Raw genomic sequence first — 72,089 nt, 5'->3', positions numbered from 1 at the left:
CTAACAAACTTAGCAATAGAACTACTAAGCCCTTTAGTTATAAATAGATGAAGAATGTTCAAACAACTCAAGAAACTAATAAAAAGTTAATTGATTGATCAAACATGTAGATGTGAAACTAAATCAAACAGGTTAATTTAATCTCAAGAAATTCAATAAGGAACACCTTAAGGAATAAGAGTTAACAGCTCAAATAAAACTTCATTCAGAAATGTATATTGATCTTATGTGCTTTAGTCGAAATACATAGCTCTATTTATAGAGTCTTGAAATGATTCTAACCCTAAAAAGGACTAAGAGATAAGCAATAAACAATCAAACCCTAAAAGACTTCTAATGTGCGGTTGCCTCCTTCTCTAAGCATAAGTGGTACGCCTAGGGTTAGGTGAGACCTTCAATGCTTCTAGAAACCCTAATGTGCTGATGCTAGAAACAATGTAGCCCAATGCTTCTAGAAACCCTAGGAAAACCTGTTGACTTTGATCCTTAATCTTAGACCCTGACCTTGTTCTATGACCAGAAGTTTAAGCTTCATTAATAGCAATTAATGTCACTATCTTCAAGGCGTTGTTATCTTCATTAAAAGCACCATCATTAGCCATCTTCAAAACATGCTCTAAGTAAGAATTTAAGGCTTGCTTGAACTTTTTACTCCTTGCTCGTGTCATTGGTCCTCCATAGGCTAGTGGATCCCTGCTAGTTGACTTAGATGCATCCTTGGTTGCATCATTCCCCCTCTTTGAAAGGATTCGACCTCGAATCAACGCCTTCATCAAAATCAAAAGGAGATAAATCAGCAACATTAAAAGTAGCACTAACATTATACTCACCAGGTAAGTCAACTTTGTATGCATTATCGTTAATGCGCTCTATTACTTCAAATGGACCATCACCACGTGGCATCAACTTTGATTTTCTTTGATTGGGAAACCTATCCTTCCTGAAGTGCACCCAAACCCAATCACCAACTTCAAATACTATCCTTTTGCGGCCTTTATTGCGTTGTTTGGTGATTTGTTCATTGCGTCTTTCCAAATTTGCACACACTTGCTCATGCAACTTCAACACAAATTCAGCCTTCTTTGCACCATCTAAATTCACTTGTTCACTCAAAGGTAAAGCAATCAAATCTAAAGGACTCAAAGGAATAAAGCCATAAACAATCTTAAATGGGCAAAATTGAGTAGAAGAATGCATACTACGATTATATGCAAATTCAACATGCGGCAAACAATCTTCCCATATTCTCAAGTTTCGTTTAACCATGGTCCTAAGTAATTGTGACAAAGTTCTATTTACTACCTCAGTTTGACCATCGGTTTGGGGATGACATGTAGTAGAAAAAAGTAATTTAGTTCCCAATTTACCCCATAAGGTCTTCCAAAAATAGCTCAAAAACTTGGTGTCCCTATCATTGACAATAGTTCTAGGCATACCATGTAAACGTACAATTTCTCTAAAGAACAATTCAGCAACATATTGTGCATCATCGGTTTTCCTACATGCAATAAAGTGTGACATCTTTGAAAACCTATCCACCACAACAAAAATACTATCATGCCCATGCTTAGACCTAGGTAATCTAAGCACAAAATCCATAGATATGTCAATCCAAGGAGAATTAGGTATGGGCAAAGGCATGTATAACCCATTAGGTTATGATTTAGACTTAGCTTGCTTGCATACAATCTGATTAGCACATAATCTATTCACATCGGATTTCATTTTAGGCCAGTAGAAATGATCATGCAAAACATCTAAAGTCTTTTGAACACCAAAGTGTCCCATCAAACCACCTTCATGTGATTCTCTCACAAGCAATTCACGCATAGAACACATAGGAATGCATAAACATTTATCTTTGAACAAAAATCCATCATGTCTATAAAATTTATCAATAGCACCATGTTCACAAGCATAAAAAATAGAACCAAAATCATGGTCATCAACATACAAGTCTTTGATATACTCAAAACCAAGCAATTTTGTTTCTAGAGAAGCAAGTAAAGCATACCTTCTAGATAGTGCATCGACAACTACATTTTCTTTACCTTGCTTGTACTTAATGACATAGGGAAATGCTTCAATGAATTCACTCCATTTAGCATGGCGCTTATTCAACTTGTTATGTCCCTTCAAGTGCTTTAATGCTTCATGATCCGTGTGAATCACAAACTCCTTAGGTAGCAAATAATGCTGCCAAACATTGAGTGCACTCACAAGAGCATACAATTCCTTGTCATAAGTTGGATATTTCAAGCTAGCTCCATTCAACTTTTCACTAAAATAGGCTATTGGCTTCCCATCTTGCATTAAAACAGCTCCAATACCTACACCAGAAGCATCACAATCAATTTCAAAAGTTTTAAAAAAATCCGGAAGTGAAAGAATAGGAGATGAAGTAAATTTGTCCTCTAGCATATTAAATGCGTTTTCTTGTTGTTCTCCTCAATGAAACTTCACGTTCTTCTTTACAAGCTCGTTAAGTGGTGCGGCAAGGGTATTGAAGTCCTTAACAAACCTTCTATAGAAGCTTTCAAGCCCATGAAAGCTCCTCACATGACTAACATTCTTTGGTGCTGGCCACTCCTTAATTGCTTTTACCTTATTTTTATCGATCTGAATTTCATTTTCACTAACAACAAAACCAAGAAACACAAGTTTGTTTGTGCAAAAATCACACTTAGCAAGGTTAGCATATAAAGAATTCTCACGTAAAACCATCAACACCATCTGAACATGTTCAACATGCTCACTAAAGCTCTTACTATAAATCAGAATATCATCAAAGTATACTACCATAAATTTACCAATATACGCACGCAAAACATGGTTCATTAGTCTCATAAAAGTACTTGGTGCATTAGTTAAGCCAAAAGGCATGACCAACCACTCATACAAACCAAATTTAGTTTTGAATGTTGTTTTCCACTCATCACCTATATTCATTCTAATTTAGTGATAGCCACTTCTCAAATCAATTTTAGTAAAGATAACACTTCCATGCAATTCATCTAACATATCATCTAACCTAGGAATAGGATGACGATATTTAATGGTAATCTTGTTAATTGCACGACAATCAACACACATACGCCAAGACCCATCTTTCTTGGGACTATGGGCTAAGACTTTCCCTAACATAACCTTTACTTAGTAGTTCCTTAACTTGGTGTTGCAGCTCTTTGGTCTCCTCGGGATTGACTCTATAGGCTAGTCTATTTGGAATGGATGACCCCGGCACAAAGTCAATTTGGTGCTCTATCCCCCTTAGTGGTGGCAACCCACTAGGTAACTCCTCGAGAAACACATCGTCATATTCCTGCAAAACACTTACAAACACACTAGGAAGAGAAGAGTTAAGATTATTAGTGTTAAATAAAGTCTCCTTGTACATAATTACAAGTACTTACTTATTTTCACTCAAAGCCTTTCTCATGTCTCGCTCTCTAAGTAAGAAACTCACTTTTTTCTCGCTTGCCTCCCCTTTTTCTTGCTCACATTCTTGTGCAAACCCTCGCTAAACTCTCCTTTTACCACTCGTTGCTCTCGCCCCTCATTATTTTCCATACAACTCCCCTTTTGCTTGTGCACCTTTTCTTTTTCATGTGCACTCTCACACTTTCTTTTTTCTTTCTCATATGCTTCCATTCGGTCCTTTACAACTTTTTGTAATTCACAAACTTCTTTAGGACTTAATGGTGCCAAAACATACGGTTTTCCATCCATTACAAGAGAATATGCATTGGTTCGACCATTATGAATTACAGATCTATCATATAACCATGGTCTACCTAGCAACATATGACATGCTTGCATGGGAGCAACATCACATAATACCTCATCATTATACTTCTTTACACTAAATGCAATCCGTACTTGCTTAGTAACTCTAATCCCACTTTGATCATTAAGCCATTGCAAGGTGTATGGCTTAGGATGCTTAATAGTTTGAAGTCTAAGTTTATCAACCATCATAGCACTGGCTACATTAGTACAACTACCTCCATCAATGATTAAACTACAATTAGCATCATGGTTTTGTACTTTACATGTAGTGTGGAATATGTTTTGCCTTTGAGCATCATCATCAATAGGTTGTAAATTAAGAGCTCTAAAAGTTATAAGTACATTACTAACCTCACCCAATTGCACATCATCACAATCTTCCAATTCAGGCATGTCTAGGTAATCCTCCTCACCTGGTTTGGATTCTTTATCACTCTCAAAGACCACTTCACCACCTCGAATTGCCATGGTTCGCTTGTTTGGACATTGGGAAGATATATGCCCACACCCCAAACACTTGAAGCATTGCACTTTCTTTGATTTGAGGTCACTTTGCGTCGTTGGTTTAGTGTTAACATCAAATTTAGGGGCTGGCTTGATGTCCTTTGATGCCTCACGACCCTTGTTAGGGGGCTGGTTGCTCCCTTTCCATGCGTTACTCCAGAGCTAGGGGCAGCACTTCTGCTCTTGGTTTTTAATTGCTTTTCCACCTTTATGGCCATGTGCAACATGTCTTCCATCTCTACATAATGCTACAATTCAATGATGTTAGCAATATGACGATTCAAACCATGCAGAAATCTTGCCATTGTGGCTTCCCCTTATCTATATTGGCTCTAATCATAGCTATCTCTATAGATTGCTAATACTCCTCAACACTCTTACTACCTTGTCCTAAATTTTGTAACTTGTTGTACAAATCCCTTTGGTAGTGCGATGGCACAAACCTTTTACGCATAATGCGTTTAACCTCATCCCATGAACCAACTTCGTGTTCCCCATAACGCATACGACCACTCACCAATTGATCCCACCAAATGGCAGCATAGTCACAAAATTCAACAACAGCAAGTTTAACCTTTTTAGACTCACTATAGTTATGATATTCAAAAACCCTTTCAACCTTCTTTTCCCACTCCAAATAAACTTCAGGGTCACTCTTACCATGAAAAGATGGTATTTTCATCTTAATGCTACCCAAATTAGTGTCAATTTTGGGTTGGAGATTATGTCTAGACCCTTTAGACTCACTTTCTTGGTCATTATCAGAACCATCCCCTTTAGACGTTTTAGGCATATCATTCAATAACCTAGTTAATTTGTCTTCTTGTTTTTGAAATTGTTTTGTCATATGTTCTACTACATCTCTTAATGTATAAGCTAAATTTTCCAAAGTCAATGATGGTTCAGATGACATGGTTAAACCAAAAGACTAGGAAAGAAAACAAAAAAAAGGACGTGATCAAGTGTTACACTCTAGAGGCTTCTTATAGTTAAAGGCAAAACAAGAAAAGATCACTCCCTCACGTGTTTCACTCACAAAGAATTGAATTCCTTATAGAAATTAAATCAAATTGTTCTAGTAATCACAAGAACAAGTTTTTCACAACCTCTTAACATTTATTAATTCTAAAGTTCAATAGAACACTCGTGAATCAATAAAACGAATTATAATCGTGTGAACAAAACAAGCTTACAATTAATCGAACAAGACTCAATTAACCCAAAAGAAAGGCTTTTTAAGAGAAAACAAACAAAATTACCCAAATCAGAATTATAAGAATGAAGAACAGCTCCAATTAATTAAAAGGAATTGCGGAATGAATCAATCAAGAGTCAATTCTTTAAGAACTACCCAACACAAATGGTTAGGGTTAGTTTTTCATTCCTTCCTTTTTTTTTTTTTTAGAAATCTGCCTTGGTATGCGGGCAGCAAATGAAAATAGTATACTTTCTTTTTTTATAATGATGCGAACATAAATTGAGATGAAATAGAAGACAAACTCTTTAATTGAAAAAAATGAACCAACTTACAAGTTTGGCTCTGATACCAAATGATACGAACTCGAACCGGATACGTTCAAACACCAAGATAAGTAATAGTGAGAAAATCAAACTGATAAACGCTCTCCCTATTTAAGAGGAAGCACCCTTACCAATAAGTTTGAATTTGTCGCCCCAAGATCTAACTTGAAAGTTTGCAATTGATTATGGAACTAACAAACTTAGCAATAGAACTACTAAGCCCTTTAGTTATAAATAGATGAAGAATGTTCAAACAACTCAAGAAACTAATAAAAAGTTAATTGATTGATCAAACATGTAGATGTGAAACTAAATCAAACAAGTTAATTTAATCTCAAAAAATTCAATAAGGAACACCTTAAGGAATAAGAGTTAACAACTCAAATAAAACTTCATTCAGAAATGTATATTGATCTTATGTGCTTTAGCCGAAATACATAGCTCTATTTATAGAGTCTTGAAATGATTCTAACCCTAAAAAGGACTAAGAGATAAGCAATAAAGAATCAAACCCTAAAAGACTTCTAATGTGCGGCTGCCTCCTTCTCTAAGCATAAGTGGTGGCTGCCCTAGAGTTAGGTGAGACCTCCAATGCTTCTAGAAACCCTAATGTGCGGCCCAATGCTTCTAGAAACCCTAATGTGCGGCCTAATGCTTCTAGAAACCCTAGGAAAACCTGTTGACTTTGATCCTTGATCTTTGACCTTGACCTTGTTCCATGACCAAAAGTTTAAGCTTCATTAATAGCAATTAATGTCACTATCTTCAAGGCGTTGTTATCTTCATTAAAAGCACCATCATTAGCCATCTTCAAAACATGCTCCAAGTAAGAATTTAAGGCTTGCTTGAACTTTTTACTCCTTGCTCGTGTCATTGGTCCTCCATAGGTTAGTGGATCCATGCTAGTTGACTTAGATGCATCCTTAGTTGTATCAAAATAACAGTAAGTCGATCGATGGAAGATTGATCATGGAAATAAATCGATCAGCCACTCTAGTAGAGTCTATCTGCACTAGAACTTTTGATTGCAGAAAAAAATCTGATGTAATCAATGGATTATTAATCACAGAGATTGAGCACTCGTAGAGAGATAAATTAAGCAAAAGATAATTGTGTTGATTTGAAAATGAATGAATATGTGTTTTACAATGATCTTTACATGGCTATATATACTACTAAGGAAGTGTTTGGTTTAGATGTTTCGTACAACTACTAACTATTTCTTACCTAACAGTCAAAGCTGTTTGGTAAGATTTAAAATCAGCAGTTGATAGCTGATTTAAATCCAATCGATTATTGGTTCAATCAACTCTATTTTGAAGCTTTTTTTATTAGCTGATAACTGATTTAATTCTTTATTTATTAAAAAATTATTTAAAAAAATATTAATATTAACCTATTTTAAATTGATCTTATATAATTAATTTTTATAATTATGATAAATTATTATTATTTAAAATTTCACTTAAAAATTAAATAATTATGATATTTTTAATTGTGCCTTTTGAAATTAGAAAATTTTTATTAGTGGTATTTGAATTTTAATCTCTATTTTTAAATTAATTTTATAAATATTATTAATAAAAAATACAATTGAATTAACAAAAATAATTATAATATTCTTAATTATTATACGGCATTTTTGTTAAGTTGTGTCAATAATATAAATATTTGTAGTATAATTTTAGCTTGATATTTTTTTTTGTTTACTAACTGTGTAAGGATGATTTATGTTATATTTATATTATATATATTCATTTGAAGGAATTAGTGGGTATGAGTTCATCAATGACGATTCTTTATTGACAAACTAATAAATATTATGCATATAAATATTTATATCAATCATAAAAAGATTTCAATATACATCACAAAGACAATAAAAGCTTTCATAAATAATCAATATTCTTATTTGAAAATATCGATGAACATTATATATATATATAATGAATATTGCAATACTAGATAATGAATATTAATATTAATATTTGATGAATAATACATTAAATAAAATAAACATAAACATTAACCGTAATGAATATTAAGTTCGTAGACAATGAATATTTGAATATAAAAAAATAATTATTATAAAACATTACATCTAATGAATATTATACATATAGAAAATAAATATTTTAGTAGATGTAAATGAACAAAAACATATTAATATGTATCTAGCCTAATAAAAACTTTTTGACATGTACTACTATATTCTAACACATATGATTTTTAATTTTGACACATATACTTATTATTGACACGTAGAATTCAAATTTATATATAATTTTATAGTTTTTTATTAATTTATTTATAATTTATATTTTTATATTAATAAAATCTTAAAATATAAAAAAACTAACAAAGACGTTAAAAATATCTAATTTATTATTATTTTAAAATATTTTAATTAATTATAAAATATTAAAAGATACATTTAATTTTATATATAAATTTAATTTAAATTATTATTTATAATCAAAATAATTACAATGGTCGTAAAATATGTGGGTAAACGACTAGCTTTTATAAATATATAAAAAAATATATTCAAAATATTATTTTTGATATAATATTAGTTTTAAATTCATTTTATTACAATTTTAAAAATAAAAATCTCATGTGTTAAAAATAAATACACATGTCAAAATAAAAAATTTAAAAATTTTAATATAATATTTATTTTTATAAATTTATTTTATTATAATTTTAAAAAATTTTAAAGCGTAATATATAATAATTAAGTAAAGAAGAGGAACAAAAGCCCACGTTCTACAATTTGAAAAGAAGTGGAGAATAGCTTACAAAATTTCACACAAAATCAATGCGTATTTCTCTCTCCTCATCATCACACGTGTTGATGGACTTTGATTCATATAAAATGATGGATCAAGAATCATATTATAACAATTGATGGATCATAATGTAGAATATAAATAAATTGCCAGAAAATAATCCATTTGGCTCATAAAATTGAGAAAAGGACTAATACTAAAAATTGAAGTTTATAGATCTATTAAGATGATTGACCAAGACAAGATTTGGGAAGTTGGTTCTTATTATGATTTCTCTGTGTTGGTTGAAAAGATAATTTTGGTGGAGTATGATAATCTTTTTTGACTTGAAACTCTTATATATTAAAGTTGTATAGAATTTGGAATTATTATTTGAGTCAGGATTTTACGACATGTTTGGTTCGGCTGATTAATACAACAGTAGCCGGTAGCCGAAATACAACCAATAGCTGGTAACTGGTGATTGATAACTCATGACTGATAGTTGATAGCTGATAGCTAATAAATTAAATAGTTTGATAAAATCTAATTAGCTGAAATTATTAGTATGTTAAATGACAATTAAGAGTATAATTTATTTATTTATTTATTTTATTTTAATAATATTTTATTCTAAAATGTGTGATGCATTCTACTTATAAAAGTGTATAATGCGGAAACTTTTGTCCCCACTTCTTCATTATTTTTAAAAAAAAATTTAAATTATAATAAAATAAATTTATAAAATTAACATTATATCAAAAATTATACATAAACTTGAATTCCAAATGTCAGTAATAAGTACACGTATCAAAATTAAAAATCATATATGTCAGAATATAGTAACACATGTCAAAAAGTTTTTATTAGACTATATACATATTCATATTTTTTGTTTATTTACATATACTAAAATGTTCATTTTCTATATGTACAATGTTCCTTAGATATAATATTCTATAATAATTAATTTTCTTTGTATTGAAATATTCATTATTTGTAAACTTAATATTCATTATGATTAATGTTCATGTTCATTTTCTTTGATGTATTATTCATAAATGTTAATATTAATGTTTATTATTTGGTATTTGAATATTCATTGTCTGTATATATAATGTTCATCAATATTTTTAAATAAAAATATTAATTATTTATAAAAGTTTTTATTATTTTTGTGATGCATGTTGAAATTTTTTTATGACTGATATGTTTTCATCATCTATAGGCATAATATTCATTAGTTTGTCAATAGATATTTGCCATTAATGAAAATTATACTACTAATTCATTCAAATGAACATATATAATATAGACAATAATATAAATTGTCCTTACATAGTTGATAAAAAAAAAAAACTAAAGTTATATAACAAATATTTATATTGTAGTACGCGTATCTTTTCAACAAAATTAAGTTAATAAATAATGAATATTTTACGTTCAAGCAATGAATATTTTTTCAATAAAATTAAGTTAACAAATAATAAATATTTTATGTTTAAAGAATAAACATTCAACACATATTTAATGAATATAGGATAATAAACATTTAATACAAAATCAATGAACATAATTTTTTTTTTTTAAATGTGTCAGCTTCTAATGCGCATATCAGCATTTGACATATATATCAGTGTCTGATGCGCAGTGTCTGATATGCATCAGCGTCTGATACACGTATTAGATACTAACATAAATTTTTTTACAAATTAAACAACACCGGATGGATCCCCAAATCCATAAAGTTATATGAACCGGGATCCATCTTATAATTTGGCTCGATGGAGTTGAGCTGTCTGGATGGGATCATTTTTTCTCAATGAAGAATGTCTCAACTGGATAAATTCACTTATTTTACACAATTCGTCTGGTCATACCTTTTTCCTCTTTATTTTCTATATTCCCATATGCAAGCCGGTCCATCTTATAGTGTGGGCCGGAGATAGGAAAATACGTGCGGGATTGTGTCCCGCACTTTAGTTGTTTTATTTTTTTTTAATTTGAAATTAATTATAAAATAATTTTTAAAAATTAATATTATATTTTAAAATTATATATTAAGTAAATATTTTTATATTTATAAAAAATAATTTTTATTTATGTGTTATATGATTGTTATAATTATTTTGAGTTTAACTAATAATGTAAATTTAATATTTCTATAAATAATTATTAATAAAATATTTTTAATATTTTTTTTATTTTGTATACACAAACTTAAATTTTATGTATTAAAAATAGTACAAATATTAAAATGTGTCAAGATATAGTAATACATATTAAAAAAAATTATATCTCAAAATTTTACATATATATATATTAAAATGTGTCAAGATATAGTAATACATGTTAAAAAAAATTTATATCTCAAAATTTTACATATATATATATATATATATATTATAGGTAAATAAAATTTAAAAATTAATATAATTAGTAATATATTTTTTTTATTTTTCAATTACTCATACTTTGTAGAATTAAAAATTAATATATACTTTCGACAAATGATAAAATATATATCTATTAAAACTAACATAATATAATTTTTTAGTATCTCTTTATATACTAAACTTTTATAATATTAGTGAATGAAACTAATTTTTTACATATTTCACAATTTAAATATTTTATCAATATGTAATTGATAATTTCATAATCAAAAGTGTTATATTTTTATAATGGATATCAATATTCATCATTCATAAAATGATACTAATTATTTACTTTAATAATGTTCATTTTGTATTCAATCAATTTTTAGATATTCATTATTTTAGTGAAAAATATTTATCATTTATGATCAACATGTTTATTAATTTATTATTATCAATTCAGTAATTATAAATTTATATATGTTTCTCAAATTACCATGAATTATTTATTTTTATATGAAAATGATGTTGATTTTTTTATGAGAGTTAGATTCATTTTTTTGTAATACATATCGAAACAATTTTGTTATTGCTATAAATAATCATCATTTATAAACATAATATTCATTAATTTGTTAATAGATATTCATTAATTTATTTAAACGGATATAAATCATTTTTTTACGGTTAGTAAATAAATAAAATATCAAACTAAAATTATCTTGTAATATTTATATTGTAGTATAAATATCTTTTCAGTAAAATAAAGTTAATAAACAATGAGTATTTAATATTTAAATAATAAATATTTAAGAGACACAATTTAATAAATATTTAATACCAATTTAATGAATATAAATTAAAAAATATCTAACGCGACACACATGTTGTACTAACCGAACCACGTTACAATGTGGTGCGGTGTGCACTGTATAAGGCCCGTTATTTTCTAGGCCAGTTGTAACATAACTCAGCTTCCTATTTCTTGCCAGTCCCTTAAAAGCAGGTTAAAGCTGGAATCTTTTGTTTCTTCTTTCGAGTTTATAAAGTTAGGTTCAATAATTGATACTAGTCCTTTAACTGTGTGGTCCAATCCAGTGTATGAAATGGACATCAAAGAGATAATAAATGGCCATCATCATCAAATAGGACTGAAGCAATCTAACATTATCTTCTTCTTTCATGGTTGGCAACACTCCACTAGTCAATCTCTTTCTTTCTTTCCTTTTGGCGTTTGCCTATAAGTAGCCATATTAATTTTGTTGGTGCAATTGGCATTTATAAAACCTTTTCTTTTCTGAGAAGACCTTGAAACGAGCTAAGCCAGCCAGCGACCCATAGGTTCCTCACCAGCTTGCAGATTTTTAAGCAACAAATTCTATCATGGGAGGCCTCTCCATCGGCCTCTTACCGAATTTCAGGTATTTCTCATCTTCTTCTATCTGCTTTAGTATATAGTTATTATCGTCACTATTGTTTCTGCTAGTCTTTTTTTTTTCCCAGTTTCTTAATTGCAATGATTGTTACATATTTCATAGTGTTTTGTAGCAAAAAATTTGTCTAAAAAGAAAAGGACAGACGAAACTATTAATTTAATTTAATAGCTAGTCACTTTCCCTTAACAAACAACTGGAAAAAAAAAAAATTAAACTTGCAAGAAGAAAAAGTGTAATAAACTCTGCCTCAGGAAATATGTCAAAAAGTTTTGGAAACAAGAAACCAAAGAATTATGTTCGATTAATTTTTTTGAATCAGTCATCTCCAGAAATATTTTGAAAGGTACCTCTTCCTCTGAAATTTTTATTGTACTATGAGAAAACAATTAACATATTATGAAGAATTTTCTTTAGTACATCATTATAGAAAGAAAATTATCTATATAGTTAAACTAATTGACTTACTATCAGTAACAAGTAACAGGTTACCACTATAATCTTGGATAAAGAGTCAATTTGCCTCCTAAACTTATGTTAAGGAATCAAATATATTCAATTTAAAAATAATTTGGCAAATAGATCCACAATTTCTGTTTTAGAACCAAATAGATATAAACTTTAAGCAATTTGAGGTGTGTTACATGCACTAATGATAGTATATTTAGAAGAGGGCCACTCAAGATCTATATCATATGTGATAAGCATGTGCATGTTAAAGACGAATGTCCTTGTAGGTATAGAATGGAGAATGAGTTGGCTCCTCCTACGGACGAGGTGGCAGCTCCGACGAATGTGGAGGAGGAAAGTCTTGGGCCATGTATGGTCATTACTAGGAAAGGAAGGAAGTGTGAATAAGAGAAGAGGAGAAACAATGAATTTTATGGAAGGAAGAATATTAGATCGAGTTTTAAAATATTCTAAATGAAAAAGGTGGATTGACCAGCCAAATCGTAAAGAACTTCATGAGCATACTCTCTTGCTAATTTCAAGTGATCTTGTAATCATGACAATGACATTTCCCTTTGATTTCAAATCCCACTTCTCAAATTTTGAAATCTAGGTTTCATCTCTCTTTCTCTCTCTCTAGAAAAACAAAAACAAAAAAAGAAAAATAAAAAGACCGGTTCTCTCTCTCTAGCTAAGCTAACGAGGCAAACAGTGAAATTTTCAACCGTGACGTTTCAACGATTGGGCGATGTGCCGAAGCCTCGAATAGAGGGTGCATCGATCAGTGCGGTTCAATTTGATTTAAAATTAAGTTGAACTGAGCAAACCAAATAGTCTGGCTAAGAAAACTGAATTGAACTATTTAGTTCAGTTCAATAGTTTGATTTGGACTTTAAATGGATTTTCATTAAATTAAACTTTTGAAGTTAATCATTGAGATTTTACTTTAATCATTGAGATTTTACTTTAGGTTTTGAATGAGCTATTATTAAATTAGACTTTTAAAATTAATTATTGACCTTAATTGATCTAATAAATCTACATAAATACACCACTCTATTAAATTAAAAACATAAAATCATCCTACTAAATATTTTAAATCTTAGTTACGACAATAAAATTTAATAAATTTGATACTTTGCACCACTTAAAAACAACATAAATATTTCAAAAAGAAAGACAACAACAATGAGTTTCAAATTCGAAATTTTCAAATTACACATAAGGTTTCAAATGATTCATAACTTTTCAACCAACCAACTGTAATACAAGACATCACCCCCACTTAAAGACACAGTACTAGGAGAAAATAAAATGATCAATCAAATAGACTAATAATCCAGTCAGATCTAAATTAATCTGAATACCTTATTGATCATAAAGAATGCATATAATCTAATCTAATCTTATGATAAACAAAAAACAAAAGCTAGTCAAGAAAGAAAGAAAGCCTACACATTAGGAACAAAAACTACAAAGTTACAAAGCTAGTCAAGAACGTCATATATCCTACCAGTAACCAAAAAATTGAAATTTTCATGCAACTAATGGCGTAAACTTGGCCTCAGATTTTTCAACCTTAAGCTAAAATACATTAACAACAACTTGTGGTTCTTTTCCATTTGCTGAGTTTATCAAGAAACAAACATGAAAACACAATACGCATATCCATGAAGCTAATTAGTACAATAAACACAAGTGTTATCCTCCACAAGTTTTAATTGAACCGATTTTATGAAAGATAACACAATCAGATTAAACAAAGAAAACAAAAAAATAAACAAGCAAACAAAATAACAAACTCACCTCACTAGATTTTCGACTAACACCAAAACAATGAAGAGCAGCAAAGAGAGAAGGAGAGGGAGAGCGACAAAGAGAGAAGAAGAAGAGGAAAGAAAGAGGTATAGAGGGAGAGGAGAATGACTGCATGCTACACTGCTACTAGACCTTGTAATATTTAGGTAGTTATGTAATATGGACCAAACAATATTCAAAAAGACCTAATTCTTTTATTCATATCAAACTACATCTTTTCACATTTTCGGTTCGATTTGGTCTATACAGTTTTTTGGACACAGTAATCGAACCGAACCGTATTGACCGAATTATTCAAATCGAACCGACTTTTATATTTCAAATCGATTCGGTTCGATTTTCCAGTTCTACCCAAATAGTGCACCTCCCTAGTCTAAAAAGTAAAGATGCGGAATTGATTAGTGAGGAGAACAGCAAAGCCGAACGACGATGTTTAGACCGTGTTTGTTCTTCTTTTTTCCTCTTTCTAAAGTGGTATGTTTGGGCCCTCCATATAAATGGGTTTTTGGTTTTTAGCGTTAATATGTATATGTATAGTTTTGCTAGTCCCGTAAATTATTAATATAAATATTTTAATATAAATATTTTCTAAGATAAATAATATTTTATTAAATCTTTTTATTATCATTATATACTTTATAAATTTAATGGATATTCAATTTCCAAAAAGACTAATAAAATTGAACACATAAATTAATATACTAGCTAAATTATTTAAATTTCAGTATAAAGATATATATAGGGCGAGTAATTCATCAATATTTATTCTTTCTCATAAGAAAATATATACGATTAGAATTGAATTAAATTAATTATTAATTAATTTAAAATTATAAAAAGATGAATCACTAATTAATTCTATTAAAGTTAGAAAAGTTAAATTATTTACATATAAAAATTAATATAAGATCAATAAGAATACTTTAGTCGGTCTAAATATTTTTTTTTGTGTTTTCATATATTATAAATTATATATATAAAAGGGTTGTTTATACAAATTTCCTTTTTTAGCAAGTCAATATCAGAAACAAAACACTTAAAAGAAAATCTCCTTTTAAGTTAATTTTTTTTTACAAAAATACGCTTTTAATTTCCAACTCCATTTCACGTGTTTTTTTTCAATACTAACATTTCCATTTCAAGTATTTTTGTTAGTGCCACATGTATTGTCCTAGAAAAAGCAGATTTTATGCCATCTTTTCATACTTTTTTCTTTACTCATTTATTTTTAATTTTTAAAATTTACTATTTTTTCTAGTATTTTTTTCTAACCCTATATTATCAATGTAATTAATTTTTTTAATTAGCTGAAATTTTTAGTTAACTAAATAATATCTTGACATCTTAAAGTTTTAAAATTGCCATGATGACATGTTTTAATCACTATTTGCCTTGAAGTGCTTTCTATAACTTACTTATTTATTAAATTAAATAAATAAATATCTTTTTAAATTAAAATATTCTATTTAAAGCAATTGTGGCAAATATTTTTAGATTTTAAAAATATATAATAATTTTTGAAGTAATTAATTATTTTTTTGATTTATAAGTTTAATTATTTATTATATTTTAATTTATAAATTATTTTACACTCATTTACCTTCATAATTTAAATTAAATAAAAATTATATTTATCACAAAGTGTTTTGAGGTTTTCATATTTTTTTTAAAAATGAAATATCTTGAAGTAATAAATATTTTAAATAAAAAATTAATATATCAGTATATTTTTTGTTATTTTTCTTCTTGATAATCTTTTTCAGTTGATTATAGAATTAACTATATTATTTTATAATTTCTCTATAATTATTATTTACTTTTTTATTTAATAACATAAAAATCTACCTAAATAACATTTTAGTTGTAGTCGTAATTTCGATTTCTTTTTTATTTTTAATTATTTTTTGCATCAACAAAATAAATAAAAAATAACCATAATAAAGCACAAAACATGATAAATCTAAATATTAAAAAATAATTTTTCAAAAAAAATTAATTTCTAATATTTTGGATCTTCTTCAACATGTAAATAACAGTTCAAGAAACTTAAAACTATTTTTTCAACAAAATGTACTTACTCTAATATTCTAGATTGTCTTCAACATGTAAATAACAGTTCAATAAAAGAAATTAAACACTCATTCATATATCTGCAATTCAACCAAACAACAACCAAACATTAACAAAATCATTTAATTACATAAAAGACTTAAAATAAATAAAAAATGTAAAATTTGGCATATAAATACTTAATGGAATTGTAAATATAGTCTAAAAATTAGAAGACTCCATATAAATATATATATATATATATATATATATATATAAAACAAAATAATTTCTTAGTAAAAGTTCTTAAAAAGCAGAAATTTTTATAAAAAATAAAATTCAATAAATTTTAAGAAAATAAAAATAAAATAATTCTTTATATAATAATGAGAGAGATCAAATGAAGAAAGAAAAGAAAAAAGAGGTTGAGACCCACAAGAAAAATAATAACAGTTTAAAAAAAAATATTGAAGACAATTATTCATAAATATGAAAATCAACCAATATAAACAAAACATTAGTCAAACATCAATCAAACGTCAACCAAAAATCAACAAAATCATTCAAAATAACTAGTTATATAATACAAAAGGCACTTAGTTTGACTTTATTTTTCTTCATGTTTCTACAACATATTTTTCTTTTCTTGGATCAATCTCTTTTCTTTTTCTCTATAAAAAAATACCGATCAACTTGTCAATGCAACCTATTATTATTTTTTCAATTTTGTTATGTATATATATTAAAGAAAAAAGAAATAGGTTATTTAAGATTGCTTTTGTGAAGGTATATATATTAAATATGGTTGGATTTTTATTGTTTATTGTAATAATATATATTTTTATTTTATTTAGATTTTTTTAGTGGTACTTTATTAATTTAATAATTTTTAGAACATTAAATATTTTGAGGTATATGTAGACCTGCTAATTTATTTTTCATTAATTATATTTGAGTTATTTATTTTTCTTAAATTATTTTATTATTATTTCTACTTTAATTTGTGCACTATAATATTACGAGAAAAGCCACAATACTTGTACAAATATTAAAAAAAATCTTACCAATCTCAACGTACTAAAGCAACTAATAAAAGATTATGCAAAAATTTCACCAGATGACTCAGTAGAAGTAATAAATTTTGAATAAAATATTTACTGTTTAAAATTGCAATGAAATACATAAAAAAATTAAAATTAACAAATATATATATACTTGTTATATTTATTTACGTTAGCATATAATACCTATAGAAATCTCTCAAAAATGTATTATATGTTTTATTTATAAAAGACTAATATAAGTGTAAATAAAAATATTATAAAATTAAAAATAAAATTTATTTTTATACTAATATAATTATAAATTAAATTATATATAATATACAAGATAAAATTTTAAATATAAAATTAATAAAATAATTATGTATGAGCAAATTGCTAGTCTTTATCATTACAAGAAAGTAAAAAATGAAGGACTCCATGACATGTGGCTATTATTTCAAATAATGAAATTAACCTCTCCACTCAAATCAAACTTTACTAATTTGCTGGTCTACTAATTTTTATACTAAAACATGGGTCACTCAAGTAGTATAGTAGAAAAGCGTAACATATAATGTTAAATTGTAAAAATATAACAAAACAAAACAAGATGGATTTTTACAGTTATTTTTAAATTTAGACGTATATAGTATAAATTTCTCCATAAAAAAATGAGAATATGAAGAAAACATTGGTCAACAAGATATGGGTCTAGGAATAACCCAACCAACAGTCAGCCCAACTACATGGGCCGTCCAACCACGAGCCTTTTTCCACATATGAATGTAATTAATATATTGATTAAGATATTAACAAAGTTTTCTTATGTTATTAATTATAATTTTCATTATAGTTATTTAATGATTACCATATATATTTAAATCGGTGTTTGTCGAACTTTATACATATGAATAACTTTTATAAGTAAAAAAAATCTTAATTTAAATTTTATAAATTAAAATATTTATAGCTAAAATAATAATAATAACCTTGCAAAAAGCTATTAGATGATCATTTTATCTAAAATTTGGTCTATAATGTTTTTTATTTTACTTTTGCCTATAAATATCAATTGTTTATTCTTTTTATATTAATTAATAGAGATTTAGAATTAAGAATATCAATTAATAAAAAATGTAATATTTTAATTAAAACAAAGAAATGTAAAATATTATTGTTTAGATATGAAATCAACTTTTTTTTGAGTTACACATTTAAATAAGTGAAGAGTTTATGTGATAACTCTTTATATAGGTCAATGAAGGTGCTCTTAATCTAAGTATTTGATTATGTCTTATTAATGAAGGTACTTAAATTTATTTGATGTAATATTCGATATTCACGGGTTATTAACACAATTATGCCATTCTTTTTTTTTTCTTTTGTTGAAAGTGTTGGTTTGAGAAGAACCTTCAAAAGCTGTTACTTATATAAGAAGCATTCCACCGTTTTCTTCATCCATAACGTCACTCCTCTCTTCTCTTCCTATTCGTAAGTCACAACTCTCACTCTCTATTTTTAACATCTTTCTGTACTATGTGCAAATTAATCATTACCATCCTCTTTTTTCTTTTTCTTTTTTGGCTTTTCTTTTTCAATCTTTAAAAGTTGTAATGCTACTTTGTCGGTAATGGCGGAAGAAGAGAAGAAGGCTTTTGATGAAAATGAAGCAGCACTGCTGGTTAAAGAGCTTAGAGAAAACTTTAACTGTAACAAGACAAAGAGTTACAGATGGAGAGTGTCACAATTGGAAAGTATTAAAAAGATGATTGAGGAAAAGGAAAAGGACATCTCTGAAGCTCTTTACAAAGACCTCGCAAAGCCTGAACTCGAAGCCCTTACTACTGAGGTGCAACTCTATTTTCCCGTATATCTTCCCTTTATTGTTTTTTATTATTATTTTTTATTTAACCGAGTTTAGAATTTGGATTTGAATTCCGCACATCACAACTTTAGAGAATTAATTTGGTTTGCACTGAAACGAAAGTGCAAAACATGACAAGATAAAAACAAGATTTTCTAAAACAATCACATAAAATGAGTTATAATAGAACTTTTAAAGTGACTAAAATAGCTTTGGTAATTTTATCTTAATTCTATATATAATTATTTTAACTTTTTAATTCGAATAGAATTAATTAATGCTTAACCTCTTAATTCTAATAGAATTAATATAATTCAATTATAATCCTATAATAATGTCATTTACATTCCTAATCCTATAAAAAATTGATGAATTACTATATATCACATTTTATATATATAACTATAATAGAGTTTAAATAATTCAATACAAATTTTTATAAGAATTGGAGACAAAAAATCATTAAAAAAAGATATGATATTTTCAATTTAATTTTATTGACATATTAATTCATTTGTTCTTATTATTATAATACTTCATTAGTATGATTATTTATTATTTAATATTATATTATATACTAATTTATTAAATAACTTATATGATACCAAATGAAGCCGAGAGTTGTTCATTCTAATAATTTTCATACTGTAAACTCAAGGCAAGATAAATCCTCAAGCTAAGACCAAGTGAAGGCAGCTTTGCCATGAAAGGTCTTTGTGCTCTTTTGGATTCTTGTAACCGAGTTAGTCCTTTTGAATTATAAAAGAACATATCGTGCAAGCTAAAAACTCATAGCCAAAGGATCGAGAGGAAGAGATGAAGAGTTTAGAAAGCCATAAGAAATTTTTTATTTCTTGATAGATGAAAAGAAGACTGCTTGCCTACACTACTCAAGACTTCTCTTTATATAGAGGAGCCTTATTACAATAAGACAGTAAAGATAAGATGTGAATCTTATCTTTTTACATGCGTACACATAGAAAGAAAAGATAAGATTACACACTTTACATAAAGATAGATAAGATAGAAAATTTTATCACATGCACAAAAGGACAGAGAAAATAATACACATATTAGGACGGAAAAGATAAGATAGGAATCTTATCTTCCTACACATTTTTCTCAATTATTTTATGAATTATGGAGGAGAGAGATTGGGTGTTGTGTTGTCTTCATTGCCAGCAAAAAAGGTTGGTTACTATGGACCACTATCATCGTCTAGGGGCTGAGAATCCTGCATAATAGCATTGTTGTTCTGTGGTCAGACTTGGATCATCTAGTGGTGATGGCAGCAAAGGTAAAGTGGATCGTTCAGTGATGGAGTGTTCAATCCATTGATTATCAGGTCCATTGTAAGCGCAGATAAGTGGTGTAGAGATATTGGTCCTTCCTGAATCATTTCTTAATTGTAGAGTGAGCTTTAATTCCCTTGTTATTGGTGGAGGAGCAAGATGTAAGGTCATTTCAATTGTTCTCCAATATTGACAGATGTTTTGGGTGGCATATGTATCTTCTGAGAGCTTAAAGTAAGGCCTGTGAAGAATATAGATGGCATGATATCCTGAAGACTTGAAGTCATTGTCTGTGAACAATTTATTTTCAAGAATGATTTTGAGGAGATTCTTTTTCCATTGATATGGGGTTTTGAACCAAGTGAGATATTTCCATGGATATGTCCCTGCATTTGTATCAATATTGAAGAAGTATAGGAGGTCCATGACTGGCACTTCTATAGCATGATAACAAACTATGGAAAGACACCATAGGAACCATAGTTCACTTTTAATTTATGGATGGGTAGGAGAAAGGTGATAGATTAAGCACCAAGGGTAATATGGATAAAAGAAATTGGGTTGGATAGGTAGTGAGAAAGTCTGTTGGATGATTGCCAAATAATGGACCATCATATTTTTGGCAAAATTGTTGACCTGTTTCGTTGTGAGATTTGTAGGAAGATCTGGTGGTGAGGGAAGTTGCCAAGGCTTTTTTGAGGACGTAGAGGCCATGAAGATTATCGGGAGAGTAATTATTAAGGTGAGAAGGACAATAGGTTGGGGTTTTGGTTGTGGCTTTGATAATCTGGATAAGAAATCTGGGATGAGGTTTTTTGTTCCTTTTATATGCTGGACTTCAAAATCATACCTGCTAAACCATGACTTTAACCTTAATAATTATGGTTCTGGTAAGGCTTTCTGATTGGATTCAAGAATCTTTGGAAATGAGGAGTTATCCATTCGAATCAAGAAGTGTTGACCGATCAGAAAGAATTCAAACATTTTTATCCCATATTTGACTGCCATAATCTCTTTATATGTTGAATGGTAATGCTTCTCTGCTGGAGAAAATTGTCCTGATGCATGTCCATACAGTTTTTCCTTGTCATTGAGATTTTCAAGAAGAATTGCCCTCCATGTGTGATCTGATGCATCTGTCTGTAGGATAAGATGTCCTGTAGACGGGATGGTAAGCGGTGGAGGATTCTGAGCCAATTCTTTCAATCTTTTGACAGTTATTGTTTGTTCTGTTCTCCAAGAGGGGAGGGGGGGGGGTTCTTTTTGAGCATTTTGGAAAGATGACATGTGTAACTGTATAGATGTGGTATGGCTTCCCTGACATAGTTGAGTATCTCAAGAAATTGCTGGATTTGCTTTACAGAGAGATTCTCATCTGAAAAACTATCAAGCTCTTTTGTCAAGTATGAACCATACGTATATTGGCCGTCCTTAAAATGCATTCCAAGGAACTCTATCTCTTGCTGGCCAATAATACTCTTCTTCTCTGAAAGCATTATTCCGTACTTCTGGATGATAGCAATGAATTATTTCAGGAGTTGATGATGTTCTTCAGCTATTTCTGAGAATAAGAGAATATCATCAATGTAGATTAGGGAGGAATAGAGGATATGCTCAAAGATTTCTATCATTGTTTTTTGGAACTGAGAAGGGGCTGCTGTTTTGAGCCCAAAAGGCATGACTGTCCATTGGTATTGGGCATTTAGGATACAAAAGGCTGTTTTATATCTTTTTGAGGGATGGATACCCAATTGCCAAAATCCAGCTTTAAGATCAAATTTTGAATAGTATTGGGCCTTCTGAATATGGACTTTTAGGTTCGAGATGCGAAGAAGAGGAAACTTGTTATCTTGCAAAAAATGATTCAGAGGCTTGTAATCAATAACAAGTCTCTTTTTTCTTCTTAGTTTTTCAGATCTTTTTTCCACGTAAAAGGCTTGATATGCCCATTGTGAGGTTGTGGGCTCGATGAGGTCTTGTTGTAGAAGAGTCGGGCACTCGGATCTGGCAAGAGCTAGGTCTGTAGGAGACATTCATAGATGGGTGATTTTAGTTAGATTGACATCTTCGTTAAGCTTGAAAGGGAGGTTGATATAGAACTGGAAATTTTTCCACAAGGGTAGTGGATGTTGAAAATGTGCATGGGATTCTGGACAGAAAGAAAGGAATTTTTCCTTATATTGCAGGAATGGTGGTTCTGTGTCTGCTATGGCGAACAGATTAGAAGTATCTGTATATGGACGGAATTGCCTCTTGAACTTTATTCCATTGGAAAGAATTTGAAGCCTTTGAGCTTGATGATAAACATCAAAACCTATTAAGAGGTCTTTATTTGGGAGATCTAAGCCAATGATGTGCGTCCATACCACACAATCAGGAAAGGACTGTATCCCGATTTTTTATTTTGTGATTAAGGTAGTCTTGAAAGTCTGGCCATTTGCTGCTCTGAAGAACTGAATATGAGATTTCCAGTGCTTAGACGGGAGAACTTCAGGATTCATCATGCTTCTTTGAGCTCTAGTGTCAAAGAAAGCTATGACTGAGATAGGCTTTGAATACCTTGAAGGTAAGACTTGTATAGGAACATAAGGTACTAGAGGTACCTTAGTAGCAAGTTGAGACAACTGGAAAACCGAAGATGGAGAGAAAGGATACTGCATCACATTTGCTAGTATGTCCTTTTATTCTTTTGAGAAAAGACTGATCATCAAGATTGGAATCTCATCAGCATCATAATCTGAGGAGGATTATTTTGAGGAATCAGTAGAATCTGAATGTTCTTCCTCTATACCAAAGAGACTTTCTGGAGTGAGATCGTCTTGTTCCGATAAGAGAGACTCTATATCTTTTTCAAATGAGTCTGGTAGAGACATGGACATGCTAACTTGCTGGATCATTCTTGCTGCCTTTTTCAGATTTTAAGGGTAATCTTTAGCATAATGTCCCTTCTTTCAGTAGATGTAGCATTTTTCTGATTTGTTGCCTTGATTTTTCTTTTTCTGGAAGTATTTGAACCTCTTTGTATATGGCCTTTTCTTTCTGAACTCTTTGCTTCTATTATGAGGGTATTTTTGGAAATGCTGTCTGATTTTCTTCTTGTGACTGGAGCAGACACAATTGGAGGACTTATATTTAATCTTGAGGTGGCTTTTATTGCAGGCCTTTTGAACAATCAAAACTCGTTGAGACAGTCTCTTGAATAATTCTTGCTGGTCATATAATCTTTTGATAGAGGAGAGAGTAAAATGCCAGATTTCTCCAAGAGTAATTGAGGTAACTGGCTTCTTTGTTGCGGCGATCATGTTATTGACTTCTGGTTGAATCTCATCTGGTAATGAGGTGATGAAAGTATACTTTAATGTATCATCATTGTCATGCCCACCAATGATATAATACAATTTGGACATTGCAGAATAATATCTTTCTAGATCCTTGATTTTTAACGAACAACATTTTCGATCAAAATATTCCTATTTCTGTTGTCGTATAATGAGATCATAGCTTCCAAGGAACTGATTATGGAGGACTGTGACTAGTAGACTGTTCATGGGCTGGGCCTCTTAGGGCTTGGACAATAATTTTTGTACAAACCCGTACCCGTAAAAGCTCGAACTTTTCGGGCCAGGCTTGGGATTTCCATAAAAACCCAAGCTCGGCCCGATGTTTAGTTTAATTAAGAAAAAGAAATGTCATACCTAGCATTCGAACCTGTGACCTTCAACTTATAATTAAGTGCTACATACCACTTAACTACCCATTATTTCTGTCTATAATTTTATTGTTATTAATAATATATTTAAATAAAACGAAACTCAAGCCCGACCCGAACCCGCCAAGCCCCACCCAAACCCGTATTTATAGGTTTAACAATTGGTCTGGCCGGGCCGGGCTTTTTCAAAAATTTCGGGCTCGGGCTTGGGCTAAGAGATATTAAAAAATTCTCGGGCTTGGGCGGGCTCGGGCTTGTTCAAAATAAAGTCAAGCCCGGTCAGGCCCGACCCATGAACAGGTCTAACCTCAGCTGATGGAGTGGGCAAAGTCACGAATTGGAGACTGGTGTATTCAGGCTGTGACTGGAACCAATGCCTTAAACTGCCTGTGAATCTTGTTACAAATTCAGCAAGAACCTTTTTTAGTATGGCACCATCAAAGGTCATTTGAAGATCAATCAATGCTAAAAATTCAGAAAGTTTATCTCTCCATTTTGATGGAGGCAGATCATCAAAAGTAAACCAAGGTCCAGTTCCAGCTGTGGATTTCGACCTTAGGTGTGAAGCTCCAGTAGGAACAAAATATGACTGTGCATCCTCTGTGCCATCTTCAGGCTCTACTACTTCTGGAGAGGGTTCAGTAGTAGAGGTGCTCATGAGTATTTCTGTTATATAAGCCATTTCAAAGGTATTTGAAGAAGAATCAGAATTATAAGGGCTGATTAGAGATTGATCTGGCAATTTATTGCATTTCAAGACTGGAGGATGTAAAGTTTTCTTTTATTGGGGTGTGGAGCTTTTTGGATAGAGGTGTGAGAAAGTACCAAAAGGTGGGTAAGGAGTTTCTTCTTGCTCTGGTTGTGGAAAGAAAGGAAATGCAGAGAAATATGAGGGGGCTATTGCAGAAGATGTAGAGGCTGCCGATGTGAATGAAGGGACCATAGAAGACTGATCTTTTCTAAGGTCATGTTCAATTTGATCAATCTGCTTTTTGATCCTCATAATTTTCTTTTCCTTTTGGGTGAAGACTGGTGTAATTGGTTGGGGTACTCGAAGCTCTCTATCCAAGGCTTGGTATTTGGAGGTTAATGAGGAATACAATTGGAGTACTTCTTGAGAGAAGGTGTCCAACTTCTGATCTAACTTTTGGGAGAAATGTAAGGCCTGGTCTAGAGCATTAGAAGTTTGCAAGTTTAGCACTTCTTCTGCTTGAGTGAGCTTCTCGATCTGCCCAGAAGGAGCTACTTTTGAAGGGGTGACTTGAGATCTCATATTTTCTGATTTTCCCAAAGGAGGAAAATCATGGTCTTGAAGCATAAAACAACTTTGGACAGGTAGGACTGTGGACACAGGAGTTTGTATGTTTGCACGATAAGATAGGGAAGAAACTTTGTAGGAAGATGGCCTCTCCTTTTGTAAGATCTCTAGTGCCTCTTCGTAAATAGGTAAAGGAGTCCTTATTTTTTATGCATCATCCGGGTCCTGAACATCGCGTCTGGGCTTCCTGTATGAACATGAAGAACTGTAGAATACCTTTGGAATCAGTCTAAGTTTTTCAAGTTCAAGTTTATGAAAACATGGTTCTCCTAGTTCCTCTGCACAGTTGCATCCTCGGTCACATTTCGAAGGATCTATATCCCAAATAAAGTGGCCATTGATTTTTACCGGATAGACATAGCGTCCGGAGGGGGAAAAGCCATGTACCGGAAGGCCATTTTTCAAGTTTTGGAGATGGAACCGGTTGTATCATTGATGCTTGAAAGATGGACGGAGAGGAAGATGAAGTTTCTTCAGTTTTTCTGAAGATGGTTTTTACAGTACCATCTTTTTCCTTGATAAAAAATGGATCTATAGCTTGGATCTGCTTATCTTGATACTGGTAAAGTTTCTCATAGTTTGTTGCCCATTTAAGAGGGATAAGCTTCTCTAGATCTCCTTTTTTCAGTTGTCGTGGTGCCTACACAATTGTGGAAACTTGTCCTGCATCAGCCATGATGAACAGGGCATCAGTTGAAGATTGAAGACCTGGTAGTTGTAGATTTATTGCATGGTCCTGCAGTCGATAAACTAATTGGTGATATAGTATTGCTGCAAGAGAATCAACCACTTGGTCAGCTCTAGTGATCTGGATCTGTACTTTCAATGCCATAGAAAGATACGGGGCATTGAGTGACATATTGAAATTAGGGAAGAAAGTGAGTACTACACTTCTCGTATTGAGGGTTGTGACAATTGTTCCTATGACAGCATGCTCATATCTGAGATATCTGGTGTCCAAGAGTGACATCCGGGCAGTGACAGGTAAACTCATTCTGCCATGCTAAGATAACACCAATCTGATAGCTCCAAGGTGGAGATGAGTATATTCTTGTCTCTTCTATTGATGGATAAAAGACTCAGGAATTTTCAGGGTAACATATTGCTCTTGAGTGGTAGCTGTTAAAAAATATTGGGACAATGCAGAAGATTGGATGTATTCCTTCACTGTGAGAGGAGATTTGTGTAGTAATTGGTTAAAGGTTCTTCTCACCAAGGTTTGTTTCTTAAAAATATTGTACAGGTTGATTATAGGGACAAGAGTTTTATCAATTTGGATAGTTTCAGGGATGTGGAAAATTTCTACAAGATTGTCTATTTTATGAGATAGAGTTTTTCTACATGATGGAGAGTGTTGGAGAGTAGAAGTTTGAGTAGTGAATTCAGAACTTGTAGCCATGTTGATTCAATTCTCTTTCTCTTTCACCAAAGGCTCTGATACCAAATGAAGCCGAGAGCTGTTCATTCTAATAATTCTCATACTGTAAACTCAAGGCAAGATAAATCCTCAATCTAAGACCAAGTGAAGGCAGCTTTGCCATGAAAGGTTTTTGTGCTCTTTTGGATTCTTGTAGCCAAGTTAGGCCTTTTGAATTATAGAAGAACAGATCGTGCAAGCTAAAAACTCATAGCCAAAGGATCGAGAGAAAGAGATAAAAAAATTTATTATTATAAAATTTTAATATAAAAATATTTGATAAATATATTTAACTATTTTATGAGTTTTTATTTTTTCTTAAAAATAGAAACTTATATATTATTATATATTTTACAAACTTATTAGATAATTAAATTTCAAATAAATTTATATAAAATTATAAAATATTTTAATTTCTCTTTGCTTTGATTTAGTGACTCTATCAATATTGAACTTTGTATATGTATTTTATCCAATTATATCTATTTTATATCATAATAATTTATTTTAATAAATAATTATTTGATGTATTTACTTAAGATAATTTAAGTATATAATTCTAATAATTATTTAATAAGAATATCAAAATAAAATTTCCATGATAATAAAGAAAGAAACATGAAAGCAATTTAATATTTTAGTTTAATAATTTTTTAATTTTTACTTTTATAATATAATCCTTTTGATAGTAATATTATTATACTTAAATATAAATTTAATTCTTGTTTTTCAAAAAAATAGTAAAGAGAAAAATATAAAAAGAGATGAATTTTATTATAAAATATTAAATAGTAAATAAACATTAAAAATGTAAATGATATTTCTTGTCTATGTTGCTTGATATCACTACAAGAAATTGGGAATTTAGGAATGGAATTTCTCCTTTACACTGAATCCATCATTAGAAAGAATCAAGGACGGATTAACGATGAATATAATTTATTGCTAAAAAATGACGGACTATTTTCGTCACTAAAAGTAATGACGAGATATGTCGAGCGACCATAACTATCATTAGATTTAGTGACAAACTCTGTGGCGGTGCTAATTTAGCGACAACCACTATCCAAACCATTTGGACCTCTTAGAGGTTCTAACCAAGGAGCACTCCCGAATTTGAAATATCTTACTTTCACGCAATTCACTGAGGGCAAGTCAGGCATCATGCTTTCCCAAGGAGATCGTTTCAATTTACATAATAGTTAAGCTTCTCGCGCATTCATGCTTGCTGTAAAAGTGATCTTTGTAATCAAGACGTTCAAGTGGAATTTGGAGCATTCCAAAAAATTGAAAAACATATTCACCGTTGAATCTATTGCTAAGTTGGTGATGATACTTTCCCTTGCTAATCTTGCAACGATTGAATGGGAGTGAGCAACAAATTATACATTGGTAATCCGTCGTAATTTTTTTTTTTAAATTATTTTATATTTTAGTTAATAATTTTAAAATATTAATTTATTAATATTAACTAATAAATCAGATTTAATTGTCATATATATATATATATATATATATATATATATATATATATATATATAAGCAATATATAAAAATGTAATATAATAAAAAGATAAGTACTATTCATGAGTCTTCATATGCCTCGTGCATTTTGCCAATTTTCCAATATTTTGCAACTAAGTTTGCACTTAGATTCCTTGATTCATTGATTTATAGGTTGAGTATGCTATGTATCTGTAAGTTTTAATGCATTATATTTCCTTATTTAGATGACATTCTGATATCCCCAAATTATAAGGTGACTCCATTTTTACCGGTGCAATGCAGATTTTCAATGCAAAATCCTCATGTGAATTGGCCCTTAAAGAATTGAAGCATTGGATGAATCCAGAAAAGGTAACTATACGTCAATTCTTTTGCAAGAATTCAGGCCACAGTTCTTGCAATTAATTTCATGGTTTTGAGCTTAATTTCTCAATTTATCAACATGTTTCAGGCAAAAACCTCAGTTGCAACTTATCCTTCTTCAGCAGAAATTGTGCCAGAGCCCCTGGGTGTTGTGCTGGTCATCTCAACATGGAACTTTCCTTTCCGTACGTTAAAATGAAATTTAATAGATTAATTGCCTTAATATATTTATTTTATATACATTTGAAATTTAACTCAAATAATCAGAGCATTGACTTCTAAAAAATTAAAATCTTTAATTCAAGTTCCATTCCTATACTTGCATACAGTTTACTTGGACTTACCATAAATTTAAAATTGAATATAATTGATTACATAAGATCATCTTTTACAATACATATGTATTTGCAGTGTTGTCGGTTGATCCAGTGATTGGAGCTATTGCAGCTGGGAATGCTGTGGTCCTAAAACCATCAGAAATTTCTCCAGCTACATCTTCATTACTTTCAAAACTATTTGAGGAATATCTTGACAGCTCTATCATAAGAGTAATTCAGGGGGCTGTTCCTGAAACATCTGCATTACTGGAGCAGAGATGGGACAAAATACTCTACACAGGTTTAATCTCGTAACTCTTATTAGTTGTAGATAATAATGGATAAAGGGTCAAATAGCCCGAATTTGTAGCTCAACACTAAATAAATAAGTTTAATTTCAAATATTTTAATAAATAGATCTATAACTTTATTCAAAGTCTAAATAAATTTAAGTTTTGAAAATATTATGAATAATAAAATAAAATTTAAATAAATATTAATTTCTAATATTCAAAATAAATTTAAATTTAAATTTTTTAAATTTTATATAATAAATTTTTTATATTTTATCAAAAAAATTAAAATTAACAATTATTATCTCCATTTCACTATCACTTTCGATTTTGTCAAACCATAATTAATATTGTTGCCATTAATTTCATTAGTTTTAATCAAAATTTAAATTTATTTGACCTTTAAATAAAAATTATGAGTCTGTTTATTAAAATAATTGAAATTAAACTTATTTGATCATAAGCCAGGAGAGAGTATTAGATCATTTATCCGATAATATATGGACATAGGGAATGTCAGCATTGAAACATCATAGCAAGCACTGATAAAATTTACACATTTGTTTATTATATATATATGTTGAGACTTAAATTTTTTTGACATGTGTGCTTAATTTTTTATATATAAATTTTTTATTTTGACATGTGTATTTATTTTTGACACATGAGATTTAAATTTATAAATTATTTTTATAAATACTAACTCTAATCCTAAAAATTAACATATTAATTATATTTTAATATTATATTAACTAATAAACAATTTCATAATCAGATAACAATATTAATTCTATCGTAAGAAATAGCATATTAATTATATTTTGATATTATATCAATTAATAAATTAATTTTTTAATGAGATAATAATTCTAATTCTAAAAAATAACATCTTAAATTATATTTTTAATATTATATTTGAATTATCTTCTTAATTATATAATAAAATTTTAATCCTAAGAAATAGTAATATCAATTATATTGATAATATTGATTTATATAACACCAAAATCAATTAATGAATATTTTTATAGCATATTTTATATTATTGTACTGATAAAATCATAAAATTTTATAAAATTAAAAAAATATTTAAAAATAATTAGTTTGCTATTATTTTTTAAAATATTTTGAATTAATATTAAAATATTAAAAATCTTATTAAATTATAATTATTTATTTATTTTTATAATCAAAATAATAAATAATAATAATTATATAATATATGAATAATTAAATAACTAATTTATCATTTAATATCTGCGATATAAAAAAGATTTCCATTAAAATACCATGGACTTGGGAAATTCACATGTTCAAACTAATACGGGCTGTGAATATATGACATGCATGATTTTTGCTATAACCCTCTCAACATAGAGAATTTAATTGGACAAATTCAAACCATCAGTCGTTGTTATCCATTTATTTGAACTCCCGGGTATTTATGTGTTAGGTAGTTCAAGAGTAGGACGGATAGTGATGACTGCAGCAGCAAAGCATCTTACACCTGTCGTACTAGAGCTTGGAGGAAAGTGTCCAGCTATTGTTGATTCAGATGTCAATTTACAAGTAAGTACACCAGCCCTAATAAAAGCAATGGCAAAATATATTTAGCCTAAAGATATATAGTTTAATAAATTTATTGATCATCATTTGTTAACATCAAGGTTGCTATGAGGAGAATTATAGCTGGAAAATGGCAATGCAACAATGGGCAAGCTTGCATCGGTGTTGATTATGTTATAACTACTAAAGATTTTGCTCCAAAGTTGGTAAGTGCTTTATATACTCTAATTACATATTAAGTTCTAAATTTTATATTTTTTTAATAATCTTATTTAATTATTTCTAAATTTTATATTTTTTAATAATTTATTCAATTATTTCTAAATTTTAAAATAAATATTCATTTTTTTAATTTTTTTTAAAAAATATTTTCAGGTAATAATTTATGAAATTTCAAAATAAAAAGAATAATATAGAAAGTTAATTATACTTGTTAAAAAGAATAATTACGAATAAGAAAAAATAATTTATCCTACACTTAATAATATGAACATTAAAAATCTCATATATGCGTAATTTTTTAACATATTTTATATTTAAATATAACATATTTTTTATTAACTTACTAATTTTTATATTAGTAAATAGAATTAACTTGTAATATCATTCTTTTTATCGTAAACTTATAAAAATTATTATTAAAGGATATTTTTAAAAATATATTTATTTATTTTAAAGTTTTAAAATAATTAAATAATATTGTTAACAAATATAGTTTAAAATTTAATTAGTAATTAGACACTCTTTATATAGCCAACAGACATAACAAGGGGGTTTTACTTGTGGGGGTAATTACTATTTATTCAACATTTTGGTCAAATGCATGAATTGTCTCTTTGATTATATTAAAAAAGAATTGTGTCCTTATAAAACTAATTGTTAGTTCATTTGATCCAAAATCAATTCAGTTAAAAAGTTGAATATATTAAAAGTTTGATTTAATTCTTAAATTTTATATTAAATATCAAATTTGCCTAAAATGAATTATTTTTATCAAATTAGAATAAAATGACTGAGTTTAGTGAGGATTGTAATTAATTTTATGTCAAATGATTTATGATGTATAACAAAAATAATTAATTGATATTTTTTTACTTGCTCTAATTTTTATTATAATTTATTCTAAAGATTTAAATATTTTTATAAAAAGTTATAAATTTAGTGTCTAAATTTTTCTGTTTTGGTATTTAAACTATTTTTTTATTTAAATGTTTGGACCTATTAAAGATGATCAATATAATGTTTTTAGTCAATTTTACAGGTTAAAATGCTTAAGTGATTTATTTTTAACAATAAATTAACCTAAATATTATTTTTAAAATAAATTAACTTAAACGCCCTCATTTAGAATAAATATAATTTTTCTTTTTTTTAAAAATCAATTTCAACCCTATTTTCTTTTCTAAATTTTGTTAGTTTCAAAAAAAAGTTAAAGAAAGAAATAGTGAAACTCTTCTCTTTTCTTATTCATTCAAACAAAAAATTAGAAAAAAATTAAATATTATTTTCTTATTTTTTCATTTTCTTATATTCATCTCAAAAATAAAAATAAAATATATTTTTCATCTCAAAATAATAAGAGAAAAGAGAGAAAGGTATTAAGGTTGTGTTTGGAATTACTGTTTGGAGTTTAAAAAGCAGGTTTAAGTTTTTTTGATTTAATGTATTAATTTTTTTAAAATTTTTTATAAACTTCTTTTCTCAAATGTACTTTTTGAACAAGCATCAATTCATCCATTTCTTGCAAAAATAATTTTCAAATAATATAAAATAAAAGTGCAAGTTGGAAAAGTACTTTTACAACCTCAATGCTAAATGAAAATAAAGGTTCTTTAAAAAAATAATTCTTAAAAAAAAAAGAAGTAAATTTCTCTTAAAGAATAAATAATTTTTTTTAAAATAATTAATATAGAATCTTTGATTTCTTTTAGTGTTAATAAAAGATTTAATATAAAATAGAAAATGAAAAAAAAAATAGAGAAAGTTATAAGTATTGATGATTAAGGATATTTAGATAATTTTATATGTAAAATGAGTTAAATTATTACTTTAACTTATAAAATCTATAAAAAAATACCATACTACATAAAATAGCATGTTTAGACACTTGATTAAACAGAAAAATAATTCAAATAATGAAATAGAAAAAATTAAAAAATTAATTATTTACTTTAATAATATAAAAGGATAATTTTAAATTTTACAGATTAAAATAATAATTTAACTCATTTTACACGTGAACTAACTTAAAACATCCTTACTCATCATTTATAATCTTGTCTATTTCTTTTCTCATTCTTTTTTCTTTTTTTTTTTTTCTATTTTTCTATTCTTTTAGATCTTTTTTTATCACTAAAAATCAAAGATGTTGGATTAATTATTTATTATTATTATTTATTAATTTATTTAAAAAAATTACTCATATTTCTAGTTTTAAAAATTATTTTTAAAAAACACTTAACATAAATTCTCTTTCTCTTTCAAAAATAGAAATTAGTTTCAAAAATTATTATTATTATTATTATTACTTTTTTATTTTAAAAAATACTTTCTCTTTCTCTTTTTATTGTTTTAAGATGAAAATATATTTATTTTTTTTAAAAAAATAAAAAAAATAAAAAATAACATTTAATTTTTTTTATTTTATATTTAAATAAATAAAAAATCTCGCTATTTTTATTTAACTTTTTAAAAAACTAATAAAATTTAAAAAATACTGAAAATGAATAAAAAATATTATTTTAAATGAGTGCATTTATGTTAATTATTGTCATAAGCATTCTGTAAAATCAGCTATACAATTATATGGACCACTTTTAACAGATTCAAATATTAAATGTTTAATATCTATTTTCATATAAATTTAAAAGATTGTTTTATTAATTTGTGCACGTGTGCTTAGTAGATAAATGCTCTGAGTAAAGAGATCGAGGATTGCTTTGGGAAGAATCCAATGGAATCAAGAGATATATCTCGTATTGTGAGCTTGAATCATTTCACTCGTCTGGTAAAGTTATTGGAAGAGGAGAATGTCTCGAACAAAATAGTCCACGGAGGCCAAAGGGATCAGACCAAATTGTATTTATCTTTTTCCATTTACCATTTTTGTTTTTTCAATTATCACTTTTACATATTAGTAAAAGTCATGCTCATTAATTAATACTATACGATGCCTTCTGTCTATTGAAGAATGATAGCACCAACCCTACTATTGGACGTTCCTGAAGACTCTCAGATAATGCAGGAAGAGATCTTTGGGCCATTGCTTCCTATTATCACTGTAAGTATAATGATAAGGTTTAACATATTGACCTTAATTCAGTATCTTAAATTACATGCAGTATTTATATATATTTTGAGATTGCTTTTTATTTCAGTCTATTGCACTGACAAGCATATAATAATTATAAAATGTAAAATATATATTATATGTATAAATATGAAACATTATTCAATTGCTGATTATAAAACACTCAGTTAGTCAGACATTTTTTAAAATTTTAATAGTTGGGGAACAAAATATATAATACTTTAAGTACAATTAGTACAAGTTTTGCCTATTCCAAGAATGTATCCCTTTCTAACACTAAAGGTCGTAGATGACTGGTTCCAAGTTAATGATTCAATATCAATAGAGTCTAAAACAGTGTAGCTACTCAATTTGAATAAGGTTTCAATTTTGAATTTTATTTTCATCGACTTGTGTAGAAATAAACAAACAAAAAATATAATACTCATATTATATTACTATTGATGTATTTACTTATAGCAGGCAAAAATCATATACAAAGATCTTTCATTGTTGAAACAAAAAAAGTTTATATGTATGTTTTAAAAATTAAAAATTAAAAATTCTTAGTTCCTTCCATTTCTCTTTATTTTGAGAAAAATATAAGCTAAATTCTATTAATTCCCTTTCTTTTCTGTTTCTTATTTAAACATCCAAACCAAAGAAATAAAAAAAGAAATTTATAAATTTACGTTCTTTTCCCTGCTTTGATATATACTTGTGCAATGTGACAGGTTGACAATTTGAAAGACAGTTTTGAGGTGATAAAATCAAAACCCAAACCTCTTGCGGCATATCTCTTCACTAATGATGAGAAGCTTATGAAACACTTTGTGCGAGACATTTCAGCTGGAGGAATGATCATCAATGACACAATCCTACATGTACTACTCTCTTCTTAAAGCTCATTTCTTTTGGTTTATAACCCATATACAAATTTAAATACTTTTATAAAGTGTCACTTAAGTGCGACTAATTCTATAAAATTAAAACAAAATTTTAAATGAGTCTTTTTATTACATAGTGCTCGTGAATTTGTTGGATTTCTATATAAATTTCTCAAAAATATTATACAATTAATGGATTACAAATTTTGCAGGTTACAGTAGATAGTTTACCCTTTGGAGGAGTTGGTGAGAGTGGAATGGGATCGTACCATGGGAAATTTTCTTTTGATGCTTTTAGCCACAAGAAGGCGGTTCTTTATAGGAGTTTCAGCGGAGATGCATCCATAAGGTACCCACCATACACGCCACAAAAACAAAAATTAATGAAGGCTCTGATGAAAGATGGCATATTCGGGATGATTCTTGCTTGGTTAGGATGGAATAAAGATTGAGGGACCTTTAGGAAAAGTAGACCCAATAAAATATAACTTAGACTAAGTTGCCAACTACATTTAGTTATGTATTTAAAGTTGTTATTCTTCTAACTTCTCTATTGGATAATATTTAAAAACGGAATGCATCACACACTTAACTTGATCCATTTTAGAAAAAACTTATGATATTGATAACTAGTTAATAAAATACTACTAACTGAGATATTTTTTGTTGATCCGAGTTTTGAAATATTTGTAAGAGAGGTTAGAAGGGTACTAGATGGGGTTATCTAATCACTAACTTCAATAGCTAAGTTAGCAAAGAGATCATAAATATAGATCGTATCTAGTTGTATACGATATTACGTACCTAATATATTGCATCCTAATCTTTTATATAGAACCTTGAGTTCTTCTTGTCCTCCTAGGAGTAGACCAGATAATATGAAGAACTCCTAATCCTATCAAGATTGGTGTTTTTTTAGTTCCATATGAATATATTTATTCAGGTCGGATTGCTTAAGTATAGTCTGACCATGATTGGTCTTCCTTGGTCTTGAAATCCTATTTGGACTTAGTCAATCCCGCATTTCTCAACTATTCTTACTTGGTTTCTTTGATGCATATTATCTGAGAGTATTTATGCTCAGTCCATTTTTCTTGTTAGAGCTCGGCTATTTCTTCCTATGGCGAGTTTGATGTATGCATCAAAGAAACCACTACGTCCAAGGACTGATACATTATAAAGGAATTAATAGGTGAAACAATTCACCTAGCCTTTGACGTTTCAATCATTGTGTCTATCATGATGGGTACAATCTCACATAAAACTTTAGAATAAGAAAAATATCCTTACATTCTAGAGTTTTCTTATTTGGTTCTAGGACCCTAAGCTCACGCGAGGTTACCCTCTGCTTGCATGGGTTCAGGCGCCACATGGACCTAAATGATAGCTTTTTGAGTGAAACAACATTGTGCTTCTTGTTGCTTAGGTTTTGGAGTTGACCTCAAGCGAGGTGGGTCTGTGCTCGCGCGAGCTCAGTCTCTCTCTTCTAAAAGCTAAAGGCTAGTGTCTCAAACCATACCGTGAGCCTCCTATGTCCTAAGAGGGCTAACCTCCACCCTCTACACGTGTTAGGTTAATTTTTATGATGAACAAAACAAAAAGTATTTTATGTGTTTTCAATTTTATTTGATTTCTTGCCTTATTTCAATTATGCCTCATTTCAATCTTGCTAGTTTTACTTCTTGCTGTGCATAATTAATTCATCACATTGTTTATTATTTAGTCAATAACCTTAGTGCAGACTAGATGGTTTTTGAAGATCCGCCCCTCGAGGAGGATTAATTATTATTACCTGTTAATTCTTGTTATTTGTTGATTTGTAATTAAGCCACTAAGACTATTTGCTTGCATAGGTCCCTTGGTTAATCCTCAATTTTCTTAATCCCCTTATGGTTCTATTCTCCTTTCGTTTCTATGTATGTTTAATTACTGATTACGACACCATCTCATATGTAAATAAATGGAGAAAATTGGACTTAGCAATTTTTATGATCATCCTACATGTAAAGATAATAAAATTGAAGCTTACCAAAGTAAGCTCCCGCGCATCACATGTATTTATCTCAAATACTAAGGTTAAAATAAATCCAATATCTAGATTAGGATTAATCAAAATCGCAAATGATGTGAGCACTTTGGCATGTCAAGATAAAATCTAAGGCACCAAAATGCCTCCTGATTAGGACTAGGAAAGGTACCAATGTACACCTGCCTAGGTTAGTCTTTCGATTTCTCACCCTACATGCTAAAAGAGATAAAACAGGGTTGATGTTCAAAATGAATATAAAGTAAAACTAGGCTAAGACAATGTTATTAGGATAGGCATATGCTCCAGTGGAGGCTAGACGTCACCGCTGAGGCAGATAGGGGTACTTTCATAAACCTTCCATATTTGTACATAACTTTCTAAACCTAGAATCTCTGATTTTAGGAAGGGGAAAACTTGGGCTCTTAGTGAGGGCTACAAAGTCATTATCCTCACTCCTAAACTTGTCCTAATCTCATCAAGTGGCGACTCTTTCTTTGATTTGTCTTAAGGCCACTTATAATCCTTTAAGGCCCTTAGTTGAATATTCATTTTGAAACAGGCCTAATACGAAGAGTGATACCCAGACGCAAGCGATCACAGTTGCTCATAATAGTACATTAAACATGCTGTCAGAGTGCAAATCATGGACACGCTTCTTCCATCACAATCGCGAAACTTGAAAAGCCTCCAATGACTATTTGATGTGGCATTGAGATATTGGTTGCTTCGAAAGAAACTATTCACCATTTTTAATAGTCACAACATTGCACAAAATTCCCGGTCGTCCCTTTTTTAGGAGAGGTCGCGATTCTTGACCTTTGTAAGCTTTTTATCTCTACCTTGAAACTCTTCATTTTTATAGTCGTGCCTTTCATGGTGCGGTCGCAATTCTCAGCCTTAAGTCTCTAAGTCCTTTGGTCCACAAACTTGTTATTTTTTCAATTCCGCTATAGGGTGCGATTGCGATTTTGAAGCAAACTAGGATTCTTGATTTTGATCAAAGCTATAATATTAACGCTTAAAGAAGCATTAGATCAAGACCTCAATTTATATGTCAAGATCAAAATTAGAGACTTCAGCCTTGTTGACAAAGCATCTAGGCTAACAATCTATTAAAGAAACAGACGAAGTCCCTAAGTCAAGTCAAACTAAAAAAGAACGTTTTAGAGAAACCATAAAGCCAGAGTAATTATCCGCATGCAGTATATTTGAAGGGAGGTCTTCGAGATGTCATAGGCTTACGACACGAAACTTCTATAGCTCCATATCCTTTATCATATTCTTGATATTTATGCTTTTTCTCGATTTATTTAACCATGAATATGTTTATAAATCTCGACAAATCGGAGACAAACTGTAAGTACCAAATTTTTGAATCTAGATATTGAGAAAATTATAGAAAATCCAATGATGAAATGATTATTCTTCTCGAGTCTCACGGAGCTAGGAAAAATCAAGCTCGATTAGGGTTATGAGCAATTGAGCCAAAATCTTATTTTTAAAAAAAAAAATTAGAACGATCAAAATTAGACCAAATTGATTAAGATAGTCAGAATTAGTTAAATGGTTAAGTTTAAGGGCAAAAAAAAGTTTTTTAAGTTTGCCAACCTCTAAAGCCAATTGGCGCTGCATAGTGCTGGTTGGCTCAAAGTTCAATTTTTATGGTCATTTTCAATATTTTTTGAATTTTAAACACCCATAATAGTCGAAATTGATTTTCTAAAGAGATTTTACCAATAATTATCTAAGTTTTTTATTATTATATAATTAAATGAATTTTTATCAGCATTATCTCAAGTTCTTAGAAAATGATTGTATTTATCGATAGAAAATGGTTTTATAAAGCCATTTAACTATCTTTAATTCTTGGAATTATCATAATTAAATGGAGTGTTTTATCCTGGCCTCTAGGGTTACCCACCTCTTCTATAAATAGAAAAAAAAACCCTAGGCCAAGGGGTTGGTAAATATTGGTAGTAGGCGACAGTAAGTTCTTGGCAAGATAAAAAGATTTTTAAAATAAACACCAACCACCCTAAACATTTTGGATCCCTACCCAATTTTTGGATTGACTTCTTCCTTTGCTCTTGAGACTTATGGATCTATATAATATGGTGATAACCTAAGGATTTCTTAAACTTAATCATCTCATCATATCTCTTTTTCTTGATCTCTGTTCTTAATCTTTATAAGCATGATTATGATTTTTTTAAACTTTGATATGATTAGGGTTTAGATCTAATAATTCTTGTGTTAATTAATAGACTTGCATGATTAGGTCTTTCAATTAGCCTTTGCCATGATTACATCTGTACGTTCTAGGTTAATGGCAACTAGTTAAGAATAATTATGTTACATCTAGGTTTCCTATATGTTATTCGAAACTAGTTTCTTTCTTAGTCTATCTATTTGTTTTTAATATAAATATCGTTCTCATATGCCTTAGATAAAGTTTCCAATTTTAGATCATCTGATCTAGAAATTTGACATGCATAGAATTTCACTTGCTTTAACACTATCTGATCTCACATGCTAGGGTTTGAATCTTCAATTCCAATTATTTCTTACTTTATTTGATCAATTTTCATGTCCTAAAAATTAAAATTTGATTTTTTATGCATGCACTTGACTCTTGGGGTATCTAGAGCCTCTAGTTGCTTGAAGCTAGGAAAAATACATTGCAACAATCAATTTTTTTGCCTAAAGAGCCATAGAGCCAATTGGCTGTGCCTAAAGCTGATCCACTCTACCCTATAGCCGATCCGCTGTTCATTCCCCAGTTTGCCCATTTTTTCAGTCTTCGCCTACGTTCACCCTGGTTCACTTGTTTTTGCTAATTTCTATTTATTTTAAGCCAAATAGTTGTACAAAGGATGTAATTTATTATTTTCCTGCTTTTACTTTTGCTTCTACTTCTGTATTTATGTACTTTGTAAAATAGTAGATATATCTAGTTAATGGGTGATTGCCAACTAAAAACGAACTCCCATAGACATAAGACTAAAATTAGACCTTTGTATGTAATCAATAGTCCATTAGGCTGAATAGATGGTAATTTTGGCCCAATTCATAAAACTGAACTAGACTTATGTGGGCTTTGTCATGCTTAATTAACAACTTGACCTATTCAGACTCAGAATTAAAACAAGCCTTTGTATGCAAAGAGTAGCCCGATTAGATGAAAAGTTAGTAAGTTTAGACTTGACCAAAATAGGATAGAACTAGGTGGACCTATATCATATTTTATTGCTTATGATCAGACTCGATATCATCGAGATGGAATTCATCCCAGCGGTTCGAGTTCGCTTATCTCCAAATACATGTCTTATTCTTTTCAATAATCCATATTTGTAGCAATGAAATACTATTCTTCCTCCCCAAAGCGATCAATGGTTGATTACAAAATTTGATCAATTCTTTTTTGTGCATAATTTATTTGTTGCAGTTATAAGGAATAAGCTATTAACTAATAAACTTAAAGTTAAAGAAATAAAATTAAGGAAGTTGGTTTCTGAATTTATCTTTGAGTGTGATGATACTTCCTTAAAGAATATAGTTATTACCATAAATTTTAAAAAAGTGACCTGTTGATTACCCAAGTGGCAATTTCCTTTTTCATACTAGTCCTTGTGACTAGTTAGTATATTCCATATAAATTAAAAAGTCTTGCAGTACCGTAGTCGCTAAAGATATTTAGTTTCGTGCTTGAAACCGCCCCCTACAGCAACAAAATTAAATTTAAAATCAAAACTAGTTTAAAGCTCAAAACCTCAAACTCAGAGTATTACAATACTTGTAAATACTATATCATACTATATTTAAGTAATATTGATACTTTAACTTTCTAGCTCTAAAACTATCAAGTCTCTAGTCTGTCCACATAAAGAAACAAAAGCAACAATAGTAGAAAAAGCCTGGTTTTTTCTTGTCCCCTTTGGCAAGATGAGCTAGAAAAACTCCTAAATTTTTGTTATTTCTTACACAACGATCAATATCTCTCTCAAGTAGGGGTATTAAAACGTGTTCGTGACTCGTGTTTGTATCGGGTTGACCTATTCAGGTGACACAATTAAGGTCAACATGAATACGACCTATTTAGTAATCGTGTCAATTTATCTCAACTGTAACACAATAAGAATTTTTAAAGGATGACATGAACACGACATGCATATCACGTTTATTTAAATGAATCGTGTATGGTCATAAACCTGATACGATCTGCTTAACCTGTTATACGAATAGCATAAGATTTAATGTATTTAACATGCAAAATGATTATATTTTTTCAAATCAATAGAGACAGTATCAAATTATAAATAAAAATTTAGCTATTACAAGAAGCATCTTTAAAATTCATATAAATAGTACCAAATTATTTTGTTGCGATTTTATTTTCTTTTGTGAGAGAGGTGACACAAAAATAAAGAAGTAGAAAACTCTGTTAGGATCGTCATATTAATTAGACCTTATTGGTTATATTTTACTTTTTAGCCATTTTATTTTTATTTGCTTTCACTTTTATATGGTTATTTTTTCTTTTATCTTTTAAAATTTACGGATTGTAAATGGGTTAACACGAGCTAACATGACACGAAAAATTAAACATGTTACAACGGATTCGTGAGTCAACCCGTTACACGACTCGTTTCAAGCCGTGTCATAAACAGATCAATTCATTTATTGACCTATACCTGCTAAGACTCAAGCCTAACCTGTATCTTTTTCGTGTTTGACGAATCGGGTTTACGTGTCATATGATCCATTTTGACACTCCTACTCTCAAGTTTCTTATATATAACTAATCGATAAATAATTTTAAAACATAGTTGCGAACAACAGCATAGTTAGAGACATCACTGAGATGTTGTATAAGGAGTGGCAAGTGAAGCTCAAGCATATCTTCACGGAGGGCAACAGGAGTGTGAATGCTCTAGCTAAAATTGGTATTTTATTCCTATCGGTTTGCGTGTTTTCAGAAATTCACCCTCAAGTCCATCACAGAGGAGGATACGAGCCTACGGTGTGGTGCTTGCGATCTTTGGGCTTTGAGTGTCGTCTTCCATTTGAAAAATAAAAAAGGCCGAACAAACAAACAAATGCTTTTCCCTTTGTTTCTTTTCGCGTGGCTGCCTGGAAAGCGCCACGATTTGACTAATACATTGCCAGTTATGATTGTTATTTTCTTATAAGCACTTACAATAATAATACAAATTTCTTAAAATGTTTTGTTATGAAACTACATATACAAGCAATTAGATTATAAATAATTACGTAATATTATTTTAGTTAATTTATTAGTTTTATAGGATTTTTATTAATTCAAATTATTAATATAAGTTTAATTATTTATGTAAGACAATATTATATAAGTAAATCTCATCATTTCATTAATTAAATCATATAAAAATAAAAATTAAGTATTTTATTAACTACTAACAAATATTATATATTATTAATTTTTAGAAATAAAATATTATATATTATTGGTAGTTAGTATTTAATTTTGATATATTAAAAAATTATTTAAATTAAAATAATATTTAATTTTTTATAAATTTATAGAATATCATATAACCATAGCATATTAAAATGTGTCTTAATTTTAATAATTTAATTTAAAATCCAGCGCCAAGAGCAACAGTTGTCCATGTACCGCAAACGAGGAAAGGAATAAATAGCGCCTCACAAAACAGACACCAAAAGATATCTCAAATCTGAAGGTGGAAGTTAAAATGGTTCTTCAACATTCCCATGCCAAAGAAAAGGTAAAACTAATTAATGGAAATTTAACAGACCAAGCAATGCCAATCCCAAAATGCCTCCATGATCGAATGCTTAATTGACAAGCGAAAGTCACCTGCAATACCGCATAAAAAACCAATTTCGGACTGACCTAAGCCAAGACACAAGACGCCAAAAACAAATTGGCCAAGTCCTTCCTTATTCACTCAGTACTTTTAACAAACACATCACAAGCATAACAAAGTACACTTTTTGCTGTAAAGTAAACATTCTTCTTTGATTCATTTTATTTTAGAAACAGAGGAAAATGGGAAAAGGGGATGTGGGTTTTTGGGTGGTGACGATGTTGGTGCTGATAGGTCTGATTTCGGGGTCGTCAGCTGCCTCTAGTGATGATAGGCAACAAAGATGGAGAAAGGCAGTGTTATCGGGAGAAATAACTTCTTCAATGATGATTAATAGAGCTGGGTCATCCCTTGTTTTTCCTCTTCATGGAAATGTTTATCCTGCTGGGTATATATCCTTTCTTATCTCTCTTACAGGTTTCACATATCTTTATATTCCTCAACTTGCTGCTAATCATGCAAAAGATCATCGAATTGCATTTTTCAGATATTATAATGTTACTCTCAGTATAGGGCAACCAGCAAAACCTTACTTTCTTGATGTGGACACTGGAAGTGATCTCACGTGGCTCCAATGCGATGCCCCATGTCGCCAATGTATTGAGGTAATTGAGCACGATGGCCTTGATTGGAATAAATCCTTTGTAAAAATTTTATAGAATTGAATTCTTGCAAAATCATGTCACTTCGCATGATTTTGTTCTTTGAAAATCCTATCGTTTTCCTTTTGATTCTTTTTTGTTTAAAGGTTCAAATAAACGAATTGTGAAAATGACGACCTTTCCAAATATGAGAATTGACTAAACAGAATCCAGTTGATTGAATTCTTGCATCTTTTGTCTTTCCATACACTATGAATTGGTTTTCTGCAATGCAGCTTTCTTTATTTTTAGCATTCATGTCATATGATTAAACTGTCAAATGCTGCATCTTTAAGTCATCTTGGAAATGGTCTACTGGCACCACAACAGAAAAAAGAACACCGCCAGATATAATGGTCTATTGTAATGCTTTAACCTGAAAGATACTTTTGAATGCTTTAACTCAGATAATACTTCCTAACTCTTCTTTTCATTTCGGTTCATTTGTTAGCATTTTCAGTATGATGTCATACCCAATCAATTAATCTGAGGTGTTATGAGTAATTATAGCAATATTTTCCATTGATATTCAATTAGGACTTTGCAGGCACCTCATCCTCTTTACCGACCCAGCAACAACCTTGTGATTTGCGAGGATCCCCTCTGTGCATCCTTGCAACCACCTGGCGTCCACAATTGTCAAGACCCAGATCAGTGTGATTATGAGGTTGAGTATGCGGATGGTGGCTCATCCCTTGGTGTTCTTGTCAAGGATGTATTTGTTCTCAACTTTACCAATGGAAAACGGCTTAATCCTCTTCTGGCCCTCGGGTTATCTTCTTTGATCTCTTACTTAGAAATTTATCGGACTTGCACATATATTTTCTTTTGAAAAAACTTCAATAAATTACTATGTGGGTTAATGTATTTTTATTTTAGGATTTATGGTTTGCTTTTTGTCACTTTAATACTCTGTCAATATGACAATTAACAAATAACAACTAAATTGCATAATATGTTAGCAAGTGTTGACGTGGCAGTTGAAAGATCAGTGGCTCTCAGCCATCTCTCCAAGTTCTTGATTTATGTGCAACTTGCCCGAATGGCTATCTGATCCAATCAACTGCCTAAGCCGTAGCGCGCGTACTCTTCTTCTATCTGTGAGCAAGACTCTATCCAGATCTCCCCAGCATCCAAATCATCAAAATTTGTCACTTCAGAATCTCTTAACGGTATTGTGCAATATGACTGTCATTTTCTAACAGCTATATTCACAAGGTACTAAAGTGAAAAAAAGAAGAAGCAAACCACATATCCTAAAATGAAAATACATTAAACCATAAAGTAGTTATTGTCTATATATATATATATATACACTCAGAAATTTAGATAGTATTTCATGGAAGCTCTTGGAGGAATTGATTTTTGAACTCCAAAGGAAATTTAGAGATAAGGCTGCTATTCAGATGTAAAATAAGATTTTATGATGGATGAGTTCCAATAACAATTTGGAGTTGATTGTTATAGCAATCTTTATTTGTTGGTTGTTTGCTGGTTCGTGGGAGGGATCGCACATCAAGATGCCTAAAGCTCGTGGCTAAATATGATGGCCAAACTCCATGTGGTGATGGAGTGAGGAAACAGGAATATAACTCCAGAATACCAATCATACTGGGGGTGATTAAAATATTTGGATTTTTGTCTTTTTCCTTGAAATTTCCCCTCATCAAATTTTATGTAGTTTAATGTTCTAAAAGAATTGGATCTGTCTTTTTCCCCATCACAAACAACGCTTTAAATTAGCATATAGAAATAGTTCTTAATGTCACCTTGCTATTCATTTCAATCTAAACGACTTGTCTATGTAATTTCTTTTTCTTTTACAGATGTGGATATGATCAACTACCGGGTAGATCTAATCATCCTTTAGATGGAATACTTGGCCTTGGCAGGGGAATATCTAGCATCCCATCACAGCTTAGTAGTCAGGGTTTAGTGTCAAATGTAATTGGGCACTGTCTAAGCGGGCGTGGTGGAGGATTTCTCTTCTTTGGAGAGGACATTTATGATTCTTCTGGTGTCACTTGGACCCCAATGTCACGCGATCATTTGTAATCAGACCACATAAATTCCTTTCAGTTTTGAAAATCTAGCTGTATTTCGTGTTTATACACTTACATTAACTCATCTTTTATGCCAGAAAACACTACTCACCTGGGTTCGCGGAATTAATTTTTGACGGGAAGTCCACAGGAATCAGAAATCTACTTGTAGTTTTTGACAGTGGGAGCTCCTATACTTACCTCAATGCGCAGGCATATCAACATCTAGTATTTTCGGTGAGTAAGAACCAATGTCCTCATGCATGATTACATGCCAAAAGTAGCACTTAGCACAGGCATTTGAAATATTTAGGCAACCTATACTTTACATGCTTAAGTAGTGCCGAAGTCCTTGCCCACAACTATGACTAGTGCAAAATAAGCAACACAAATCGTTTACATACTGAACACAAATGTTTTTTTCCTTATATAAGCAACTCTCTCTCAGGCGCATACAGAGAGACAGACGCACAAAAATGATTTTCATTGTTTCTCATTTGATGCTTAAACAAATCTCATCATAAGATCAGCTTCAAGCATTGCCTATCTCTAATAATACGCATGGCAAATTTGTTCATAGTTGAAGAGAGAATTGTCACGAAAGCCCATTAGCGAAGCATTGGATGACCAAACACTGCCACTCTGTTGGAAAGGGAAGAGACCTTTTAAAAGCATACGCGACGTGAAGAAATATTTCAAGCCTTTCGCATTGGTATTCAAAACAAGCAGTGGGAGAAGTAGTAAAACTCAGTTTGAATTTTCCCCAGAAGCGTATCTTATAATATCAGTAAGATATCCATCCCACTAACGAGAGTAAGTAGAAGCATAACTTGCTCTATTGATTACTAACAGTGCTGCTTTCTTTTAGTCCAAAGGAAATGCTTGCTTGGGAATTCTAAATGGTACAGAAGTAGGACTGCGTGATCTAAATGTCATCGGAGGTAAAATCTCTTTTCCATTATCCGAAACAAAACTCGATTATCAGCCTATATCTGAAGTAGTTTTTTTCCTCATTGTTTCCTTAGATGTATCGATGCTAGACAGACTGGTGATTTACAACAATGAGAAGCAAATGATTGGATGGGCAGCAGCTAGTTGTGATCGGCTTCCTAAGTCCAAAAGAAATATCATTTGATAAGTATAATAGTCTTATCATTATTTCTATGTCACAGACATCATATACTTGTATATAATAATAATAATAATAATAATAATAATAATAATAATAGTCTATCCTACTTCCTTTGTAAAGGCTACTCTCTCTTTATATTTGATTTGTCAATAGAATACAAACTGTACAAGGGTTATACCCCCACAAATTCAATTAATAATATAGTTGTGAATTTTACTATAACATTTTTGTACTCAACTGCACCAATTTGCTACACATATTACAAAATAGTTCTTTTTGGGGTCAGAATTGGTGAGAATTGAAAGTTGAAACTGCCAAACATGGACTGTTAATATCATGCCTGCACCAACTAGAGAAAAACTTGCTGCTGCCATGGTTCTTGCGCAACAATTTTCAGTTCTGCCCAATGTCTTCAAGGCTATAGTTTACATTTCGGTCATGGGAATTTTGTCATCAATTAATCAAATAAATTGGTTCTATAATCCTTACAGATAAGAATTATCCTACTGTAATCATTACATATTAACATGAAATAGGTTCACAAACTGAATCACAGCCTTCTTACTTGCAGTAAAAAGCATCTGATTGCACCAACCCCCATATATCTGCCTTCTACTTTGCCAATGTCAGCAAGTCCAAAATGTCACCCACACGTGCAGACTATTTTGAATTGTGGGTCCAGATACTAACTAATTCCCAATAACAAAATAGATTTTCTTTTATTTGGGAAGTGATGCGATGACGATGATCAAAATGGCTTCTGTAGAAACATGAACATGTCCTGAAGGGGTGAGAGTTGGTCCATTTGGAACTGAACTTGCGAAGCAAAAGGGTCATAATCTTGAAAACCACCGTCCACTAGGTAATTGAAACCAAAATCTAAGGCATTACTGTCCAGCGCATTCCAGTTGGGTTCACTTTGTACCTCCTTCTCAGGTGATAGCACGTGCTCCTCCGAGCAACTTGAATCTGTATGCAACCTGGGTACTGAATCAGATGTTGTATCCATATGTGCTAGTAAATCATTATTGCTACTGTCGTTCATAATTGATGGTCCGAACGTTGAAATTGCTTTGTCCCCATATATTAAAATGTCGGGCTTCTGATCTTCCTCCGCTTCTGGGTATTTTAACAATTTTCTATCTGAAACAGGCTGATGCTTCTCCATGCTTCCTTTCTTGTTGTATACTCGGCATAGTACCCAATCATCAAGCTGCAATGTCCAAAATTTAGTCATGTTTGATTATTAAGGATTCCAATTAGAGCAGAAGACTGAAGATTGATGATTAAAATTTACCCTGAGGTTGGTTTTCTTGCCAGCAGACCTATCAACATTGGCAAGACGATACTCATGCATGATCCAGTTAGTCTTGATTCCTTTCGGGGCTTTGCCAGCATAAAACACCAGTGCTTTCTTTATTCCAAGCGGTTTGGGTTTACCGATGGGTTTATCCGCTCCTGTTGCTTTCCAGTACCCGCTTCCAGCAGCACGGTTCGGCCTTGACCCGTTTGGATATTTTCTATCCCTTGGAGAAAAGAAGTACCACTCTTTTTCACCATATAAAGCCATTTCTGCAACACAAATACAAGTAAAGAGAAGAAGATTTAGATATGCTTCATCCAAAACGCTTGTCCTAACTTTTTAACTAGAAGAATTCACCGAATTACCTGGAAGCTGCCATGGATCATGCTTATAAAGATCAATCTCAGCAATAATAGGAACAGAAATCGACTGTCCTGCACATTTGCGACACAAGTAATGATTCACCAATTCATCATCTGTTGGGTGAAATCTGAACCCAGCTGGTAAATCTAACTCCGCTCCTTTCATTTCCACTTCCTTCTCTCTCTTTTGCTTGTTCTCTTCTCTCTTTCCTGTTGCTGCTTTCAGTTCGCTGGAGGCTTTTAGACACGAAAGCAGAGTGAGAGACAGAGAAGAAGGTTATATAAGTATAAAGCTAGTGTCTTTTTTGGGCACGTGGGGTCGTATCTGTATAACCAAAACGTGGGTATTGTCCTATTCTATTCCTAGCTGACCGCAGCCGTAGACATTGACACTTGTTAGCTACTTAAATCACGGATTGACACGTGTGGTAGTTTCTGTCATTGCTTCCGTCACTGCCTTGGCCCCATTCCAAAGTCGGCTCGTGCCTCTTGGGCATCGTTGACTGTTCTTTTTCTTAATTTTTTATTTGAATTCTTAGCGAATTATGGTCAATACTAATCCTCTTGTATAAATATTCAACCATTAGTATAATGCCACGTTTGAAAGTTTTGCTTGATCCAAAACATCGGATTTGAGTGGAAATGTTGGAGCTTCAAAAGTATGCTCGGTTGTAGGCAATTGCTTCTTCTTCTTTTTTCTTCAAACGGTAGTATAATGACACGTCATCGTCTTTGGAGCGCACGTATTGAAACTGACGTCATCATTTCTTTTCATTATTTATTTTATCTACCTTTTCTGAATAAGAAGAACCGGAACTTTCCCAAATTTATTATTAGATTACAAGCGTCATCACTTACATATATAGAAAAATTTTATCCACATGAATATCCTTTGACTGCATGTATCACCATTTGAAGGTCTATTTCATTCCGGCCTTCATACGAATCGAAGTTTCCTCCTTTTTGATTGGACCCCGATCTCTAGATGTTAGCAATAATAATTTATTTAAGTCTAAAAGCTAAATTCGCTAATAATACACCCTCCTTCTATTATGATTTTTATTATTGTATTATTTTATTTAAATTAAGAAAATGTTTTATAAATTTAACTATAAAAAATCAAATTAAATTAGATTCTTTTAATGTAAAGATATATTATACGTATTCTGACATAAAAAAAAGTAAAAAGAATTATATTTAATTAATTTTTTTAATTTAAAAGAAATCAATTGATATGAAATGGAAAATGTACAATTTATTCAGAAAGAGGAAACACATGGTTATTCTCATAATTGAAGAAGTTTATAATTTAAATATTTTGCATATAGTAAACTAATAATTGATGTGTCACATTTAGTTATCACAAGTGTACGTACCGTTTTTATAGATAAAGCGGTAAATTCACTTCGAAATTGATCTCTCAAAGAACTATGAGACGATTTATTATAAATACTAATTATCGATGGAAAACAATGAAAGTAAATATAAATACACTAAACCAATGTTTTTAAAAATAAAATATTTATATAATAATTAAATAAAATATATATACAATTGTATGATTTTAATAAATTATATAATAAAAATAGTATTTAACTTAGTCAATTATTTAGCAATTTCCTTGTTTTAATCTTAAGCATAGATCTAATGAATAAAATGGTGATGTTTCTTTTCATTTTACTCAAACTAATAATGCAACCAAAATTATTTATATCAACATAAACTGAAGTAAAGATAGTGTCTCTAATATATTTAATTTAAATATTTTTATAACAATTATTATTACTGAATTAGTATGATGATTAATCAATAAAAATAAATAAAACTAATAAACATATGTTGATAAAAAAAATCATTCATTAAATAAAAAGATAATAAAGTTCATACAAAGTAGTAAAGGCTAAACTACATACTAAAAAAACTTTAACTTAATATATTTAATTCCATGGTCATAGTAATTAAATAGTTAAACATTAAAATAAAATTAAAAATAAAAGCTCTCTTTAGATCGAGAATGTCTTCAAGGTAGGAAGATGATTGATTCTCATTCTTCATTTTTTGAAAGCCTTTTTTAATCTTGAAAGAATATTAAAAAAATAAAATTAAGTGTTTGATGAAGATGAACTGTAGAGAAAACTGCAGAGACAAAAATAATGGACAAGTGATGAATAATAAGTTGTATAGTAGATAAGAAAGACCTATCTTTCTCATTTTTTAGATTTAGATTTGCAAAGTTATGTATAGAAGAGTCATCCACCAAGATAAGTCAGCTTAAAGATAAGTACATCTAAGATAAACCTCTCTTAAGATAAACATATCCAAGATAATTCTATCTAATAGATAAGTCTATAGATATCTTTATCTTCACCAAATATTATTCCATAAATAAATAACTGATATAAATCTTTAAATAATAAAAGACTAAATTGCCCCCTTGTGAATAGTAATTTTTTACTATTAAATTATCCAGTTCATGTGTCTCGGTCTTGACACAAACACGTCCTATTAGGCCTATATTTGAGTATTTTGCTCCATAATTTTCTCTTTTGGTTAATTTATTTGAAAATAGACAATTAAACTTAAGTGAGATAAAAACACACATTTCTACCATATTATATATAGAAAACATATAATAAAAGTACTAAAATATTTTAAATATCTATATATAATTTGAACCTATCAAATACTCCCACACTTAAACCTTTACTTGTCCTCAAGTAAATAACAACTTAAAAATTAACCTTTGCAAAAATCATGAAAAATAATATACTAAGCTTGAAGACATTACTTAAAAGAATCTCACTAATGCAGTAATCATGCCAACTCAAGAACAACTTGAATTATACTTTTTTTCTAAAAGTGTGAACTTAATCATTGTTAACAAAAGATTCAAGCATCCAATCATTTATACTTATTTTACAACAAATAGCCTAACTCATCTTCAAAGGATACAACTATGGTGCATAATCCAAATCATCATAACCTTATTCAAAAGGCAAACTTCCATTCATAACAAGAGACTAATAGGTATACTTCATAACACTTGTTTTCAAATCTTTTAATTTTATTTTTTTCTTTCTTTACTTCTATTGAATTTAAACTTGATAGTTGGAAAATTACTTTCTTTCTTGAGATATTATGCCTTTTACGCAGAATGTACCTGGTTACTCGATATAACATACAATCAAAATGCTTTGCATACTCATAATCTCAATTGTCGTTTTATATGAAAACCAATATTAGTTATGAAGATTCTCGGTTTCTAAGCAACTAAAATTAGGAGAGTAGAGTTATTAAACTTAGAGCTACTTAAGTACATATATCATATTTCTATATTATATCTCATTAAACTTAGGCAAGTCAATTTAATAACAAGAAAATAATAATCTAAATCATACACTTCTAATTATACCCAACTCAAACTTGTCAAACTACTCATAATATTCGTATGCAAAGAATGGATACTTGATCATTTAAGTGCAAATAAATTCATGAGTTCACACACATACATACACACACATATATATATAACTTAAGAATTCAAGGATCAACACAATAACATTCCTTCATTGACTCTTTAAATAAAAAAATAATAAAAAGCTAAGTAGAAAAATTTTAAATTTTGTAAAGATTACTAATTCATATGGCATATAAAATTTATTAAAGAATATCCTATTTCTCTCCCCCACACTTAAATTTGATATTGTCCTCAATGTCATTACATATATAAAAATAAAGAACAAGAAAGGAGAAAAAAGATAAAACACTCTCCTGAATCTAGCAATGCGAAGTAAGCTATGAACTTGAATTCCAATCTCCATCAATCAAACATTAGAAGCATACATAAACACACATCATTGATTTTTATAAAAGAAATTAAAAAAAGAAAAATGATTGAAAATAATAATTTGAGTTATTTATATCAACAATAAAAATGAAAAACAATCCTAAAGAAACTAAAAAGATAAAATCATAAGGTAAATAAAAATAAATCTTAAAATAACTAAATATAAACCCTATAATAAATCCTAAAACAAAGTCCTAAATCAATGACATAACTAAGTATGTGAAAGAGATGAATATATATTTAGTGTTTGAAGGAAGTATTTTAACCTAAAAGAACTTAATTTTTGTATATATCTCAATTACTCTTTATTCTCTTAATTAGTATATTTAATTTTAAATCAAAATTAGCTAAAGGGGTGTTGGGATCGCGTCATTCGCGACCCAGCGGTTGCACCAAGGCAACAACGCCTGCTTACCTTGTGGAAGGACTCCACGACCTATAGAGAGATGGCTCGTGATCTGTCGAAAGGCGCCTCGCTCCCTGCTTGTCTCGCTCGCAAAATGTTGTTGCAACCTCATTGCTAGCCTACGACGCGCTCTGCAATCAAGAAGGGCTCCCGCAAGTTGGCAAAACTATGCAGGTTTGCTCGCAATTTGTTTTCGTGTAAAATCTAATCTACACCTAGGTTTGATTTTTGACATATTAAAGGTAAATAAATGATGAAAAGTATAGAATTTGAATGAAAGTAAAAATAAATATAATTTAAATAACTATAAATAAAGAGATGGACAAATAAATAAAATTAAACTTTATTAAAATAAAAAAAAGGATATAATATAATTCAAAATAATTTTGACACTAGTGACAAATATATTAAAAAAAAGAAATCAGTCCTAATCCCACAAGGAAAGAGACATGTCTAAGCTCATTTAGTCCCCAAATATTATTTTTCTAATAATGAATCAAACATTCGATGCATAATAAACACATAATATCCAGGCCAATGAAACATGAAAGCATAAGATTGAAAAATGAATTGACTTGTTACCACATGGGAAAATTATATACTTTAAGAATCTTAAAGTACAAATGTTGATAGGCCTATAAAATAAACATAAAACACAAAATTTAAAAATAAAAGAAGAGAAAAATAAAAATAACTTAAATGTATAAAAATAAAATATAATTGCTAAGTTTATTGTCTATATTTAGACATTCTTGATTATGCTTAAGGTGGGTTCATTATGCACTCCGCCTCTTGGCCATAAGCCATTTTTTTCAAGTACGGATTTATACTCTTAATGGAAATATCTAAAGTATCATGGAAGTTCTTATCAATTAACAATAGAATAACATAATTTAATTTTTTATAAACAAGAGAATCTAAATAATCGATATATGAACACTCATAATGGTAGTTAAAGAATTAAATACTTTAAATTCCATGGTTTCTCTTAAAACTGTAATGGTAAATTTTCTATTATGCACATCAATCACAGTTATGGTAGTTGATGAAACGCCTACCAAAGAGAATAGTTTGCTCTTTATTCATCGCTAGTTTATTTTCCATATTAATTGACCTGGTTGAACTAGCAAGTCTTCCACTATACTTTAAAAATATTTTATTAACTTATCGGCAAATTGTAGAGACATGGTGGTTGGCTTCAACTCTCCAAAGGCAAGTTGTGCATATATCGAATTAGGCATCAAGTTGACGTTTGCTCCCAAATCTAACAAGATTTTTGTAATCTTCTTCTCACCCATAATAATATTAATGGTGTAGCTACCATAATCCTTCATTTTAAGAAGCATTTTCTTTTTCTGATATCGAATAACTGCACTTTCTTTTTTGATATTTTTTCTTTTTTATTGTTTGCATATCTTCTTTTATTGGTGTCCAACTCTTTAAAGAACTTTACATATGTTGGCTTATTCTTAATAACATACAACAAAAGGTAAATTAGTATTAACCTTAGAGAGCATCTCAATATTTTCAGAAAATTACTTTATCCTTTTTGCTATTTTTGAGTCAGTTTAGAAAAGGAATAGGTGGTTTATAAGGCTGAGCTGCCTTATAGAATTCAGGTATAGAAAATGCTTCTTTTTCTTTTTTCTGAAGCCCAAGAATAGGCTCTAATTTTTCTTCTTTTTGCATTCTCTCTTCATCGATTCTATTTTCATTAGTCCATCATCTTTAAGTGTACCTACATAATAAGAAGAAGAATCTTTTTCATATCAACTTGATTATCAACAACCTTACCATTATTAATAATGGTAATAGCATTGATTTGTTCAGGTTGACCTAGTGGTTTCTCTTTCTTGATCGCTTAAATTGCTTCAATAATTTTTTCTATTTGAGTTTTTAAGTGTTTCATTGAAGCTTCAATAAAGTTTGTTCTTTTCTCATTCCTCTCCATCCTATTGATACACTCATTTTATGCATAGTAATTTAGTATTTTATATAGTTAATTATGATAATTCAATATGTGATTGGAGTGAGATTATCATGAAGTTATTCACTTGGTTGAGTTATTTATAATTTCAGGTAATATTAATAAAAGGGAGGAGTTTTAAATTTAATAAAGCAAGTTAAGGAAGATTGGAGAGCCTAGAAGTAAAAAGGAGCATACTGGAAACACATCAGCAAGAGTGAGGTCACCTACTTCTTCCCGGAGTAAGGGCGGGGCCGACCGATTTGGCTACAAATTTTAGTCTTATTTTATATATTTTTGGATTTTTAGATCCTTTTATTAGCCTAGGCTATATAAACATTAATAGAGGTATTTTCTTAGGTATTTTAGGATAGATCCTAGGGTTAAAAGGCAAATTTTTAAAGTTAGAAAAAGTGACTAGGGCAAGGATTGAAGAAGATTCAAAAGGTCAAGATTGTAAGAATTCCATTAAGATCCAAGAGTTCTTTCTTCCCTTCTTGTTTTACTTTATTGTTATTATATTCAATGAATTCAATTATTGTTATAAGTTATAATTATATTATAAATCGCTAATTTTATTTTCTAGAATTGGATGGAAACCTATTAATCTTATTCTATAATTTGATTCAGTAATATTCCTTGATTCTTGATTTAATTGTTTTGACTTATTATATGTGTTTCATGTGATTGTGAATATAAAGGCCTAATATTTGTAGTAGATCTAGATTTTAGACAAAGTTTATGATAATTGAAGTTTGATATTAGTTTAAGGAATATTAAGTAAGGACTATGAAGGCTTAGACATAAATCTTAGATTCTTAAGATTTGCTTTAATTTTTCATAAAATTTAAAGGATTTAGATTAATAGAATTGACCATGACAATAGGCAAGAAATTAGTCTAAATATGGTGAGTATGGTTTGAAATAATATATTTACTAATTTGGGATAAATTATCTTCAAGATCGTTAAGTTAGACTCAAAGGATAATTAATCAAATTATAGAAGGATTAGTGTGATGGGGACTTAGTTCTAAGTTTTATATTAATTTGATTTCTTTATTACAACTTTTACTTTTGATTTTACTTAATTTTAAATTCAACCTAAATAATTGTTAATCTAATTAGTATAAAGTTATAATATATTTTGGTTCTAAGAACTACAAATCTTTATGGGATGATAATCTAGATTCTTTCCTATATTATTATTGTGGCAACTTTACTCTTGTAAGAATTATCACAAGACCTATCATGAGAAGCCATCGTAAATGATTGAAGTGTTTCTTTCAAACTTAGCTTCCTTTGCTCGTTAAATTGAAAAGTTTATTCTTGATTTTGAAAGGAAAGATTTGAGTTCCTTTGGAATTTAGAATATTGATCTTAGTAATGAGGCTGATTTGGATTTCTCAATAATTGTGATGAATTTTGATCATTATTTCTACATGAAAAATCCGAATGGTTTCTCCAACCTGGATTGTATGTGTTAGAATAAAGGTTATTTATAGACTGCCTAGGTTGGTAAGAATCTATCAAATTAAGCTGCTCAAACTCATTTCTTGAATAAGTATCAAAAGATGAGCACACATTAGCACAATGATCATAAATACCACAACTATCACATACCTTATTACTTTGTGCATTTTTTGTTAAAGCAAGTATCTTAACTTGCTTGGTTAACTCAGTTATTTGCATGGCCATCTCATAACTAGCTACTATTTTATTCACTCCTATTCTTTTTATCCTCACAGTCTTTTATTGAGAATTAGCTTCTAATATCTCAAAGATGTCATAAATCTCATCAGTTATCTTTTTTAATATAGCAACTCACTTGCATTATCAACCATATATTAATATTGTTATGTCAATCTATCATAAAAATGATTGGTTAGTCAAGTGTGTATCCATGGCGTTGGCACTGGAATATAAGTGATTTAAAGCGATCCTATGCTTCATGAAAGAATTAAGTATCCTTTTGATAAAAATTTAAAATTTCAGCTTTTAATTCTTTGGTCTTTTGATGTGAGTAAAACTTACTTATAAAAGTTTGGTAAACTTCATTCCAAATCTTCAAAGAATTATGAGACAAGGTTATTAACCAAGCCTTTGCTTTTTCTTTCAATGAAAAAGAGAAACACCTCATTCTCAATTGGTCCTAATTTAATCCAGATAATGAAAAAGTATAAACTATAGCATAAAATTCTCTAATGAATGTCGGCGCATCCTCACTAGGCATACCATAAAATTAAGGAAGCATGTTAAAATAAATGTTTTTAAGTTTATAATTCCTAGATGCATCACCTAGAACTATGAATGAAGTAGTATTATTAATTATAGGCTGTCACAATCTTTCACAGCCATTTACCTTTAAGAAGCTACTTCTCTTTGTGGGTTTGCAATAACTTAACCTCTTCTTTTGATTCTTCTTCAATTTTCTCTTTAATCTCTTCTTCTACATTTTGAGGCACAAACTTTCAATTTTTTTTATCTTCTTTTGTCTTTTTAATAGCTGATATCAAATTGTAGAAAGTTTGAGTTGATGAATCATTTAATTTCGTTTTCTTGCTAGGTATACAGAACAAAACAAAAACTTCAGATTTAATAACTTAAAAATAAAAATAACAAAATAAAACACAAACACAAAAACACAAAAAAAACTTGATAATCAATCAATATAATAAAATTTGGATATAGTTCTCCAGTAACAACGCCAAAAATTTGATATGTCAAATTTAGTACTTACAACTGCATGAATCGTTTTTATAGTAAAGCGGTAAATTCACCTCGAGGTTGGTCTCTCAAGAAACTATGAGACCACTTATAATAAAGACTAATTATCAACATAAAATAATAAAAGTAATTCTAAATACTTTAAACTAATATTTTGAAAGAATAAAATATTCATAAAATAATTAAATAAAGTAATAATGTAAATATAAAATGATATAATTTTAATAAATTATATGATAAAAGTAGTATTTAGCCTAGCCAATTACTTAGTACTCCCCTTGTTTTAACCTTAAGCATAGATCTAATAAATGAGATGGTGATGCTCCTTTTCCTTTATATACTCAAGCTAATGATGCAACTAAAGTTCCTTATATCAGTATAGAGTGAAGCAAAGATGATGTCTCTAATACATTCAACCTAAATATTTTCATAACAGTTATTATTATTGAATTATTATGATAGTTAATCAATAAAAATAACTGAAACTAATAAAGATATGGTTACAAACTAAAGTCTTGAGATAGTTGACATATGGCTTTAACCTTTCTTCCTTCACATTCCATTCTTTGATTGCTTGTTAAATTACTAGCATGGAGTCCTCGTAGACCATCACCTACTTCACTCATGCTACTATTGCCGCTTCTAATCCAATTAAATGTGATTCGTACTCCGCCATGTTATTTATCACTCTAAAGTCCAATCTTTTAGCCAGTAGTAGCATCTCTCCTTCTAGCATAATCAGAGCTACCCCTAACTCTGCACCTCTTGCATTCACTACCCCATCAAAGTACATCTTTCATTTTTGAATCTCGACTGCCCCTAGATTTTCATTAGGAAACTCCATATCCCAAGGGTCGTCTCCCTCGATTAAATTCTGAGCCAAGAATTCCGCTACAACCTTATCCTTGACTATTTTCTCGGTGACGTACTCGATGTCGAACTCTGTTAGGAGTAAAACTGTCTAGCCAGCTCTCTTGTAAGAGACGGAGCTTCAAATAGATACTTCAACTGGTCTTTTTTAAAAATTGCTTGCACCTTATAAGACTGAAAATAGTGTCTCAATTTTCTCGTAGCCCGTATTATGGCTAACCACGTCTTCTTCATAAGGTTATACTTTGACTCACAAGGTAGCATTTCTTACTAAGATAATAGATTGTATGCTCTACATCATTAGGCACACACTACGATATCATTGCCCCCATGGCTTTCTCTTTTAAGGTCAAGTATAGAATCAACATCTTACCATCCTTTGGCTGCTTCAATACTGACGGCTTCATCAAATACTCTTTAATTCTATCAAAAGCTCTTTGACAGTCCTCATCCCACACAACGGGTTTATGTTTTTTCAAAAGTTTGAAGATAGAATTACAAACCATTGTGAGTTTAGAAATGAACCTACTGATGTATTGTAGACATCCTAGAAATCCTTTGACCTATTTCTCTGTTTACGATGCTGGCATCTCCTAAATAGCCTTTACCTTGTCCGGATCGATCTCTATTCCCTGCTGACTCACTATATGCCCTACCAACTTTCTTGACATTACTCCGAATACACTCTTTTTTGGATTGAGCCTCAAGTTATATCTTTCTACTCGTCCTAAAAACTTATCCAGAGCCTGAAAGTATCCTTCTCTTGTTCCAAACTTATCATCATATCATCTACATACACATTCGCCTTCTTGTGCATCATGTCGTGAAACAAGGTAGTGGATGCTTGATAGGCATCATATTACACATATTGACATGCCCAATTGTTTACATTCTTATGCATAATTATCTTGTTTTATGCTAGAATCACCTGTCTTTTGGTTCCTTTCACGTTTCAGGTTATTATCGAAGGACATTGTCAATAATCGAGGGAAATACGCGTAATTATGGACCAGAATCCATCAAATTGAGCAAGAACTAGCATTCCAGTCGAAGCACGGCCTAGAACGGCTGCTGAATGTTGCGTGCCCTGTGGCGCCGGTATGCATTTTGGGGTTTTGGTCGGGTGGCTCAACACTTGGCTTACGGCCTGGACGGAAGAGGTCAACGATCGCGTCAGGATTCAAGGGCCGGCAATACTTTGACCTTGAATTGCTCAAGAAGAGCCACGCACCAGTCTTAAGAGCATGCAGCAAAAAGCGATTTGGTGAATGAGGGTTCGATCTTCTGACTTGATTTCCATTATACGAACTCAAATCACTTGTTTCCAGACCTCAATTGTCAACTTTGGAAGATTAATCTCATCAATTGAAGGAAGTATTACACTTGTTTTAACATCGATTTGAAGATCAAGACAATATTTGGGAGCATTCAAGAGGTAAATTAAGGTTTGATATTTTGAATTGGAAAATTAGGGTTTCTCATCCAACTTGAAAGAGAAGGTGTACATGCCTTTAATTTACTTTTCTGATTTTATTCCTTATTTTATGATGCTTATTAGTATGAGTAGCTAAATTGTTGAACCCAATTGGGGTTCCTATGTTTGTGGATTGATCTTAATGTTATGAGATTTTGGTTGTCAATTCTTGATTCTTCTTGCTTTTATTATTAATGAGAAGTCACTTTATTCATGAGACGTTGTGAATTATGGAATTTAGATTGCTTTATGTAATTGAGAAATTCGTTTAGTAATAAAAAAATTGAATAGCAAGAACTGGTTAATAATCACTTAGAGATAAGGGTAATTGACTAGCCGGATTAAGAATTAATAAAGCTTAATAGAGGCGGGTTAAATCTTAATGCTAATCGAATAATCGATCGTTAGGAAGAGATTCCAACTTTAGGTTATTAGGTTTAGGAATTTGGTTATCTCGAGAGGGAGACCGAATTCAATTAAGACTTCGTCCACGGGTAATTGCAATTGATAATCAATTTAATCTTTATCTTTACAAAAATTCAATTAACTTAGGACCCTAGGGTTTGCTTTTCCTAAATCCTTTCAGATAATTTGACATTTAATTACTTGTTTGTTCATAATTAATCATAGAACAACACTTCATTGAATTCTTTAGGTTAGATAATGTAAAACGTTATGGTAGGTCTAGGTTCATCCTTTCCTAAGAATACGACCTTGATACTCACCATTTGTGCTAGTCTGCATCGATAGGTTCACTGCCTTAAATTGTAGCTACGTAAATAACATATCAAGTTTTGCGTCTGCGTGCAGAGGTAACTTCGTGTGGTGTTTAACGAACTTGTGTTTTTTATTTGCCATATTTTTTGTCTTTATTTTGCTTTATTTTATTCTTTCATTGTTTTAACTACTTTTGTTTTAATACATTACATTATGAGAGATGACTGATAAACTCCGATCTTATAGAGCCTCTATCCGATAAAAATGATGATCCCCCCACAAGAGAAGCTTTATTATTGAGGAGAGGGGATTGAGGTTGAGGTACCGTAGATATACCGGAAGGATGGAGAATCCTGCGAAACGATGGGCGGACGGATGCCAGGATGATGTACGAGTTGCTAGACCATCATTGGATGGGATACAAACGAACGAGTAGGCCGCTGGCAAGACGATTTCGAGATAAAGCCAAATGTGATCCATGCACCGAGCGTGAGTTTGAATAAGCGCCAAACGAGGATCCCAATGCCCATATAGCTAACTTTTTGGAGATATGTGACACTTTCAAGATAAATGGAACCACCGATGATGCCGAGATACGCCACCGTGACCGAGATTATTTCCATTTTCTTTAAGGGATAGAATAAAGAATAGCGGCTTTATCACAACTTGGAAATCTTTGGCTGAAAAATTCCTTTACAAGTACTTTCCTTCAGCTACAGCTGCTAAATTGAGAAATGACATTTCTTCTTTTGTGGATGCAGGTTCAGACCTTTTACAACAGTTTGAACCTTGCTACGAGGCAAATGGTGGATGCTGCAGCAGGTGGAGCTTTGAACAGCAAGACGTCGAAGCAGGTGCAGAACGAACAACTACCAGTGGCAATCCTCTAGGAGTCGGCCGGTCAAACAAGGAATGGTCAACCAGTTAGACTCCACAGCAGACTTGGCAGCTTAAGTGGAGCTTCTAACTAAGAAAATAGACCAGCTTCATATGCCAGTTCAAGCAGCCCAAATAAGCTGCGAGTTTTGTAGTGACCCGCATTACGGTGCAAACTATAATGCAGAAGGTATGTTTGCTAGTTCCTCTACTTCATCTAATGTTTCTGCTGACCATGAACAGGTTAATTACATGCAGAATGCACCCGAACAGTAGAATATCCCTTATAGCAGCACATACAATCCTGGGTGGAGAAATCACCCAAAGTTTAGTTGGCACAACACTAATGCCCAGGGTCCACCAGGTTTTCAGAGACTACATTAGCAGCCGCCATAGCAGCAGCAGCAAGCTGGACCATCAGAGCTTCCTCCACCAGTCGAGAAGAAATCTAACTTGGAGGAGCTGATGATGAAGTTTATCACGTCGACTGAGACAAGGTTCCAGCAGACCGACAATGCTCCTAAAAATCAGCAAGCATCCATTCAAAACTTGGAAAATCAAATTGGGCAGATTTCCAAGATATTGTCTGAAAGGCAACAAGGAGCACTCCCCAGCACCATTGAGTCTAACCCAAGGGAGCACGTGAATGCCATCACTTTGCGTTCAGGTAAGTTAGTTTCAGCTCCTTCTAAGCCTGTCGTTGATGATGCTACTATTGATGTGCAGATCGAGGTGAGCAGTAAGGTTAAAGAACCTGAGAGGCAAAAGTTGCAACCAATCCCAGTCAGGGAGTATCAACCCAAGATTCCTTATCCTACTAGACTGAAGCAAGTAGAAGCACAAGAGCAGTTCAGTAAACTTTTAGATATTTTTAGACAACTACATATTAACTTGCCTTTTATTGATGTATTGAAGCAAATGCCGAAGTATGCCAAATTCTTGAAGGACATACTTAGCAACAAAAGCAAGCTGGAAGAAGTAGCATTCGTAAAGCTCAATGAAGAGTGCTCAACAGTGTTTCAGAGTGATTTATCAGAGAAATGTCACGACCCAAGGAGTTTTACTATTCCTTGCACTTTGGGTAACTTGTGTGTTGATGAGGCATTAGCTAATTTAGGCGTTAGCATAAATGTAATGCCCACAAGTATGTTTAATAAACTAGGTTTAGGGGAAGCAAAACCCACTAGGATGTGTATTCAATTAGTTGATCATTCTGTTAAGCTTCCTAGGGGGATTGTAGAGAATGTGCTAGTCAAGGTAGATAAATCTATATTTCCTATGGACTTTGTGGTAATGGATATGGATAATGAGCATGGTGTGCCTTTGATTTTAGGAAGGCCTTTCCTTGCCACGGCTAGAGCCAAAATAGATGTATTCGAGGGAAAGTTAGAGCTTAATGTAGGGGATGACTGTGTTACTTTCAGTTTACCCCCATTCGAGAGTCCTCCCGGTAATCAGGTTCACGCAATTTGCGCTATTGACGGATTAGTTTTGCATGTGATAAACCACCACAGGATTTACTAATAGATTCTGCACTGCATGCTTCTTTGCCTGTTGATGTGTCACTCTTTTAAAGAAAATAACTTGCATCAATTTGAAACTTCGCGTTATGATACACCCGAGAAGGGTAGTTGCAAGTTTGTTTATGACAGGTCATCTAGACAAGATTGGGAGTGGATGACTGGACATCCCAACTCGGCATAGAGAGCACCTCATTGGCCACCTACTGCGCCCATTGGACCGCTTCCTTACGGTTATATGCTTCAGGCCCCAGCTTACAATGCGCCCACCTTCTCAATTTGCCAACGGGGCAGGGATGCTGCTGCAGAGTCCAGCTAAGGACTCAACAAAAAAGAAGCACTTTTTGGGAGGCACCCCAAAACTTTAATTTTATGCTTTTATTAACATTTTTGTTTTGTCAGTTATTGCATGCTTGAGGGTAGTTAGAACACTTACTTTTATTTTAAACATAGTTGTATGAACTTAGGGTTGGAATAACTTATATCGAATTTTAGTAATCGGTAAAGTGGGACTTTCCCATTTAATTCACTTACTTGATTTACGGTCTAAATGGGTGCGTATATGTGTCAAATGCAGGTAGGGAGTTCAGCGACTCGAGATGGCGAAGGAAAGCCCAAAATCCACCCTTTTCACCATGGTTTCCGTGGCCATCACGGGTTGCAATGAGCACGGCCGGAGTCAAGCTCGTGATGAGAAAACACATGAAGAATGGGAGATTTCAGCCGTTCAGCATGGCTTTCGAAGGCACCACGGGCAGCAACACCAGGCTGTGCTAGTTAGCACGGCCGTGCCCTTATTCTCACCCTTTATCTAGATTCCCCTGTCCTCAATCTCCCGACACTCAACAAAGGCAGTAACTATTATGACAGGATCTTCTGTAATTCTCTTGATATATGGATTTGGAAAATAGGTGCTGACAACCATCTAAATGTGTAGGAATGATTAAAGTGCTTCAATCAATCTTTATAACAAATAATCTTACAGTCTAATTCAATCCTTTTATCATACTTTTAGCCCAATTGATTCATAGAATATGAATGCAAGTATTAAATCTATAATTGAACTAATCATATTTGTTATTGATAATTGCATATAACATTTTGAATAAGATCTGTGAAATATTTTTCATAATCTTCATTCATACAATCTTGGCTAAGAATTTTCATGGTAAAGCATATCAAGAATTATCAGGATAAGGTCTCATAATATATTATCTTAGGCAATAAATAGGCTATACAGAAGCACACACAAGCAAAGAGAGGAACAAAGGACTTACAGTTGGAACTCATGATGCGCGGACGAGAACTGATAGACAAAAGAAAAATGACACCTCCAAAATAGAAAGAAAAGGAAATTTGTCACCAGCAAAAAATGCAAATAAAAGAAGTAAAAGAAGAACCAAAGGAGAAAGTGGGTTATATATAAAAAACCGCAAACCAGCAGTTATTAACCAAAATACGTAGCGTGGGAAAACGAGAAGCCTCACCCACAAGAAATGGTTCCCACTCCCCCACTGTCACAAGACACGTTGGATATTCAAAATTCAAAATCCCATCACAAAAGGCAAAGTCACTGCCAAAACTAATAAAAGAGGAAAACAACGAAACTCTAGTAACCAATCTGACCAATAACGATTGACCATAGATGATCAACCCACTTTGGGGGGAATTATTTGTATAAGGAAACTAATATGGAGACTCGCCACGAAGACCAACCTAGAAGACTGAACCAACACGAAGAGGGAGACCTCTAGATCTCCATTTGGCGATCAATTGCGATCTCTTCCCACACAGCCCTCTAACCTCGAAATAAGGAAAACACGTGTCAAAGCCGAAAGCACGAACCGTTGCTAAAGTCAGAACCATGCTTTCCCTTAGCTAGGACAAGACTAGAAGTGCCATCCCCTAGATAGCTGCTAGAAGGAAAGCTAGAAAGGTGATTATGGCAACCTCGGCAATGCATAAACTTGTTCCTCGATGCGAAAGCAGACATCCTGCGCAAGACAGCAGGCTTTGACCAATCAAGAGAAAGCCTACCAAGTGAATACACAGGGGAGACTGTGGAAGATCCTTATATACATTCAAGGAGAACAATGAGGAAGGTATGCAATTATAACCTAATAGTCAATATCAATTTTCTGCTTCAGAATCCTCACTGACTTTACCATCGGAATGTACAATCTGGTCTCCTACCAACCTCTCATTTCGTATTTGTTTATCTTACATGACCGAGCATATTAACTAACTAAGATTATTTCTAACCTTGCTATACAACTTTGATTCTTTTGATTTTGCTTTTTGGCCTGCTATCCCTTTAGACATTTTATACTCGTTACTGTTGGAGTATTTTAATAGAATTAACTTTAGCTTGATAAAGAAAAGAGAAATTATATGCTTGGCTTGTCAACCCTCCGTATTGACATTTTTAAAATGAAAAGTTGTCCCTCCCTAATGATAACACAAAGAGCATAAAAAGTGTGAATTCCCCCACTCGTTTCTTCTCATTTATATACCTAGGATGGTCAAGTAATGTGACGTGGTGCATGACCTCTGTAAAAGTAAAGCACCAAAAGTGTAAATCGTGGATGGCTGGATGCTCCCCTCACATTACCAACCACACCTGCCCATATATATATATATATATATATATATGATATCCGAGTGTAACAAGGCCTACTTCAATATTCACTTGAAATTACAAAAATAAATTTGGAATTATTTTCAATTTTTAAATTTGGAATCTTTTGCTTTTTGAGGTACTAGTTGGACTGATATGATTGATCTGCTAGGATTGATGATCTGTCGATGGCTCTATGTTGCTCGATTAGCAAGCCATACATCTTTCCATCAGGCCAGAAGTTTTTTCTGGGACGATATTTTCATGGCCCCCATCAATTTGCATGATGTCTTATTTATTAGCTATTATTAGAATTATTATTAATTAATTGGTTATCCATTGAACTTTGAAATTGAGACCCCACAGTCATGAAAATCAATCGACTTATTATTAATATTCTAATATTAACAATTTTCATCGCTTTTAAGTTTCAGGTGTCAATAGCCCACAACAATTAAGTAGAATAATTTATGTTGCATCTGATTTGATTCTAAACTCATAATATAGTATTAACGTAATAAAATATTCTCTTGAGATAGTGGCTTGTTCATTCTTGCTTAATTCGTCTATTGTGTTCGATGTATTCACTCTCGGGCAACAGTAATTTCATAGGCTTAAACTACAACTGAAACTAGAGAATCATGTGTAAGGTGTATTGAATATTCTTCCTTTACACCTTTCAATCAATAATTGTAATATAAAATTTGAACAAAGCAAGCAATTATATATATATATATATATATATATATATATATATATATATATATATATATATATATGGGTAATATGCACCCCTACAGTTTTTCATATCATATCACTTTAATATTTAAATACTAGCAATTTGTTTTGTATAACTATTTTATTTATTTTATATTTAAAACTTTTATTTTATATATTACATAATTTAATTTATAAATAATATTTATATAAAATATAAATCTTATTTTTATTTTTATAATATTTTTATTTACATCCATAGTACTATTTTATGAAAATAATATAATATAATTTTATAAAATTTTTATATTTATTATATATTAAGGCAAATAAATATGAGATGTATATATTTGTGAACTTTAATTCTTAATTTGAACTAATAAATTTTTATATATCCATATAATTATTATTTTTAAAAAATCAAACTGTTAGAATTCTTACCTTTTTTTTTGTTAATTACTTTTTAATATCACATATATATTAATTGAAGTTCTTTTCTACTTGTTATATTCGACTAATAAGTTCTCAAATGTGTTATAATTTTTTTTAATTATTATTTATAATCTAAATTTAAAATTTTTATTCTTTTACTATTTTAATATAATTATGTATTTATATATATGAGTATAATACATATATTTTATTAGAAAGATAATAATATTTAATTTTAATGTATAATAGCTATGGTAATTATTATACTTATTATAATTATTTCTTAAAAATATGATAGTCTTATATTAAAATAAATCATAAATTTTTACTATATTCATTATTAGCATTTAAGATCACATTTAATTTCTTATAAATTGTTATAACCAATATTTTTATAAATATGTCATATGTTATTTTCTCATAAAAACAACATACATGGTGTCATAAAATTCTGCCATGAAGTCTCATGAAAAATTTAGCCTTATATATATATATATATATATATATATATATATATATATATATATATATATAACAATTACATTTTCATTTTTAAATTATCAAAAATAACAGATAAATAATTAAAATCTTAAAATTAATAATTAAATGTGAATCTATAAAAAAAATAAAGTGATACTTTTAGCAAGTAATTTTTAAATTTTTATTAAATTATGAGAGAGTAAAAATTATTAAATACATTAAAAATTAAAATAAGTGTATTACCTTAAAAAATTTAGAGTAAATTTTATCTCATACATATTTTGAGATTTCTTTCCCTCAATTCCATTTTTCTAACTTGTATTTCTCTCGTTTCTCATTTCGCTCTCTTTATTTCTGTTATAAGAAAAACATGAAGAAGTGATGGTAATCTTTACTTGTGTTAGACGCTTTGCACAGTGAGGACATCGTGGACTAATAAAAATCTAGGAATCCAAATTCCTAATTCTAATTTAGTAATTCCAATTCTTAACTAAAGATTTTCAAGTATAAATATATAAAATATAAAAATATAATATTTATAATGTATATAAAGAAAATCAATTTTTCCATGAGATTTTACATGGAAAATTTTTATAAAGCTATGTCATATTTTTCATGAGAAAATAACACATGGCATATTTATAAAAATTATTTTTATAATATTTATAAAACAATTAAATGTAATCATAAATACTAATAATGAATATGGCAAGAATTTATGATTTATTTAAATATAAAACTATCATATTTTAAAAAACAATTATAATAAGTATAATAATTGTCACAGCTACTACATATTAATAATAAATATTATTATCTTTCTAATAAAATATATATATTGATATTCATATATATAAAAATAAATAATAAGAAAATAATAAAAGAAAAAAAATTTTAAATATGAATCATACAAAAACAGTTATTAGTCAAATATAACATTAGAAAAGAGTTTCAATCTATATATGTATATATGATATTAAGAAGTAAAAATATATAAAATAGCAAGAATTCTAACAATTTGATTTTTTAAAAATAATTATTATATAGACGTATGAAATCTTATTAGTGCAATAAAATAGATGTAAAATTAAATTTAACAAATATATACTTCTCATATTTATTTGCTATAGCATATAATAAATATAAAAATTCACAAAATTATACTATATGATTTTTATAAAATAGTAACATAAATGTACATAGAAATATCATAAAGATAAAAATAAGACTTATATTTTATAAAAATATTATTTATAAATTAAATTATATATTATATAAAATAAAATTTTTAAATATAAAATAAATAAAATAATCATGCAATAGCATGAGCAAATAAAATTATTTTTATAATGTAATAGGTTTTATTAAAATAAAATATTTTAAATTAAAAACTTATATCATAAACTTATTAATAATTGTGCATTTGCATAAGCATATTGCTAATATATATATATATATATATATATATATATATATATATATATATATATATATATATAACTGACGGTCGTGACTTATTTCTTGGACACCAAAAAGGAAAATGTGTCTGTATAAAAAGATATGTGATATATTAAAACCTTATTAAGAAAAATTCTGTGAGAAAAAATCTTAGTGAAAAAAAGTACATTGTTCACGCAGAAGTTTACGGCATAACACTGCCTCGTTAAAAACCTTGCTAGGAAAACTGAATGGGACAAAAACTAAGCTAAGGAAAAAGAAATACAGTGCATCAAAATCTCCCCCTTATAAATACATAACTTCTAATAAAAATCTCTTATTCGGCGCATGCCAATTTTGTTCAGCAAATATAAATAGATCAAATTTGATGAACATCTAAAATTCCTTGCTTTTGAAGCTCATGTGTAAAAAAGAACTTTGTCGAAATGTGCTTAGTTCTATCTCCTTTAATATATCCTCCTTTGAATTATACAATACAAGCAGCATTAGCTTCATATAGCACTATTAGACTTTCTTTATCAAATGGGAGACCATATGTTTCTTTGATATGTTTGATCATAGATCTCAACCATATTCATTCTTTACGAGCCTCGTGCATTGCTAATATTTCAGCACGATTAGATGATATGACAGTTAGAGATTACTTAGTAGAACATTAAAATATAACAGTGCCACCATATGTAAACAAGTAACTCGTTTGTGATCAAGCTTTATGTGGATTATATAAATATCCAGTATCTGCATATCCAATTATTTCTGATTTCAAGCCTTGTGGAGAAAATAAACCCATATCTAATGTACCATGTAAATAATGGAAAACTTATTTCATGCTAGGAACTATATCTTGCTAGCAAATTTATAGAAAATACTATATCAGGTCTTGTATAATTAACAAGATACATTAATGCTCAAATAGTACTAAGATATGGTACTTCTAGACTAAGTATTCTTTCACCATCTTCCTAAGGATGAAAAGGATCTTTTTTCACATCCAAGTGTCTAACAATCATGGAAAAACTCATTGGATGAGATTTATCTATATTAAAACATTTTAATATCCTTTCAATATAAGTTGACTGATGAATAAAAACCTCTTCCAATAAATGTTCAATCTGCATACCGAGATAAGATTTTATTCATCCCAAATCTTTTATTTGAAATTCATTTTTTAAATAAGTTATTGTTTCTATCAACTCTTCAAGAGTCCCAATGATGTTTAATCATCAACATAAACTGCAATTATAGCAAATTGTTTTCTTAATGAAAACACATAAACAAATTAAATTGTTAGTATATCCTTCCTTTAGAGATATTCATTTAGGCGGTTATACTATATTCGTCCATATTATTTTAATCCATACAAGGATTTTTGTATCTTAATTGAATACATTTCTTGAGGTTTTGAGCTACATGTTTCATATATGTTTAGTCCTTCAAGAACTCTCATGTAAATTACATTATTAAGTGATCTATATAAATAAGTTGTAACGACAATCAAAAAATGCATATGAAATCCTTCTAAACATGTCAAGCTAATTAGAAATCTAAATATAATTGCATCTAAAACTAGGGAATAAGTTTCTTCATAATCAATGCTAGGTCTTTGCGAGAACCCTTGTGCTACAAGTCATGCTTTGTATCTCACAATTCATTTTTCTCATTGCATTTATGCACAATTATAGCCTTAATATCTTCAGGTGTTAAAATAATGGACCGAAAGACTTAATGTTTTTCTAATGAGTTTAATTCTACTTGGATTGTATCTTTCCATTTAGGCTAATTATTTCTTTGTCGAAATTCAATGACGGACTTAGATTCAATATCCTCACTTTCTTTTGCAATGTCAATTGCTATTGCATATGCAAATACATTGTCAATAAAAGATTTCACTTTGGTTTCATCTTTTACCTGAAGTTACATAATTGATTGATATTTCATTGTTTTCATCATTTTCATACACTTGAACCTTTTCTAGGAATACTTATTCATCTATGTCTTCTATTATAGACTCTTCAGGAACATCAATTTTGGAATTGTCACTTGGTTTACTTCGTTCCCTTTTCTTTCTTGGGTTTTTATCCTTTGAACCAGGTGGCCTATCACGCTTCTCGCATGTCATGGACTTATTTGCTATAATATTAACATATTGTCCTACTATGACATCAATTCTAATTGGAGCATTCTCAGTTGGTATATGAGATTTAATCACTCTTTTTGGATCATCGAATGCATCTGGGAATTGGTTTTCTATACTTTGCAAATGAATAAGGATCAAGATGATTTAATGATAGCTCATTCCAAATAATTTGTTTCTCTAATTTCTTGTTCTCTCCCTCCAACTTAGGAAACAAAGTCTCATTAAAATGACAATTATTAAATCTCTCAGTAAAGACATCCCCCAATAATGGCTAAAGATATTTAATTATAGATGGAGATTCATATCCAATATATATTTTCAATCTCCTCTAAGGTCCCATTTTTGTGCTTAGCGACTTCTTCCTATATCTTCTTTGCCCATTCCGGTCTTAGCCTTCTCATTTTCTCCATAATCGGCTTGTTGTGCGGATAAGTTGGAATGTGGTGCTTTGTTATCTTTCTATCTAACCCTGGCATGTCATCGTAGGACCAAGTAAATACTTCTTTTCATTTTTCTATTATTTTTTTTCAATTCTCTTTTTTTCCTTAGAAATTATATCATAAGCTATCGCAATCTTCCTTGAATTTTCATTTATGCCTAAATTAAATGAACCAATTTGATATGCATTATGTTACACATGTTTATATGCCCAATTACTTCTATTTTTTGTGCATAGTTATCTTGTTATATGTCAAAATCACCTGTGTTTTGATTCCTTTCATGTTTCAGGTGATCATTGATGGATATTATTAGTATTTGAGGGCGATACATACAAATACAGACCAGAATCTATCAAAATTGAACAAAGGCTAGCATTTCAAGGTTGAGCACGGCCTGGACTCTGGCCTTGCTGAACCATCGACCTTTGACCCTTAAATATGTCCTCTCGACACGG

At 30.4% G+C, this 72,089-nt stretch overlaps 3 protein-coding genes and 1 non-coding gene across 7 annotated transcripts; 3 read left to right on the top strand and 1 right to left on the bottom strand.

Moving 5' to 3' along the window:
• Window positions 1-12,164: 12,164 nt before the first annotated feature.
• On the top strand, window positions 12,165-36,245 carry LOC8282865 (aldehyde dehydrogenase family 3 member I1, chloroplastic). Of its 3 annotated transcripts, XM_002522871.4 has the most exons (12): window positions 12,165-12,384; window positions 19,149-19,247; window positions 19,365-19,605; window positions 29,145-29,213; window positions 29,314-29,410; window positions 29,637-29,843; window positions 31,289-31,404; window positions 31,503-31,607; window positions 34,307-34,479; window positions 34,591-34,681; window positions 35,425-35,574; window positions 35,790-36,245. In XM_002522871.4, exons 1-12 carry the CDS (start codon window positions 12,347-12,349, stop codon window positions 36,027-36,029), a joined length of 1,626 nt encoding a protein of 541 aa, XP_002522917.3. In that variant the 5' UTR covers window positions 12,165-12,346; the 3' UTR covers window positions 36,030-36,245. The 3 variants fall into 3 exon arrangements, with proteins under 3 accessions (XP_002522917.3, XP_048232634.1, XP_048232633.1); XM_048376676.1 differs by lacking the exons at window positions 12,165-12,384; window positions 19,149-19,247 and adding an exon at window positions 24,072-24,185 and having other exon boundaries at window positions 19,468-19,605; XM_048376677.1 differs by lacking the exons at window positions 19,149-19,247; window positions 19,365-19,605 and having other exon boundaries at window positions 12,172-12,384.
• Window positions 36,246-43,300: 7,055 nt separating this feature from the next.
• Window positions 43,301-47,407, top strand: LOC8282866 (aspartic proteinase Asp1). Of its 2 annotated transcripts, none has more exons than XM_048376793.1 (8): window positions 43,301-43,861; window positions 43,982-44,078; window positions 44,662-44,885; window positions 45,941-46,165; window positions 46,255-46,393; window positions 46,737-46,943; window positions 47,025-47,097; window positions 47,182-47,407. In XM_048376793.1, exons 1-8 carry the CDS (start codon window positions 43,656-43,658, stop codon window positions 47,289-47,291), a joined length of 1,281 nt encoding a protein of 426 aa, XP_048232750.1. In that variant the 5' UTR covers window positions 43,301-43,655; the 3' UTR covers window positions 47,292-47,407. The 2 variants fall into 2 exon arrangements, with proteins under 2 accessions (XP_048232750.1, XP_002522918.1); XM_002522872.4 differs by having other exon boundaries at window positions 43,302-43,861; window positions 43,961-44,078.
• A 317-nt stretch (window positions 47,408-47,724) lies between these two features.
• LOC8282867 (NAC domain-containing protein 2) lies at window positions 47,725-49,234 on the bottom strand. Its single transcript, XM_015721626.2, has 3 exons — window positions 48,957-49,234; window positions 48,586-48,860; window positions 47,725-48,501 (listed from the first exon to the last, which is right to left on the bottom strand). Exons 1-3 carry the CDS (start codon window positions 49,117-49,119, stop codon window positions 48,037-48,039), a joined length of 903 nt encoding a protein of 300 aa, XP_015577112.1. The 5' UTR covers window positions 49,120-49,234; the 3' UTR covers window positions 47,725-48,036.
• A 7,833-nt stretch (window positions 49,235-57,067) lies between these two features.
• LOC112535445 lies at window positions 57,068-57,175 on the top strand. The gene has a single exon (XR_003079573.1). It is a non-coding gene; the product is annotated as a small nucleolar RNA R71 (small nucleolar RNA).
• The last annotated feature ends 14,914 nt before the right edge of the window (window positions 57,176-72,089 follow it).

This window comes from Ricinus communis, chromosome 7, assembly GCF_019578655.1.
Source record: "Ricinus communis isolate WT05 ecotype wild-type chromosome 7, ASM1957865v1, whole genome shotgun sequence".
Lineage (NCBI taxonomy): Eukaryota > Viridiplantae > Streptophyta > Magnoliopsida > Malpighiales > Euphorbiaceae > Ricinus > Ricinus communis.
Note: the sequence above shows the minus strand (reverse complement) of the source record. Positions and strands in the feature narration are given on the sequence as shown.

Bases quoted from the DNA above. Each gene is read 5' to 3' on its own strand.
- LOC8282865 (XM_002522871.4), top strand. From the start codon at position 12,347: ATGGGAGGCCTCTCCATCGGCCTCTTACCGAATTTCAG. The intron at 12,385-19,148 runs GTATTTCTCATC...TTTTGTTGAAAG, and splicing joins GGCCTCTTACCGAATTTCAG to TGTTGGTTTGAGAAGAACCT. The intron at 34,480-34,590 runs GTATTTATCTTT...TGTCTATTGAAG, and splicing joins CAAAGGGATCAGACCAAATT to AATGATAGCACCAACCCTAC.
- LOC8282866 (XM_002522872.4), top strand. From the start codon at position 43,656: ATGGGAAAAGGGGATGTGGGTTTTTGGGTGGTGACGATGTTGGTGCTG. The intron at 46,394-46,736 runs GTGAGTAAGAAC...ATTTGTTCATAG, and splicing joins ATCAACATCTAGTATTTTCG to TTGAAGAGAGAATTGTCACG. The intron at 46,944-47,024 runs GTAAGATATCCA...GCTTTCTTTTAG, and splicing joins AAGCGTATCTTATAATATCA to TCCAAAGGAAATGCTTGCTT.
- LOC8282867 (XM_015721626.2), bottom strand. From the start codon at position 49,119: ATGAAAGGAGCGGAGTTAGATTTACCAGCTGGGTTCAGATTTCACCCA. The intron at 48,861-48,956 runs GTAATTCGGTGA...TTTGTGTTGCAG, and splicing joins TGATCCATGGCAGCTTCCAG to AAATGGCTTTATATGGTGAA. The intron at 48,502-48,585 runs GTAAATTTTAAT...TGGACATTGCAG, and splicing joins GCAAGAAAACCAACCTCAGG to CTTGATGATTGGGTACTATG.